The following is a 72,089-nucleotide window of genomic DNA, read 5'->3' on the forward strand; positions in this document are numbered from 1 at the left end:
GAAACTAGAGATCAGAAATTATTATGTAGAAAGCTGGAACGCAAATGGCGCACGACTAAACTTGAGGTGCACCATCAAGCATGGAGTGATAGTTTAATAACTTATAAACGCATGCTTACCTTAGCTAAAACTAATTATTACTCAAATCTCATCCGCATTAATAAAAACGATCCAAAATTTTTGTTTAGTACAGTAGCATTGCTAACCCAACGAGGGACTCCTTCCAGTAGCTCCACCCATTCGGCAGATGACTTTATGAAGTTCTTTAATAAGAAAATTGAACTTATTAGAAAGGAGATTAAAGACAATGCGTCCCAGCTACAACGGGGTTATAGTAACACTGATACGATTGTATATACGGCGGATACTGCAAATATCCAAAATAGTTTCTCTCGTTTTGATGAAATAACATTAGAAGGATTGTTACAACGTGTAAATAGAATAAAACAAACAACATGTTTACTTGACCCACTTCCTGGGAAACTTATCAAGGAGCTTTTTGTATTATTAGGTCCATCAGTGCTAAATATTATAAACTTATCACTTTCCTCGGGCACTGTTCCCCTAGCATTCAAAAAAGCGGTTATTCATCCTCTCCTTAAAAGACCTAACCTCGATCCTGACCTCATTGTTACCTACCGACCGGTGTCTCACCTTCCCTTTATTTCGAAAATCCTCGAAAAAATTGTTGCAGAGCAGCTAAATGAACACTTAGCGTTTAACAATCTATGTGAAACCTTTCAATCCGGTTTCAGGGCAAATCACTCGACTGAGACAGCCCTCGCAAAATTGACTAATGATCTATTGCTAACGATGGACTCTGAAGCGTCATCTATGTTGCTGCTCCTCGATCTTAGCGCTGCTTTCGATACCGTCGATCATAATATTTTATTAGAGCTTATCAAAACACGAATTGGTATGTCAGACTCAGCCCTGTCATGGTTTAACTCTTATCTTACTGATAGGATGCAGTGCGTCTCCCATAACAGTGTGACCTCGGACTATGTTAAGGTAACGTGTGGAGTTCCCCAGGGTTCGGTCCTTGGCCCTGTACTCTTCAGCATCTACATGCTGCCGCTGGGTGACGTCATACGCAAATACGGTATTAGCTTTCACTGTTATGCTGATGACACCCAACTCTACATGCCCCTAAAGCTGACCAACACGCCGGACTGTAGTCAGTTGGAAGCGTGTCTTAATGAAATTAAACAATGGATGTCCGCTAACTTTTTGCAACTTAATGCCAAAAAAACGGAAATGCTGATTATCGGTCCTGCTAGACACCGACCTCTATTTAATAATACAACTTTAACATTTGACAACCAAATAATAAAACAAGGTGACTCTGTAAAAAATCTGGGTATTATCTTCGACCCAACTCTCTCCTTTGAGTCACACATTAAAAGCGTTACTAAAACGGCCTTCTTTCATCTCCGTAATATCGCTAAAATTCGCTCCATTTTGTCCACTAAAGACGCCGAGATCATTATCCATGCGTTTGTTACGTCTCGTCTCGATTACTGTAACGTATTATTTTCGGGTCTCCCCATGTCTAGCATTAAAAGATTACAGTTGGTACAAAATGCGGCTGCTAGACTTTTGGCAAGAACAAGAAAGTTTGATCACATTACGCCTGTACTGTATATACCTTTATATACATATATACATACATATATACCTATACTGGCTCACCTGCACTGGCTTCCTGTGCACTTAAGATGTGACTTTAAGGTTTTACTACTTACGTATAAAATACTACACGGTCTAGCTCCAGCCTATCTTGCCGATTGTATTGTACCGTATGTCCCGGCAAGAAATCTGCCTTCAAAAGACTCCGGCTTATTAGTGATTCCTAGAGCCCAAAAAAAGTCTGCGGGCTATAGAGCGTTTTCCGTTCGGGCTCCAGTACTCTGGAATGCCCTCCCGGTAACAGTTCGAGATGCTACCTCAGTAGAAGCATTTAAGTCTCACCTTAAAACTCATCTGTATACTCTAGCCTTTAAATAGACCTCCTTTTTAGACCAGTTGATTTGCCGCTTCTTTTCTTTCTCCTATGTCCCCCCCTCCCTTGTGGAGGGGGTCCGGTCCGATGACCATGGATGAAGTACTGGCTGTCCAGAGTCGAGACCCAGGATGGACCGCTCGTCGGGACCCAGGATGGACCGCTCGCCTGTATCTGTTGGGGACACCTCTACGCTGCTGATCCGCTTGAGATGGTTTCCTGTGGACGGGACTCTCGCTGCTGTCTTGGATCCGCTTGAACTGAACTCTCTCGGCTGTGTTGGAGCCAGTATGGATTGAACTTTCACAGTATCATGTTAGACCCGCTCGACATCCATTGCTTCCGGTCCCCTAGAGAGGGGGGGTTGCCCACATCTGAGGTCCTCTCCAAGGTTTCTCATAGTCATCATTGTCACTGGCGTCCCACTGGATGTGAATTCTCCCTGCCCACTGGGTGTGAGTTTTCCTTGCCCTTTTGTGGGTTCTTCTGAGGATGTTGTAGTCGTAATGATTTGTGCAGTCCTTTGAGACATTTGTGATTTGGGGCTATATAAATAAACATTGATTTATTGAACCCTCACAGGCTGAACTGTCAGAAATGATTGAAAATCAGTCACCACCTGCAGAGATGGAAAAACAGGTGGACACAGATCATACTTACCAACACTCCCGGATTTTCCGGGAGACTCCCGAAATTCAGCGAACTGGAGGCCACGCCCCCTCCAGCTCCATGCGGACCTGAGTGACGTGTATAAAGAGCGTGTCTGCCCAATTATGTTATAACTGTAAAATGATCGAGGGCGAGTTCTTGGTTTCTTATGTGGGTTTATTGTTAGGCAGTTTCATTAACCTCCTCCCAGCGCGGTAAAACAACACACAACAACAGCAGTCCGTTTTCGTCTACCGTAAAGCAGTTCGTCTGCCAAACAGCAATGTTGTGAAACTCTTAAACAGGACAATACTGCCATCTTCTGTCATGCATATAGTTAGAAAAAGGATGGACAATTTAACCCTTAACTCAACAATGAGTAGATGAGTGTTATGTGTGTGTAAATGTGTAAATAAATGAACACTGAAATTCAAGTATTTATTTAATTTATATATATATATATATATATATATATATATATATATATATATATATATATATATATGTATATATATATGAATATATATATATATATATATATATATATATATATATTTTTATATATATATATATATACACACATATATATATATATATATATATATATATATATATATATATTTATTTTTATATTATATATGTGGTGTTTTGTTTTGTGGTTTGTGCAGCCCTTTGAGACACTAGTGATTTAGGGCTATATAAATAAACATTGATTGATTGATTGATTGATTGATTGATTGATTGATTGATTGATTGATTGATATATATGAAATACTTGACTTGGTAAATCTATGAATCTAGCGGTAAATATACTCCTTCCCTCTTAACCACGCCCTCGACCATGCCTCCAACCCCCACCTCCCGAAATCGGAGGTCTCAAGGTTGGCAAGTATGACACAAATCAAACATCTGATGTAAAAAAAAAAACGCACAGTGAAAATGACACCAAAAGCCCTAATGCACAGAATTGAAACACTTGAGAAGGAGAGGAGATCTAAATTAAACAAGGCAAGCAACATGCAGAAACATATCATGGAAATGATGGAAAATGGAGAGGACAAAATGGACGTGCAATCTGCTTTCACCAAATATCTCAATGTTATAAAGGAAACCGCAAGTGCACACACATCCCTCCTACCAATTCTACCAACAGAGGACCAAATCAATCACGACATATGGTACGAAGCCAAATTAATCAATCTACATGAATTCATTGAGCATGTTAACACCTGGATAAAAACACCAACCCTGGAAAATATGGAGGATTTCCAAAACGAAATTAATCCAAATGACAGCATTAGTAATATAAGTCACAAATCACATGGGAGTCACACACGGTCTGGTTCTAGTAATTCTAGAACCTCCTCAGTTCGCAGACAGGCAGAGGCCGACAGGGCTGCCCTCGCTGCCTTGGAAGAGGAGGAGGAAAAGATCAAAAAGAAATTGGAAGAGGAGAGGGAAAGAATCAGAAAGAAAAAGGAAATGATGGACCTGCATGCTCAATTGGCAGCTGCTGATGCAAAATTAGCAGTTTTAAAAGCTTCCAGCCTTCATGCTTCCTCACACACAGCATCTGATGGCATGAGCTCCTACTTAAAAAGAACCAAGGAACCAGCAGTCACTCTCAACCCCCAGGCTCAAGACTATCAACCCCTCACACAGCAGCAGTCAAGCCAAGCTTTACCAACACAGTCCATCCACCATCCATCTGAGCAACAACAAATATCAATCAATCAATGTCAATCAATGTTTATTTATATAGCCCTGTGGAGATCCTCGTCCTGGATCCTCCGTTCCCTCCACGGAAACACCACGCCTGGTTCAGTGGTTACACACTTTTTATTTCTTTACAATTTCTTTTTGTGCTCAATGTCTCTTTCAGCTTTTCAGCTCTCAATGACATGCGTTTCTCCTGATCTCCTTCGTCTGGCTCTCACTCCTCAATCGCCAGCCCCTCTCATGGTTTCCAACGCTGCTGATAAAGGAAACAGGTGATTAGATAACTCGTCCCAGCTGAGGTATCTGCTCACCTGATTGTATTTAATATTCATACTCTATACCTTCTTTCTCTCATTTTCTATCTGTTTTCACCTTCATTCTCTCCTTTTCTCCCCATTTTTACTTTTATTCTCAACTTTTCTCTCAATCTTTGTCAATCCAATCCAATCCAATCCACTTTATTTATATAGCACATTTAAACAACAAGAACGTTTCCAACGTGCTGCACAGCCATGTTAAAAACAATATTAAAAAAACTATTTTATGTTCCACCAATGACTGAATAAAAACACAAAATAAATAAATATAAAACCAATATAAAAACAAAATATGATTAAAAACAATTTTAAAGGGTAAAAGCAATTACAACAGTAAAATAGAAATCAAAGTGTATAAAAAACACAGAGGACAACAGAGGACAGAGGACCACACAACTCACGTAGTTTTAAAAGCCAAAGAATAAAAGTAGGTCTTAAGACGAGACTTAAAACACTCCACTGTGGAAGCAGTTTGAACATGGAGGGGCAGAGTGTTCCAGAGCTTAGGGCCGACCACAGAGAAGGCCCTGTCTCCCCTGGTCTTAAGTCTGGTCTTGGGCACCACGAGCTGGAACTGGCTCTCGGACCTCAGAGCGCGCGCAGGAGTGTAAATTTGGATGAGGTCCGAGATTTATTGAGGTGCCAGTCCATGTAAAGATTTAAAAACAAACAGCAATGTTTTAAAATCAATTCTAAAATGAACAGGGAGCCAGTGCAAACTCTGAAGAATTGGGGTTATATGCTGGCGTTTCCTGGCCCCTGTTAAAAGTCCTGCTGCCGCCTTCTGGACTAACTGCAACCGGGAGAGAGCTTTTTGGCTAATGCCAGCATAAAGTGCATTGCAGTAGTCCAGGCCACTTCAAATAAAAGCATGCACCACTTCTTCAAAAAGGTTAAAAGATAAAAACGGTTTAACCTTTACTAAAAGACGAAGGTGATAAAAACACGATTTTAAAACGCACTTGACTTGTTTGTCTAGTTTAAAATGGCTGTCTATAGTGACGCCAAGGCTGGTGACTTTGGGACACACATCATTTTGCAATGGTCCCAAGTCAGTGAGGGCCGGACCAAAAACTAAAATTTCCGTTTTTCCCTCATTCATTATTAAAAAATTCTGGGCTAACCAAGCCTTGACGTCACATAGACAGTTAAGGAGGGGTGTCAGGGGGCCGTGGCTTTTTGAAATTGGCATATAAATTTGGCAGTCATCTGCATAAAAGTGATAAAACACTCCATGTTTCCTAAAAATATCTCCAAGAGGAAGGAGATAAAGAGCGAACAGGATGGGGCCTAAAATAGATTCCTGGGGGACACCACAGTAAAGCGGGGCAGAAGAGGAGGTGGCGTCCCCCAGCCTGACAGAGAAGGACCTCTCAGACAGGTAAGATCTGAACCACTGTAACGCAGTCCCCCTGACACCCACACAGTCTCTCAGGCGCTCTAAAAGAATTGTGTGGTCGACTGTGTCAAAGGCAGCTGTAAGATCTAAAAGCACTAAAATGGCAGAGCTGCCAGAATCAGACATTAAAAGCAAGTCATTAAAAACCTTTAAAAGTGCAGATTCAGTACTGTGCAAAGCTTTGTATCCAGACTGAAATGGATCGAAAGTGCTATTTTCATCTAAAAAAGGCTGCAGTTGTGCCAAAACACATTTCTACAAAATGTTTGACACAAAAGGTAATTTGGAAATGGGCCGATAATTTGACAAAGTTGTCTGATCAAGACTTGGCTTTTAGGAGATGCTGCTGCCAACAGAATCGCCGCACTTCTGTCGTTGTTTTTTTTTTTTTGCCATTTATCGTCGTCGGAGATCATTTCCGCCGTCTGGGAATATTTTGATCATATATCGGAAAAAAGGTATTTGTGTTCATTTTCTTGTCGTTTCATTAAGTCTCCACTGGAGACTCTCCGGTATTGTCCCGCCCACACAACCATCCTATTAATTACATTAAAACACAATAGTAACTGATTTCTCCGGTAGCTGAGTTGGTAGAGTGAAGGACCACAAGTGTTCATATTGATTCCCATAGGGCGGTTGTTCGAGTCCAGCTCGCCCCCAGTTACTTTTTACCATGACTTGCTTAACGTGGACCCCGATTTAAACAAGTTGAAAAACTTATTGGGGTGTTACTATTTAGTGGTAAATGGTACGGAATATGTACTGAACTGTGCAATCTACTAATAAATAAAAGTTTCAATCAATCGATCAACAGTGCGTATTCAGAGCGCATGTTAAAAAAAAATCCCAGTCCACAAGTAGATAGATAGATAGATAGATAGATAGATAGATAGATAGATAGATAGATAGATAGATAGATAGATAGATAGATAGATAGATAGATAGATAGATAGATAGATAGTACTTCATTGATTCCTTCAGGAGAGTTCCTTCAGGAAAATTAAAATTCCAGCAGCAGTGTACAGAGTTAAGATCAATTTAAATAAAAGTAAAAAGTAAATAATGGGGGTTTAAATGGAAACAAAAAAGAGAAATATTACAATGAGAATAAAAACTAAAAAGCAACAATGGGAATAACAATATAACAGTAAAATAAGAATATAACAAGACAAAGTAGGCAGTAGTGACCATGTTATGAAAACGTATTACACTGTTATTATTACCCCCCCGCCCCCCGCCCCAGAGAGGAGTTGTACAGTCTAATGGCGTGTGGGACAAAGGAGTTCTTGAGTCTATTAGTCCTGCACTTGGGGATGAAGCAGTCTAGAACTGAACAGGCTCCTCTGGCTGCTGATAACACTATGCAGAGGGTGACTGGCATCATCCAGGATGCTCACTAGTTTGTCCACAGTCCTCTTCTCTGCCACCCTCACCAGTGAGTCCAGTTTCATTCCCATTGTAGAACCGGCCCGCCTGATCAGTTTCTCAAGTCTGGAGCTGTCCTTCTTAGATGTACTGCCTGTAGAGATTTTTACTGTCCAGCAGATGTCATTATTTAGTGACACAGTATTGACACAGTATCAATACAGTTTTGCAATGTGTCCAAACGATACATGAAGCCTCATCAACCCATCACTACTTATTAGCGTCCTGCTCACGTCTTTCTCAGTCCATGTGCTTTCACGACAGTTGGCACACTTGACGTTACAAAGCAGTACTGCTCTGTTCTGCTGCCTTCCTTTTTTTTTTTTTTGAATCTTTATTCATACATTTCAACAATTACAAACAGTAAGCCAAACAACAATATAAAACATTATAAAACATTATAAAAACAGTACAAAACAGCGCCAGGGGGTTGTACATTCAAAATAACAAAAATAGAATACAAACAAATATATATAAATAATAAACAAAATGCAAAGCCATAGGTTCATTCAGATTCATCAAACAACTTAAATTTGGAACACAGCATCATCGTTTTCACAGCTTTTTTGTTGTTAGAGGTAGAGAGTGTTTTAATGTAAAGTTCCAGATCTTTTTTAAAGGCACAAAAGATAGGTCGGGTATTAAGAAACTTACATTTATGAATATAAAACTTAGCCAATAAAATAATGAGGTTGCAAAGGTAGAATTCCTTTTAAAATTTTTGTTCGTAAAGTGTAAAACCAAAAATCACATCTTTAAAGCAAAGCACAAATTTGTCATAAATATTGTCCAGGATGAAGCGACAGATGCCTGCCATAGTGATGGAGTGTTTTCACAAGTATAAAACAAGTGGTTAACAGTCTCTGGGTGCATGTTACATAACATCAATGTCCTTCTTCTATTTAACCATTACAGTCTTTACAGGGTAATAACCAGGAATGATTTTAAATGATATCTCTTTGACTTTGTTGGGAAGTAAATACCTGTTAGGAAGGGACCATGTTTTGGTCCAACAGATGTCATTTACAACATTATTCCAGAGGGAAATTACATAGGAGACAGACACACAATCATTTTGGAATAAGCTGAGGATTTTTCTGTTATTTTTCTGATCAAAGCAAAGTTTCCCCACAGGAGTGTCAAGTGGATCATTCACAATGTTTACAGCAGAAAGAGGAGGTGTGTAAGCCCTGTACAACATAATAACACCTGTTGGAATGTACAACATAATAACACCTGTTGGAATGTACAACATAATAACACCTGTTGGAATGTACAACATAATAACACCTGTTGGAATGTACAACATAATAACAGGTGTTGGAATGTACAACATAATAACAGGTGTTGGAATGTACAACATAATAACACCTGTTAGAATGTACAACATAATAACACCTGTTGGAATGTACAACATAATAACACCTGTTGGAATGTACAACATAATAACACCTGTTGGAATGTACAACATAATAACAGGTGGTGGAATGTACAACATAATAACAGGTGGTGGAATGTACAACATAATAACAGGTGTTGGAATGTACAACATAATAACAGGTGTTGGAATGTACAACATAATAACAGGTGTTGGAATGTACAACATAATAACAGGTGTTGGAATGTACAACATAATAACAGGTGTTGGAATGTACAACATAATAACACCTGTTGGAATGTACAACATAATAACAGGTGTTGGAATGTACAACATAATAACAGGTGTTGGAATGTACAACATAATAACAGCTGTTGGAATGTACAACATAATAACAGGTGTTGGAATGTACAACATAATAACAGGTGTTGGAATGTACAACATAATAACAGGTGTTGGAATGTACAACATAATAACAGGTGTTGGAATGTACAACATAATAACAGGTGTTGGAATGTACAACATAATAACAGGTGTTGGAATGTACAACATAATAACAGGTGTTGGAATGTACAACATAATAACAGGTGTTGGAATGTACAACATAATAACACCTGTTGGAATGTACAACATAATAACACCTGTTGGAATGTACAACATAATAACAGGTGTTGGAATGTACAACATAATAACACCTGTTGGAATGTACAACATAATAACACCTGTTGGAATGTACAACATAATAACAGGTGTTGCAATGTACAACATAATAACAGGTGTTGGAATGTACAACATAATAACACCTGTTGGAATGGCATCAAATACAATATCAAATTGTTTGGGAGTCACAGGTATCTTAAATTGGTTGAGAAATTCTTGGTAATTAAAAAGTTGACCTTCCTTATTGAAAAGCTGACTCACTAAAATAATGTTATTGTTAAACCAATTGTTGAGGAAAAGAGATTTCCTTTTGTAACATATGTCTTTATTGTTCCAGATGATATATTTGGTAGGTGAAAAATTATTGTGCTTGTATAAAAGAGAGCATGCTAGAAGGGCTTGTTTGTGGAAGTTTGAGAGTGCAACAGGAATCCTGTCAATGTTAGAATTACACAAGAGCAAAAATGTTAGGCCTCCAAGGTTAGAGAATACATGATGAGAAATAAAGTTCCAAATTGAGGTAGGGTCTTTCAGGTAGTGTCTTATCCAATTAATTTTAAAGGTGTTGTTTAGTGTAGTGAAGTCAAGAAAGTTTAGACCACCCTGATTGTAATTGTTCATTAGAACTGATTTATTAATATAATGAATTGTGTTTTTCCAAATAAAGTCAACCAGTATTAGTAAATAGCTGCATACGTAAGCCTGGAGATACTTTCTGCTTTGGAAAGAAAGGTTCTGCCTTCTAACGATTTTCTGCTGCCTTCCGTTTACACCGGAAGCTGGGAATGACGTCACAGCCGAGGGGACGAAGAGGTAGCTCTATATAAGATATTGCCTGCTGTCACTGTTACCATGCTTTTATAACCTGTAATATTTATTTGAACAACAATGTGACATAAAAGAGTGTCTTGTTTTTCAAAAATAAATTCAAAGTATATCAAACAAAGCTTTAATGTTGGGGTTCAGTGGCGCCCCCGTGCGACATTCATTGCAATGACAAGAGTGAAAGTGCTAGAAATTGTAGCGATATTACTGCCTGATTCCACATGTTTTTATTGTTGTTCCCTTTTTCTCCTGGATAATCTATTTTCATACAAAACATTAATAAAACATTCAAACATCACAGAACGTGATTTCACACGAACTCTGACATAAAATCAATTGTAAGTCCAGGAAGTGACGTACTCTTCACGCATGCGCGGATCGATCGTTTCGTGAATTTATATCCATTTTTAAAAAGTGTGAAACATTTGCTCTCATAAACAAAAGTGTCTTTCTTGAAGTGAAATCCAAATTCTAACATTGTGTTAATGATTTGAATTTATTAATTCAATCTAGGAAGATTGTAAAAAATAAAAAAAGATCTTATTATATTTACTGAAATGATTTATGTTTATCATTTATTTATATATATTTTATTGTAATCTTATTCGAAGGGTCTCTCATATTTACTTTTACTTTCTTTAACGGGTTTTGTTTGTAAGAGGATTGGATTTAATGTGATGTTTTTTTTATATTGCTGAGTAAAATATTGAAAAAACATTGACTCATTGTCACACCTATGGATCATGTTTTGTTTTGTCATGTTATGTTTTTGATTTTGGACAATCAGTCACGTTTTGCACTTCCTGGTTTTGTTTGTTTCCATGCCAACCTCATGAGTTTTCACCTGTCACATCCCTGTTCTCAGCCTCACACCTGTTTTCACTAATAGTCACAGCTATTTAAGTCACTCTTTTTCTTGTCTTCGTCCTGGGATCTTCACACTCACACGCACCCTACCCATGCTGTCCAAACCTTTACGCCCTGTCCACAGTTCCATGCCGAGTAAGTTTATATATTTATGCCACAGTGCACTCTTTTGTTTCATGTCTTTAGTCTTGCCATCATGCTGTTTAAGTTTATAGTTAAATTTTCTTTCATGCCCTTGAGCAGGTGTTTTTGTTTCACGTTTGTACTGTTTAGCCAAGTTTCTTCCTCTTTGTGAGCGCCCTTAGTTTGATTATTTTTGATTAGAGTGTTTAAATAAAAACATGTACCTGAATTCACGCCTGGCTCGTCCTGTAATCCCGCTGCGTCGAAGGAGCACACTCAATCCACGTCAAGGCCTGACACTCATATTGTATTGAAAGTACCTTAATGTGTCTAAACATTGTTTACGTGTGTTTAATTGTTCAATAACAAAATAAAATAAATACTCAGAAGTAGAACTGGTTAGCAAATAAACTCTTATATTAACATAAATAATGTTGAAGTCATATTACATGACATTATATAAATATGTATATTAAATATAATTTGAATAGTTGGCAAGTAAACAAAATGCATTTGCCATACCTAATTGTATTATATCAATTATAACTCAACCCCACACTTTACAACATGTATTCACACTTTGTTGTGTGAAAATATTTTACACAAACTTACATTCAATTATAGTAATGATTATAATAAGATATATAACAATGTGTGTTCTGGATCTAAATTAATTCATGGAAAATAAATTGATAAACAATCCTTTTTACCTGGAAACTTATCTCCTTAAGTGTGCAAATAAAGTCTTACGTATTACTTGTATTACATTTGAATAGAACCTTATTGAGCATATTAACAAGATTATGTTAGAAAATGTGCCGAGTATGAAAAATGTCATTTTGAATTTGCGTACAGGATGTAGAATGACGATGATCTTCACCCACCATAAAACAAAACAGGAAGATTGGAGCATGTGGAAGGAAGTTATGACTGTTATAATTTCCCACCACAAGGGGGCGATGTTGGTGTCGATATCTATGACTAGTCATGATCAGACCCCGACCTAAAGGCCTGCTGAAAGCCACTACTAGCCACCACGCAGTCTGATAGTTTATATATCAATGATGAAATATAAACATTGCAACACATGCCAATACGGCCACTTTAGTTTACTAAATTGCAATTTAAATTTCCCGGGTGTTTTTTCTTGAAAACGTCGCGTAATGATGACGTGTACGCTTGACGTCACAGGCTGTTAGGAAATATGAGCGCTGCACACACACACACACACACACACACACACACACACACACACACACAGCTAAAAGTCGTCCGCTTTAACGGCATAATTACACAGTATTTTGGAGATCTGGATCTATGGATCACAGCGAACATGGATCCCGACCCAATGTCAACCAACAGGTTTCGGTGAGAAAATTGTGGTAAAAAGTCTCTTCTTAGGTCAGCTTGTGCCGCCCATAAAGCAGCCGTCGACTTCCCTGAGACACTGGCCTCAACACACCCGTGAACACACACATCTGACTATCAGGTACTGTTAGACTCACTAAAACACTAGCAACACAATAGAAAGATAAGGGATTTCCCAGAATACACACACACACACACATATATATATATACATATATATATATATAATCCTCCATATTGGCAGCCATAGTGATTCATTTATTCAGCAGAGCAATACAACTTGGATCCGACAAAAAAGTAAACACAAATGCTGTCTTCCTCGCTGATAAAACATGATAGCAACATGCATCTGCTAGCTCACGATCGCCCCCACTTCTCAATGTGGCGAGTTGGAGTACTACAAGAGGCACTCTAATACAGTACTTAAATCTGTATTTTGATAATGATGATGATGATGATGATGATGATGTATCTGTTCAAGTAAACAAATTGATCCACAAGGGATAACAACCCTTTCCACAGACTACACACACATAATAAACATCAATCTTAGAAGCATACAACAATATATTTGAAGAAGACTTTAGGGTTGAAAGTGAAGATGTGAGGTGAAATAAGTACAAATGCAGCAATAAAAACAAGCAACTCCACTCACGATGGCTCTAAAGTTCAGTGATGTGTTGCTAACTTCAGCCTTTTTCTTCTTTGTTGATGTTTTGCTGTAGTTAACATCCATGATGTAACAATGCTGCTAATCTATAGAGTCCACATTTTGTTAAATATTTTATTAATTCATACTTTTAATTGGATAATAACATCAATAAAAATACATAGGAAGAAAATGTGTGAAAAAAAACCCCAAGTGAAAATAAAGATGTCCTCTCTTTAACAATGAGAAAATCAAATAAATTAGTAGCTACATACATGATATTCAATACATGCACACAACTTAAAAACTCCAGGACAACATATAACAGTAGAAGATGAGAATCACTACATACAACATCAAATATACATTCATATTAAAGGGGGACATTATCACAATTTCAGAAGAGTTAAAACCAATAAAAATCAGTTCCCAGTGGCTTATTTTATTTTTCGAAGTTTTTTTCAAAATTTTACCAATCATGGAATATCCCAAAAAAAGGCTTTAAAGTGCCTGATTTTCGCTATCTGTAAATCCACCGTCTATTTTCCTGTGACGTCACATAGTGATGCCAATACAATCAAACATGGCGGATAGACCAGCAAGATATAGCGACATTAGCTCGGATTCAGATTCGGATTTCAGCGGCTTAAGCGATTCAACAGATTACACATGTATTGAAACGGAGGGTTGGAGTGTGGAGGCAGATAGCGAAAACGAAAGTGAAGAAGAAACTGAAGCTATTGAGTGAATAGCTATTGAAGCTATTCGGCGATTGCCTTCCAACCAAAGATTGCATCTTTTGACCACTGGAGCAACTTAAATCCGTCGATTGGTAAGTGTTTGTTTGGCATTAAATGTGGGTGGAGGGAAAGGCTGGATGCAAATATAGCTACAAATGTACATACAGCTAGCCTAAATAGCACGTTAGCATCGATTAGCTGGCAGTCAAGCCGCGACCAAATATGTCTGATTAGCACATAAGTCAATAACATCAACAAAACTCACCTTTGTGATTTCGTTGACTTTATCGTTGGAAATGCATCTGCTTTGAGTGTCGCAGGATATCCATACATCTCTGAGCCATGTCTGTCGTAGCATCGCCGGTAAAATGTGCAGACCAAACGAGGGACTTTCGCATCTTTTGACACTGGAGCAACTTAAACCCGTCGATTGGTATGTGTTTGTTTGGCATTAAATGTGGGTGGAGGGAAAGGCTGGATGCAAATATAGCTACAAATGTACATACAGCTAGCCTACATAGCATTTTAGCATAGGTTAGCATGCCGTGCTAATCGATGCAGACTCCACGCAAATCAACTTGAATCCGTCCCTGATCTTGTTGTTACACCCTCTGACAACACACCGACGAGGCATAATGTCTCCAAGGTACGGAAAACAGTCGAAAAAACGGAAAATAACTGAGCTGATATGACTCAGTGTTTGCAATGTGTTTGAAAAAATTGCGGCTTGACTCCCTATGTGACATCATAAAGAATAATAGAAAGGCGTTTAATTCGCGAAAGTTCACCCATTTACAGTTCGAAAATCGGTTAAGAAAATATATGGTCTTTTTTCTGCAACATCAAGGTATATATTGACGCTTACATAGGTCTGGTGATAATGTTCCCCTTTAAGCGATTCCACAGATATCGCGTGTATTGAAACGGATGGTTGGAGTGTGGAAGCAGATAGCAAAAATTAAATTGAAGAAGAAACTGAAGCTATTGAGCGAATAGCTATTGAAGCTATTCAGCGATCGCCTTCTAACCAAAGATTGCATCTTTTGACCACTGGAGCAACTTAAATATGTCGATTGGTAAGTGTTTGTTTGGCATTAAATGTGGGTGGAGGGAAAGGCTGGATGCAAATATAGCTACAAATGTACATACAACTAGCCTAAATAGAATGTTAGCATTGATTAGCTGGCAGTCATGCCGTGTACAAATATGTCTGATTAGCACATAAGTCAATAACATCAACAAAACTCACCTTTGTGATTTCGTTGACTTTATCGTTGGAAATGCATCTGCTTTGAGTGTCACAGGATATCCACACCTCTGTGCCATGTCTGTCGTAGCATCGCCGGTAAAATGTGCAGAACAAACAAGGGACTTTCGCATCTTTTGACAATGGTGCAACTTGAATCTGTCGATTGGTATGTGTTTGTTTGGCCTTAAATGTGGGTGGAGAGAAAGGCTGGATGTAAATATAGGTGCAAATGAGGCATAGCGATGCGATATGTACCTACAGCTAGCCTAAATAGCATGTTAGCATTGATTAGCATGACGTTCTAATCAATGCACATTCCAACTTGAATCCGTCCCTGATCGTGTTGTTACACCCTCCGACAACCCACCGACGAGGCATGATGTCTCCAAGGGACGGAAAACAGTAGTAAAAAAAAAAAAAATAACAGAGCTGATTTGACTTGTGTGTGTAATGTGTTTGAGGAAATGGCGGATTGCTTCCCATTGTGATGTCACGGGTAAAAGGTCATCGCTCTGACAGCGAACAATTGAGAGGTGTTTAAATCGCCAAATTCGCCCTTTTAGAGTTCGGAAATCGGTTAAAAAACATGTGGTCTTTTTTCTGCAACATCAAGGTATATATTGACTCTTACATATGTCTGGTGATAATGTTCCCCTTTAAACATGATGTGGTATTAGAGTACATTTAGCACAATCACTGTTTATAAGTGTTTTTAAATCCCTGCAGCTTCCATGACTGTTACACACTTGTGTTTACTGACCTGATACTTATACCTGAACCTTTTATCACACACAGTGCAACTCAACGGGTTCTCTCCAGTGTGTGTTCTCATGTGTTTGGTCATGTATTGCTTTCTGGAGAAACTCTTCTTACAAATAGAGCAAGTAACAGGTTTCTCTCCAGTATGTGTTCTCATGTGTGTGGTCATGACAAGCTTTGTGGAGAAACTCTTCTTACAAATAGAGCAAGTAACAGGTTTCTCTCCAGTATGTGTTCTCATGTGTGTGGTCATGACAAGCTTTGTGGAGAAACTCTTCTTACAAATAGAGCAAGTAACAGGTTTCTCTCCAGCATGTGTTCTCATGTGTGTGGACATGACAAGCTTTGTGGAGAAACTCTTCTTACAAACAGAGCAAGTAAAAGGTTTCTTTCCAGTGTGTGTTCTCATGTGTGTGGTCATGTCAAGCTTTCTGGAGAAACTCTTCTTACAAACAGAGCAAGTAAAAGGTTTCTCTCCAGTATGTATTCTCATGTGTATTGTAATATAACTCTTGTGTTTAAATGATTTCTCACATTCAGAGCAGTCCAAGTGTTTGTTGTTAGTGTGATGTCTTGTATCACCTTTACAGTCATTTTTACTCTCCAAAGGTTCTTGAATGTGGTCACTGTGATCAGAAGACTGTGACATCATGTGGTCCATGTCTGACAGTGGAGCAAAGATGCTGTCTGGTTGTGACTTTATATCTTCACAATGCTCTCCATCAGCTTCTGTGATGTGTTGACTTACAAGCTCCGCCCCTCTGTTCTCCTCACTTTGACTGTGATGAAGCTGTAAGGACTGAGCTTCATCTTCATCATTAGCCTCCTCCACCCTTTGAAGCTGCTTCGACAGTTCCTCCTCTTCCTCTTTAATGTGGGAGGGGGTCTGTAGCTCCTTCTGTCCCACACTGGAGGTCCACTCCTGCTGCTTGGAGGGAATCTCTTCATGACTCTCTGCTGACACCTGCTGGACGTCTGCAGAACATAAAACACAAATGAGGTGTTACTGTATTGAAGTTTGCAGTATTCAAACTATTCACATGTGAGATAGGCCAAATAGACAGTGATGGGCAAGCGACCTGGAAAATGTAGTAAGCTAAGCTACAAGTTACTCTCCATTAAATGTAGCTAAGCTATCCTCAGAGAATTGTAGCAAGCTACACTACACGCTACACTGCAAAAGTAGCTTGCCACATCAAAGCTACATTTAACAGCATTTCTATCTATTGGCCCACATGTATAATATCAGTGTTAATGTAACTGAGAGTGTACACATGGACCCAGTGAGAGAACTACATGTCTTCAACTCATCACTGAGCTTGTTCCACCATTTAACTCCTAAAACTGAAATACATTTGTATTTTGTATTCCTTCTTACTTTACCTATTTCAAAAATCAATATCCCCGTAAATGATAGTTTTCTCTTCTTAATTGAAATAACCGAATAATACAAGCTGGAAGACTGTTGCTTTACTCGAAATATAATTTCCAAGGTTTTTAAAAACACAATATCTGAAAATTTCGACATATTAGAACTCATAAATAATGGATTGGTATGTCCATAGTAGCACGCTTTGTGTATTATTCTGATGACCCTTTTTTGAAGTTGAATAATTGGGTCTATATTTGTTTTATAAACATTTCTCCAAACTTCAACACAATATGTTAAATATGGAAAAACAATAGAATAATATAACATATGCAGACATGTCTTATTCAGCATGTTTTACTTTATAAAGAGTAGCAATGGATTTGGATTGGTTTCCCTTTACCGTATTTTTCGAATTATAAGTCGCTCCGGAGAATAAATCGCACCGGCCGAAAATGCATAATAAAGAAGGAAAAAAAACATATAGGTCGCACTGGAGAATAAGTCGCATTTTTGGGGGAAATTTATTTGATAAAATCCAACACCAAGAATAGACATTAGATAGGCAATTTAAAATAAACAAAGAATAGTGAACATTAAGCCGAATAAGTGTACGTTATATGAGGCATAAATAACCAACTGAGAAGGTGCCTGCTATGTTAACCTAACGTATTATGCTAAGAGTCATTCAAATAACTATAACTTATAGAACACGCTATACCTTTACCAAACAATCTGTCATTCCAAATCGCTAAATCCCATGAAATCTACTTACTCGGTGTCGCTTCTAAACAACTCTGCCAAGTCCAAAGTAGACAATGTACCGCTTCATCTTCTATCGGTACGTCTAGGCACTTATGTGAATAAGATAAATAATATTTTTGGATATTTTACAGTAATGTGTTAATAATTTCACACATAAGTCCCTCCAGAGTATAAGTCGCACCCCAAGCCAAACTATGAAAAATAAATGTGATTTTTAAATCCGAAACATTGCACATTTGCACACGCTCCCAGTGTGTGGACGACACAGCAGTAAGTGACAAGCATGAACGCCAAACTCATTCCTAACCATTTTTATTCAATATAATTATCCATCCATTTTTTACCCCTTGTCCCTTTCGGGGGCACAGGGGCCTATCTCAGTCATTGTGAAAGAAAAATGGACATTTAAAAATATGTATACGTTCTGTTAAAGGCCTACTGAAAGTCACTACTAGCCACCACGCAGTCTGATAGTTTATATATCAATGATGAAATATTAACATTGCAACACATGCCAATACGGCCGCTTTAGTTTACTAAATTGCAATTTTAAATTTCCCGGGAGTTTCGTCTTGAAAACGTCGTGTAATGATGACGTGTACGCAAGACGTCACGGGTTTTTAGGAAGTATGAGCGCTGCACACACACACAGCTAAAAGTCGTCTGCTTTAACGGCATAATTACACAGTATTTTGGAGAACTGTGTTGCTGAATCTTTTGCAATTTGTTCAATTAATATTGGAGAAGTCAAAGTAGAAAGATGGAGTTGGGAAGTTTTAGCCACACAAACACACGGTGACTCCTTGTTTAAAATTCCTGGAGCTGAAACTTTCCTATGGATCAGAGCGCGGTCAAGAGAACATGGATCCCGACCACATGTCAACCAGCAGGTTTCGGTGAGAAAATTGTAGTTAAAAAGTTGCTTCTTACCGGAGAAAAGCTGAGCTTGTGCCGTCCATAAAGCTGCCGTCGACTTCCCTGAGACATTGGCGTCAAGACACCCGTGGAGACACACCTCCGACTATCAGGTACTATTTAACTCACTAAAACACTAGCAACACAATAGAAAGATAAGGGATTTCCCAGAATTATCCTAGTAAATGTGTCTAAAAACATCGGAATCCGTCCCAATGCAGTCGCGTTTTTCATTTTTAACTTCTTTTTTTGTTTTGTTTGTTTTTTGTAGTTGTCAATATCCTCAAACACAAATCTTTCATCCTCGCTCAAATTAATGGGGAAATTGTCGTTTTCTCGGTCCGAATCGAAGTTTTGTTGGAGGCTCCCATTAAAAACAATGTGAATATGTGAGGAGCCATCAACATGTGACGTCATCGTCTGCGACTTCCGGTAAAGGCAGGGCTTTTCTCTTAGCACCGAACGTTGCGAACTTTATCGTGGATGTTCTCTACAAAATCCTTTCAGCAAAAATATGGCAATATCGTGAAATGATCAAGTATGACACATAGAATGGACCTGCTATCCCCGTTTACATAAGAAAATCTCATTTTAGTAGGCCTTTAAACCACTAATAATAAACCAAACAATTAAACAAGGCGACACGGTAAAGAATCTGGGTATTATGTTCCACCCAACTCTCTCCTTTGAGGCACACATTAAAAGCGTTACTAAAACGACCTTCTTTCATCTACGTAATATCGCTAAAATTTGCTCCAAATTGTCCACTAACGACGCCGAGATCATTATCCATGCGTTTGTTACGTCTCGTCTCGATTACTGTAACGTATTATTTTCGGGTCTCCTCATGTCTAGCATTAAAAGATTACAGTTGGTACAAAATGTGGCTGCCAGACTTTTCACAAGAACAAGAACGTTTGATCAGATTACGCTTATACTGCATATACCTTTATATACATATATACATACATATATACCTATACTGCATATACCTTTATATACATATATACATACATATATACCTGTACTGTATATACCTTTATATACATATATACATACATATATACCTATACTGTATATACCTTTATATACATATATACATACATATATACCTATACTGTATATACCTTTATATACATATATACATACATATATACCTGTACTGGCTCACCTGCACTGGTTTCCTGTGCACTTAAGATGTGACTTTAAGGTTTTACTACTTACGTATAAAATACTACACGGTCTAGCTCCATCCTATCTTGCCGATTGTATTGTACCATATGTCCCGGCAAGAAATCTGCGTTCAAAGGACTCCGGCTTATTAGTGATTCCTAGAGCCCAAAAAAAGTCTGCGGGCTATAGAGCGTTTTCCGTTCGGGCTCCAGTACTCTGGAATGCCCTCCCGGTAACAGTTCGAGATGCTACCTCAGTAGAAGCATTTAAGTCTCATATTAAAACTCATTTGTATACTCTAGCCTTTAAATAGATCCCCTTTTAGACCAGTTGATCTGCCGTTTCTTTTCTTTTCGTTTTCTCCTCTGCCCCCCACTCCCTTGTGGAGGGGTTGGGCGGGGGGGGGGGGGGGGGGGGACAGGTCCGATGGCCATGGATGAAGCACTGGCTGTCCAGAGTCGGGACCCAGGATGGACCGCTCGCCTGTGTGTCGGTTGGGGACATCTCTACGCTGCTGATCCGCCTCCGCTTGGGATGGTTGCCTGCTGGCTCCACTTTGGATGGGACTCTCGCTGCTATATTGGATCCACTTTGGACTGGACTCTCACCGTTATGTGAGGGGGGGTTGCCCACATATGCGGTCCTCTCCAAGGTTTCTCATTGTCATCATTGTCACTGTCACCGACGTCCTATTGGGTGTGAGTTTTTCCTTGCCCTTATGAGGGCTGTACCGAGGATGTCGTGGTTTGTGCAGCCCTTTGAGACACTTGTGATTTAGGACTAAATAAATAAACATTGATTGATTGATTGTGCCTACAAAGAACTTAAAAAGCATCCAAACACCTCCATTAAGGTTTTATGTACATGCAGTAGGTATTTATGTCATTTAGTAACAGGTACATTTTTAAAAAGATGGAATATTTACATATTTTAGCTTATTAGCGCATTACTTTCAAAAAAGCATCACTACATTTGCTTTTTTTTTCAACATCACTGAATATTACACACTGCAGACTTCATGAGAGCCAACCTACTTTCTAAAACACCACTTACTGTACAAGGTCTGCTGTCACTATGACGCAGACCGATAGACTCTTGTTATATTCTCGTTTGGATGGAGAAAGACTCATAATCGTCGCACGATATGGGGGGTGAAGCCAAGCACCTATTCGGGCCTCAACTGGCTTTCAAAAGGGTAACAACTTGTCAGAGTATGTCCTCATCCTTCTACTATCCAGGTGAGAGGCACGATTCATGATCTGGAATAATCTTTCACCAGCACCGAGGCAAGGAAGGAGCTCACCAGCCGGTGATGTCAACATAGACACACAAGCTATAAATAGTTTGTTTGCGTTAGCACTCATAATAACAATATCACTAATACTTGGTTGGTATCCAAACCTCAAAATGCAAATGTAGTATTGTTGGCGCTTTTTGGATGGTTATAGAGGACCTCTCATTGGCTCCATTGCATGTAGACTTTTATTTACATTTATGAGTTAGAATGTGCTGTATGTATATATATATATATATATATATATATATATATATATATATATATATATATATATATATACATAGTCATGTTGTTTATAATGATTGTGAACAATAAAAAACATTTCTCCAAAAACTGCAGTTTTTCTCTAAATTCCAGTGATTATATTCAAGACTTAAAGTGCATGAGCATGAAGTGATGAAGCCTACTTGGATGAGAGGACAAAGGTCTTGTAAGACAAAGTGAAGAGTCCAGTTGTGATGGATTGAATGCCCTGAGAATAAAATGTTGTGCTTACTTGGACTGTGATGAAGCTGTGAGGACTCAGGTGGTTTGTCTTCATGCTCTTCAGTCTTCACAGAGACAACAGTCAGTGGAAACTTGCTGACATCAGCCTCCTCCTGCCCTAGAAGACACTCTCCCTCCTGACTCATCCACACTTCCTCCTCTTCCTCTTTAATGTGGGGGGGCTGTGGATCCTCCTCTTCCTCTTTAATGTGAGGGGGATGCTGGACGTCTGTTGGGTAAATAAGTAAATAAGATCAAGAGGGAATATAAATAGTTTTGAACTGACGCTGTTAACACAATGACATTATTTGTGTTCTTTTGTGTGTTGTGTTAAAAGTGTGTAGCAAAACAACCAATAAAAACACAGAAAATACCTATTTGTTTCCTAAAACAATTCAAAAGTGGTACAGTGAGTACAAACAACAGACTTGGAAATTTGATGGGGGGCAATTTGAAAAGTTTTTATAAGTACGAGGCAGCATTGATTGGGTCACTGAGGTAAAGTGTGTAAATATTTTATTCTCTATACGGTCTATTACACCTAAACTTTATCTCTAAACTTAACCATAATATTATAATGACATTGTCATTACCATCATTTCAATATCATGGAAATTAAAAAAAAACCTAATACCAAAATCACTAAAAAAAACATTCATGGTATGTTTTTGTTATCATGCAAAATACGTTTTGGTGGTCATTTTGTTGGCTGGGCCAAAAGGAACTTTTACCAAAAGCATGTTTTAATATGTGCTGTTTTGTGGAGTATCTTCATCAACAATTCCTCTTTAGGAATTGGAGACCATCTACGACACGCTGAAGGAAAGTCAGTCACCTTTATGTTCTTTTAATAAATCAAGTGTTGACTTCTTTGGTTATTGAAAATAAATGTTTACTTTCACTTATTGATGCATGTAAGTGAAAATCAGGAAGCGAAATTATTAGATTTGATTACAGTATAAAATTTATTTGGTGAGTGTGTGAGTTTTGTGTAAACATGTTGATACAAGTTTCCATCTTCTTGGGGACTGGAACACAGATATGTCCTGAAAGGATGCACCCATTTTTAAAACCTTCACTAAGCTGTGCCACCAACATTGTCTCACTTAGCTCATTAAGCAAACTACCAGGGTGAGTGAGTCCTTTTAAACCTTCATAGACCTCCTTGTTACTTCTGACCAGTCTCAGATCACCACAAGTGGAACTACTGTGTGTGGCGGCTTAAGTGATCATTCCATCATGTTCTGTACCCATAAAGAACATAGAACCGAGGCTGACGGCCACAAAACAAGCGAAGCTACAATCCTCAAGACCTAGACTGGCAAGGCTTTCAATGACAAACTGCCGAAATAAGACTTGCCTCGGTACTTGCAAGTACACAGGTCTTTGGATCAATTCCTAATCCTAAGCTCAGAAAAGTAGATAACTTCACAGTCAAAGTGGGTGACAATATTATAACAAACAAAAATGAGATTACCTATCTTGGCTGCATCGTAAAGACTAATCTCTCCAGTGAAAACATTACTACTAAGTTAGTCAAAGAATCGACCAACGAGTTCTGTTCTTACTAGTGTTGTCCCGATACCAATATTTTGGTACCGGGACCTGTACCAAAATGTATTTCGATAATTTTCTAAATAAAAGTGACCACAAAAATTTGCATTATTGGCTTTAACAAAAAAATCTTAGGGTACATTAAACATATGTTTCTTATTGCAAGTTTGTCCTTAAATAAAATAGTCAACATACAAGACAACTTGTCTTTTAGTAGTAAGTAAACAAACAAAAGCTCCTAATGTATTCTGCTCACATATGCAGCAACATATTGTGTCATTTATATTCTATTATTTTGTCAAAATTATAAAAGGACAAGTGATAGAAAATTGATTATTAATCTACTTGTTCATTTACTGTTAATATCTGCTTATTTTCTGTTTCGACATGTTCCATCTACACTTCTATTAAAATTTAATAATCACTTATTCTTCTGTAGTTGGGATACTTTACATTAGTTTTGGATGATACCACAAATATGGGTATCAATCTGATACCAGGTATACATGATCATACATTGGTCATATTCAAGAGTTCATGTGTCCAGTGACATATTTTCTGAGTTTATAAACATACTTTTTTTTTTTTTTTTTAATGAAAGAAGATGTGATGCCTAAAAATATTGATGTACTCATAGAAGTAGTACTTTTTAGAGGTGGTATAGTACCCAATATGATTAATTAGTATCGTGGTACTATACTAATACCAGTATACCGTACAATCCTATTTCTTACATAGCAGGATCACCCCGCTGGTGGGTGGAAATACCTGGACACCTGTGAAATATAAATTTATCATTGCGATAAGTATTTTACTTGTACTATTTGCCATCTCCAGTATCAAGAGTATTCCACAGCCTACTTGAACATTAATTGTTACCTTTAGACTTCACATCAGGGTATATCTGAACTCCAATATCCGCTCTTGAAAAAGTTTGATAATCATCCTCTTCAGTGGAATGTCAATAAGAGTTCGAAAACATGTCCTGTAACACCTGTAACAAAATAATGGGGAGACTTCACTCAGGTTAACCATACCCAAATAGACACAAAATACTGCATTACACAAGACTACCCGAATGTACTCAAATGATTGAAAAAAATGTATGTTTTTAAGCTAAATTATTGGTAAACGCAGTCAGTACATGCATATTAATTTACGTAAAACCGTGAGTAATCATAAAGTTTTCATCAATTAATATATTCTGTAGACATACCCTCATCCGTTCTCTTTTCCTGAAAGCTGATCTGTCCAGTTTTGGAGTTGATGTCAGCAGGCCAGGGAAACTAGGGCCCATATTCTTCACGTGATCATCTTCGGTAGAAGCGGTGTGAGCCAAGACATCCAGGGGGTTTAGCTCGCTCATCTGCGGGAACAAACTGCCGCCATTGCTTGCCGTGCTATCGAGGTCCTTTGTCCCTGAATAGCTCACACACTTCGGCACGTTCAATGGGGGTCTGGCGGCAGATTTCTTTGACTTTATCGTTGGAAATGCATCTGCTTTGAGTGTCGGAGGATATCCAAACATTCTTGCCATCTCTGTCGTAGCATAGTTGTCGTCGGTAAAGTGTGCGGAACAAACCACTGACCATTTCGTCGGCTTTCCCCACACCCTCGTATTTTGAACAAATTTCGTCCAATTTCTTGCCACTTTTGCATCTTTGGGCCAGTGGTGCAACTTGAATCCCTCCCTGTTAGTGTTGTTACACCCTCCGACAACACACCGACGAGGCATTATGTCTCCAAGGTACGGAAAACTGTCGAAAAAAACGAAAAATAACAGCTGATTTGACTTGGTGTTTGTAATGTGTTTGAGAAAATGGCGGATTGACTCCCTTTGTGACGTCACGTTAACACGTCACATAGAAAGGCGTTTAATTCGCCAAAATTTACCCATCTAGAGTTTGGAAATTGGTTGAAAAATATATATGGTCTTTTTCCTGCAACATCAAGGTATATATTGACGCTTACATAGGTCTGGTGATAATGTTCCCCTTTAAGACTCTAACACAAGCACTCATTTAACTTCACTTTGACTACGGAGTTCATGTTTGGTACCGTGACGCCTTAAAAGCCCTGAAAAAGTAACTCCAGACAGCCCAAAACCAAATGATTAGGCTTCTACTTAACTGTCCATCTCGGGCTCACCTTTCCGCCAACCATTTCCTTAACATGGGAGGCTCTTGGTGGCCGACAGAGTACATCTTCTTGCAGTTGGTCTGGTGTACAAGATACACCATACCACTAAAATACCCATTTACCGGTCTAGATACGTCAAAATATATTGACCATTATAACACCAGAGGTAGTTGTACAAATCACATTCAACACAGATTTCACTCAGAAAAAAAATTCTGATTTGTTTGCCTGCTATACCACCAATATGTGGAAGTCCCTATCCAAAAGAAAATACATTACAGGTTGCGGCTACTTATAACTCGGAATATACATAGCCTTTTATCTATTTGGAATTGTAATTTCATTTATTTGTATTTTAAATGCTACTTTCCACAAAGTACTGTGTGAATTCGTCCTCATACTTTGCTATGGTTCTTTGGCACATTTTCACACAATCACAACACTTTACACTCACACTTAATGTGGACCCCGACTTAAACAAGTTGAAAAACGTATTCGGGTGTTACCTTTTAGTGGTCAATTGTACGGAATATGTACTGTACTGTGTAATCTACTAATAAAAGAATCAATAAATCAATCAATCACTTGATCTCTACTTAGCGATGTGTTGATAACGTCCGCGTCTCTTTGTTAGCAGCTAACAAGCTAAGCTAACTAGCCAGCTAAGCTAACTAACAAGCAAAGATAGCACCAGAAGCGGCACCGTGCTTCTAGCGCATCGAGACGACTCTATCCTTAAATAAAGAATCAAAGATGTATTTTATACGACGTAAGTATTTCAAACTGGAGAACAAATAATATGACTGACTTATTAGCGTCTTTCTCCTTCGATGTTCTCTTTCTGATGTTTTCCGTTTACACCGGAAGCTGGGAATGACGTCACAGCCGAGTGGACGAAGAGGTAGCTCTATCTAAAATATTGCCTGCCGTCACTGTTACCATGCTTTTCTTTTACGTAATATTTATTTGAAATACAATGTGATATAAAAGAGTGTCTTGTTTTTCAAAAATAAATTCAAAGTATATCAAACAAAGCTTTAATGTTGGGGTTCAGTGGCGCCCCCGTGCGACATTCATTGCAATGACAAGAGTGAAAGTTCTGGAAATTGTAGCGATATTACTGCCTGATTTATTTAAATTTACCCTTCCACGTGTTTTTATTGTTGTTCCCGTTTACTCCTAGATAATCTATTTCCATACAAAACATTAATAAAACATTCAAATATCACAGAACGTGATGTCGCAGGACCTCCGTCATAAAACCAATTGTAAGTCCAGGAAGTGACGTGGTCTTCGCGCATGCGTGAATCGTGTCGTGAATTAATTTCAATGTTTATAAAGTGTGAAACATTTGCTCTCATAAACAAAAGTCTCTTTCTTAAAGTGAAATACAAATTCTAACATTGTGTTAATGATTTCAATTTATTAATTCAGTCTTGGAAGATTGTACAAAATAGAAAAAACACTTAAATTATTATATTTACTGAAATAATTTAAGTGGTTTTAAATAAGTATGTTCAAGCACAAGTTTATTATTTATTTATATTTTTAAATTTAATTTTATTGGTATGGTCTCTCATATTTACTTTTACTTTCTTTGACGGGTTTTGTTTGTCGGAGGATTGGATTCAATGTGATGTTTATTATATTGCTGAGTAAAATATTAAAAAAACATTGACTCATATTGTATTGAAAGTACCTTAATGTGTCTAAACATTGTTTATGTATGTTTAATTGTTCAATAAAAAAAAAAAAAGATAATCAGAAGTAGAACTGGTTAGCAAATAAACTATTTCATTAACATAAATAATGTTGAAGTCATATTACATGACATTATATAAATATGTATATTAAATATAATTTGAATAGTTGGCAAGTAAACAAAATGCATTTGCCATACCTAATTGTATTATATCAATTATAACTCAACCCCACACTTTACAACATGTATTCACACTTTGTTGTGTGAAAATATTTTACATAAACTTACATTCAATTATAGTCATGATTATAATATAATAGGCTATATAACAATGTGTGTTCTGGATCTAAATTAATGCATGGAAAATAGATAGTTAAACAATAATCTTTTTAGTGAGGTGGCATCTTTTTCACCTGAAAACTTATCTACTTCAGTGTGCAAATAAAGTCTTACGTATTACTTGTATTACATTTGAATAGAACCTTATTGAGCATATTAACAAGATTATTTTAGAAAATGTGCCGAGTATGAAAAAGTCATTTTGAATTTGCGTACAGGATGTTGAATGACTATGATCTCGACCCACCATAAATAAACACATCAGGAAGATTGGAGAATGTGGAAGGAAGTTATGACTGTTAAAATGTTCCACCACAAGGGGGCGATGTTGGTGTCGATATCAATGACTAGTCATGATCAGACCCCGACCTAAAGGCCTCATATCAGTTTGCAAGGAGATCCCATCATCTAAAGAGAAGTAAAGACAACTTGATGGTTGATGGCGAGGGGCAGTTTTGGCTGCCAGGCTCCGCCCACCACCAATGGTTACCAACAGGTACTGACCCATTCTGCACGACAGGGTGTCATCATCATCATTTGTACCAACTCTGAGTACAATCTCAGTTTGTGGAGCCGAGTTATAAATGTGTCAAGTTGTGTGGCGAGCCATCAGGTCAAAGTTTGGTCAAAGTCCCGAGGAGGAGTTTGTTCAAGTACCACCCCTTTTTGACTTCAACATGGCTGACGGAAACCAAAATGGCTGACTTTCTTTTGGCTTTCAAATATGGCTTCTTGAGACTTTTACGTTCCTCCTGTCATGATAGACGCCGCTGGTGATGTTGGTGGCGATACGTGAATCTGGGGCGAGGGGCACAATCATTCACATTTTCAAGAGTTAATATTTGATGTTTGGCTTCGGGGCTCCTAAACTAAATCATTTTTTGCTTGCAAGATTTGGAGAGTTTTGGTGCCGAGTAAGGCCCTGAAAAATGTGATCCAAGAGGATCATTTTTTTTCAAGCCTTATACATCTTTACCTCCATTCTTTCCATCTTTACCTTCATTCTCCCTTTCCTCCTTTTTCTCTCTATCTTTATCTTCATTATTGCCTCTTTTCTCCATCTTAACCTCCATTCTCTCATTTTCTCTTTCTTTTTACTTCTATTCTCTCCTTTTTTCTCTATCTTAACTGCATTTTCTCCTTCTTTACCTTTTATTTGCTCCATCCTTACCTTCATTCTCACCTTTTCTCTCCATCTTTACCTCCGTTTTCTCCTTTTTTCTCCATCTTTACCTTTATTCGCTTCTATTCTCTACATCTATTCCTCCATTCTCTCCATTTCTCTCCATCTTTACCTCCATCTTCTCTCCACGTCATCCTCCATTCCCACGTGACTTCCTGGGCAGAGCTTCCAAAGGTGTTCCTCCTCCAGAAGAGTCCATCCTCTCCGGTCAGCTGCACGGCAACAGGTTTCTACCCCGACCGAGCCCACTTGTTTTGGAGGAAAGACGGCGAGCAGATGGAGGAGGTGGAGCACGGAGAGCTGCTCCTCAACCACGACGGAACCTTCCAGATGTGGGTGGAGGTGGAGGGCAAGTAGGAATGTGTGTTCCAGCTGTCTGGCGTGAAGGAGGACCTGGTCACCAAGCTGGAGAGAAGAAGCAAGCCATGAAGGTGAGAAAGACACATCTAGGACATGTTGAATAGTGTCAATGGAAGCACCTGATGTGACTTGTCAAACAAATCAATCATACCATACCAACAGGCAACGTGAGCGTCACTGCCACGCTGGCGGTCCTCGCTGTGGTGCTCCTCCTGGCGGCCCCCATCATCTTCATCTTCATCATCAAGCGTCGCCCAAGCAGACAAGGTGAGGGACACAAAAGTATCTGCTGTCATTCATGAGATGTGAATTTCACCTGCTTTCTCTTTCATTTCAGCCCAATACCATCCAGCTGCTAAGTAAAACATCTTCTCTTTCTTGGAAACCAGAACAATAAACAAAGCAGTGGTGAAGAAGCATCACTCACACACTTTGTAAGTTGAAGTTATTAATATCATGTATTCATCTTTGTTATACACCTTTTATGTCAGCCATATTCAATATAATATTGACTTTCTGTTACATTCTGGATTGTTGTTATCTTTGTAAGGGTTAACTTGCAAACTTGCTGTTTGAAGGTGTGATGTAGACACCTGTTACAAGTTTAGCAGGGAAATAAAAGCTTCCCTCCTTGATACTGGTGTAAGCGCACGCAATAGAAAGTATCACAGCCAACTTTTGATGAGTGCTCATGATAAAGAACATCAAGGGCCTGATCTACAAACCCTGTTTCCATATGAGTGGGGAAATTGTGTTAGATGTAAATATAAATGGATTACAATGATTTGCAAATCATTTTCAAGCCATATTCAATTGAATGCACTACAAAGACAACATATTTGATGTTCAAACTCATAAACTTTGTTTTTTTGGGGGAAAAAATAATTAACTTATAATTTCATGGTTTCAACACGTGCCAAAGTAGTTGGGCAAGGGCATGTTCACCACTGTGTTACATCACCTTTTCTTTTAACAACACTCAATAAACCTTTGGGAACTCCATCCATCCATTTTCTACCGCTTATTCCCTTTTGGGGTCGCGGGGGGCGCTGGCGCCTATCTCAGCTACAATCGGGCGGAAGGCGGGGTACACCCTGGACAAGTCGCCACCTCATCACAGGGCACCTTTGGGAACTGAGGAAATTAATTGTTGAAGCTTTGAAAGTGGAATTCTTTCCCATTCAGTTACCCATGCCTTGGGCACTAATACACCCCCATACCATCACACATGTGTAAGTTACCCATGTCTTGTTCACTAATACACCCCCATACCATCACACATGTGTAAGTTACCCATGTCTTGGGCACTAATACACCCCCATACCATCACACATGTGTAAGTTACCCATGCCTTGGGCACTAATACACCCTCATACCATCACACATGTGTAAGTTACCCATGCCTTGGGCACTAATACACCCCCATACCATCACACATGTGTAAGTTACCCATGCCTTGGGCACTAATACACCCCCATACCATCACACATGTGTAAGTTACCCATGCCTTGGGCACTAATACACCCCCATACCATCACACATGTGTAAGTTACCCATGCCTTGGGCACTAATACACCCCCATACCATCACACATGTGTAAGTTACCCATGTCTTGGGCACTAATACACCCCCATACCATCACACATGTGTAAGTTACCCATGTCTTGGGCACTAATACACCCCCATACCATCACACATGTGTAAGTTACCCATGCCTTGGGCACTAATACACCCCCATACCATCACACATGTGTAAGTTACCCATGCCTTGGGCACTAATACACCCCCATACCATCACACATGTGTAAGTTACCCATGCCTTGGGCACTAATACACCCCCATACCATCACACATGTGTAAGTTAGTCATGTCTTGTTCACTAATACACCCCCATACCATCACACATGTGTAAGTTACCCATGTCTTGTTCACTAATACACCCCCATACCATCACACATGTGTAAGTTACCCATGTCTTGTTCACTAATACACCCCCATACCATCACACATGTGTAAGTTACCCATGTCTTGTTCACTAATACACCCCCATACCATCACACATGTGTAAGTTACCCATGCCTTGGGCACTAATACACCCCCATACCATCACACATGTGTAAGTTACCCATGCCTTGGGCACTAATACACCCCCATACCATCACACATGTGTAAGTTACCCATGTCTTGTTCACTAATACACCCCCATACCATCACACATGTGTAAGTTACCCATGCCTTGGGCACTAATACACCCCCATACCATCACACATGTGTAAGTTACCCATGTCTTGTTCACTAATACACCCCCATACCATCACACATGTGTAAGTTACCCATGCCTTGGACACTAATACACCCCCATACCATCACACATGCTGGCTTTTCAACTTTGCGCCTATAACAATCCAGATGATTATTTTCCTCTTTGTTCTGGAGGACAACACGTCCACAGTTTCCAAATATAATTTGAAATGTGGACTCGTCAGACCACAGAACACTTTTCCACTTTGCATCAGTCCATCTTAGGTGAGCTCGGGGCCAGCCAAGCCGGCGGTGTTTCAGGGTGTTGTTGATAAATGGGTTTGGCTTTGCATAGTAGAGTTTTAACTTGCACTTACAGATGTAGCGACCAACTGTAGTTACTAACAGTGGTCTTATGAAGTGTTCCTGACTCCTTTTGTGGTGATATCCTTTACACACTGATGTCGTTTTTTGATGCAGTACCGCCTGAGGGATCAAAAGTCCGTAATATCATCGCTTACGTGCAGTGATTTCTCCAAATTTTCTGAAATTTTTGATAATTTTACAGACCGTAGATGGTAAAATCCCTAAATTCCTGGCATTAGCTCGTTGAAAAATGTTGTTCTAAAACTGTTCGACAATTTGCTTACAAATTGGTGACCCTCACCCCATCCTTGTTTGTGAAATACTTAGCATTTCATGGAAGCTGCTTTTATACCCAATCATGGCACCCACCTGTTCCCAATTAGCCTGCACACCAGTGGGATGTTCCAAATAAGTGTTTGATGAGCATTCCTCAACTTTATCAGTATTTATTGCCACCTTTCCCAACTTCTTTGTCACGTGTTGCTGGCATCAAATTCTAAAGTTAATGATTATTTGCAACAAAAAAACAAAGTTTATGAGTTTGAACATCAAATATGTTGTCTTTGTAGCATATTCAACTGAATATGGCTTGAAAAGGATTTGCAAATCGTTGTATTCCGTTTATATTTACATCTAACACAATTTCCCAACTCATATGGAAACGGGGTTTGTACTAAAGATTTGTGTGTATTAAAACATGTGCACACCTCATCTACTTAACTTATGCCCAGAGTCTCTGAAATGAGCAAAATAGAGAGCGCAATCCATTTAGTGTGTCTGTCTTCATGTACAGTCGTGCTCAAAAGTTTACATACACTTGTAAAGAACATCATGTCATGGCTGACTTCAGTTTCCAATCATTTCTACAACTCTTATGTGTTTGTGATGTAGTGATTGGAGCACATACTTGTTGCTCACTAAAAACTTTCATGAAGTTTGCTTCTTTTATGAATTTATTATGGGTCTACTGTACATGTGAGCAAATGTGCTGGGTCAAAAGTGTACATACAGCAATGTTAATATTTGCTTACATGTTCCTTGGCAAGTTTCACTGCAATAAGGCGCTTTTGGTCGCCATCCACAAGCTTCTGCTCGAATTTTTGACCACTTCTCTTGACAAGATTGGTGCAGTACAGCTAAATGTGTTGGGTTTCTGACATGGACTTGTTTCTTCAGCATTGTCCACACGTTTAAGTCAGGACTTTGGGAAGGCCATTCTAAAACCTTAATTCTAGTCTGATTTAGCCATTCCTTTACTACTTTTGACGTGTGTTTGGGGTCATTGTCCTGTTGGAACACCCAACTGCGCCCAAGACCCAACCTCTGGGCTGATGATTATAGCTTGTCCTGAAGAATTTGGAGCAAATCCTCTTTTTTTTAATTTTCCCATTCACTCGATGTAAAGCAGCAGTTCCACTGGCAGCAAAACAGGCCCAGAGCATAACAATACCACCATCACGCTTGATGACAGGAATCCTGGGATTAAAGGCCTCACCTTTTCGCCTCCAAACATATTGCTGGGTATTGTGGCCAAACAGCTCACTTTTTGTTTCATCTGACCACAGAAATTTCCTCCAGAAGGTCTTATCTTTGTCCATGTGATGTCAGATGAAACAAAAAATTGAGCTGTTTGGCCTAAATATCAAGCAATATATTTGGAGGAAAAAAGGTGAGGCCTTTAATCCCAGGAACACCAACCTACCGTCAAGCATGGTGGTGGTAGTATTGTACTCTGGGCCTGTTTTGCTGTTAATTGAACTGGTGCTTCAAATGGGACAAAGAAAAAGGAGGATTACCTCCAGATTCTTCAGGAAAAACTAAAATCATCAGCCCAGACTTTGTGTCTTGGGCGCAGTTGGGTGTTCCAACTGGACAATGACCCCAAACACACGTCAAAAGTAGTAAAGGAATGGTTAAATCAGGCTAGAATTAAGGTTTTAGAATGGCCTTGCCAAAGTCATGACTTAAAGGCCTACTGAAAGCCACTACTAGCCACCATGCAGTCTGATAGTTTATATATTATATATTTATATATTTAGGATGAAGCCAAAGCCCTCCGACATTAAAAAGGAAGAGGAACACCCACTAATCCCCCATTTTAAAGCAGAAGAGGATGACCCACTGACCACTCACATCAAAGAGGAAGAGGAGGACCCATTGACTCCCCATTTTAAAAAGAAAGAGGAGGAGCCACTGATAAGCCATTTTAAAGAGGAAGAGGGGGACCCACTGACACCCCATTTTGAAAAGGAAGCGGTGGATCCACTGAGCCCTCATATTAAGGAGGAAGAGGAGGACCCACTGAGCCCTCAAATTAAAGAGGAAGAGCCACTGACCCCTCACATTAAAAAGGAAGAGGAGGACCCACTGACCCCTCACATTCAAGAGGAAGAGGAAGAGCACAGCATCAGTCAGCAGGGAGAGCATCTTGAAGGACTGGAGGAGTTCCCAGTGACTGGTGTCCCTGTGAAGAGTGAAGATGATGAGGTGAAAGGTGAAAGTGAGGAGAGGGGAGGGGGGGAGCCTCCAAGCAGCAGCTCAACACAACACATGACAACAGAAGCTGATGGAGACCACTGTGGAGGATCACAAGCAGACAAGCTCTTAGCTCCACTATCAGATAGTGAGGACACAACGTCACACTCTCCTGACACTGATGATGAAGACTCTAAAGATGATAAGACATGTCACACTGACAACACTCACTTCACATCTTCTCACTCTCACAAAACTTTTAAATACCAAAGTCGTCTGAAAAGACACATGAGAACACACACTGGAGAAAAACCTTTTCCTTGCTCAGAATGTGGTAGAGATTTTAGACTAAAACAAATGCTGAAAGAACACATGAGAACACACACTGGAGAAAAACATTTTTCATGTTCAATCTGCGGTAAAGATTTTACTCACAGGCCCCATTTCAAAGGACACATGAACATACACACTGGAGAAAAAACTTTTTCCTGCTCGGAATGTGGTAAAAGTTTTGAAAGAAATCAAAGTTTGAAAGTACACATGAGAACACACACTGGTGAAAAACCTTTTTCATGTTCAATCTGCAGTAAAGATTTTAATCGAAGGGACAATCTCACAGCGCACATGAGAATACACACTTGAGAAAAAACTTTTTCATGTTCAATATGCGTTAAAGGTTTTACTCAAAGATCCCAGTTCAAAACACACATGAGAAGACACCCAGGAGAGAAAGTGTTGAGTTGCAGTGTGTGTGGTGAAAGATTGTCTTCTAAGTACCAGTGTAAGAAACACAAGTGTGCTGGTGAGAACAGCAGCAGCAAATGAAACTGCAGGATTTGAAATAAACTGTCCAGACTTTCATTTTGACTTTCTAACAACATCAGCACATATAACATGTGTGACGTTGTTGTTTGTCTAACAATCTGTTTAATATGATTCTAACATTTATAGATTAGACACTTCAGATTAGTGCTTTTATTTCAGTCAAGTACATGAGTTAATATACACATTTGTGTATTTTAAAATAAACAACAATTTGACTGAAAAGGTGGGAATAAACAGTACATAAAATATGTTGCACATAATAAATATTTTAAGTGTAGATATTCACAATTCACTTTAATACTTATTCATAATAGTGTTTTATATGTTTTTTGAAATAATCACGTGTTACATATTTTGTTTTCTAATTGTAGATGATTCCATAGATGAACTCCTTTATATGATGTACATATTTGTTTTACATGTGTTCATACCTTTGCTTTTGAGTACACATAAATCCCTCTTAGTTCATATTTACTGGTTCACATCTGAAACATCTTCTGGACCACTTCTGGAAGCATATTATTATTTACTTTATACATGATTTAAACAATTTTCCCTACAACAATTTAAAAATGTGTGACTTTATTAATCATTTGTTGGGTCTCTATATTCCATTCTATTAACTGTCTTTATTACTCTCTTGTGTAATATGAATATTGTTGTGTGATTGTTTTATATGTATGTCCCCAGACTTTTATGCAATAAACAATGTATGCTTCCACTAAAGTTGGGTACAATAAATGTAGTTAATATTTGCGGGTATGTATTTTATTCTATTTATTATCGCGGTCAATTTTTAAAATGTTTTCCTCATATGATTTACATGTAGTTTCCAGCTTACTTCATCATGTAGACTAACTCAGCCTGGAGGATGTGTGTAATGTTGAGATGTTTTGGAGATGACTTGGTTTGTTTGGATGTTGTCAACCTGTCAATTGTTCTATTTAAACTATTAATGTTGTCAGATCTCGTGAAAGAAACAAGCAACCAGCTCTATTACTTCTTCTTCTTACTGGCAGTTTGCAGCCACAACTTGAAAGTTTCATACTGTCACCTACCGGACTGTAGAGTATAGTGTGGGCCATAGGACAGAAGAAGGAAATCCTATTAAGAACCTGTGGAGGGCAGCAATACACCTAAGATGTTCTACTAGTCTGCTGGAAATAGAAAGAAGAACAAGAAGAAGAAAGAGGGGAAAGCAAAATGGCGTTTGATGGAGAAAGTCTAAACGTGGGCATTATAGTTCTGTATTTGTAATCAGTGCATACATGTTGTCGAAATAAGTAGAAACCCCCCCTTAGAGGATCTATTTCCCCGCGTATTTCCCCCCGTTAGGGGTTAGAAGCAAGGCTGGACCGTAGGGCCCCGGGTATACCTGGTGTATAATGAAGGCCAGGAATGTAATCGCTTATGTAAACCATATCTGTGATAGTACTCACGAAATGTGATGGTGTATAAATAATCAGATGTGTAAATCAACATGTGAAAAGGATGGGTGACCTTTGACCAACATTCAGGTATGGCAGAGTGGAAGGCTACTCTAGACAACCATCTGCGTTAGTTAAAACCTTCCCAGTACGAGTGTAATGGTTTCATCAACAGGACACTGATGAGGAACTTGTTATTTGGAGCCTTAGACATCATGCGCTTGCGAATGTGGACACAGCGCGTGCTGATGTGGGGGAATAACGGGATGTGGGGTAAGAATCCAAAAAAGTCCGTATGCAGCCGGTTTTAGGATAGCAAGAAGTATACTGGGCCAATTGAGAGTTGGTACAAAGGTCACATGTGTAACAACCAATGTATTGTTGAGAATAACGTCATGTGTTGTATCTCCATAGCAATGCTATAGCAACGGGGTAACCACCCCGAAACCGAGGGTATATAGCAACGTTGAATTCGCTATTATACGGGATTTCGTACTTCTACGTTGCATCGAATGGACAACAGGAAAGACCTCTGAACTGTTTGGACTGAAAAGAACATTCCCAGCTCTCCAAACAGAACTCAATTCGACAAAGAAGAGACTTTTCTCCATTTCCGATCTCCCCCTGCGACCAAGGCAAAAGGGGAACATGACTTTCCTTCTGTCCAGCCGAGGAGTCAGGGCGTTGGCCGCTCGGCCTTTGGCTCTCGGCCACCACCACTTCTCCTTTTTGGCCTCCCCACTTCTGCCTCGCAGCCGAAAGCTGGATGTGATCGCCGGGCCGGGCGACCCATCTGGCTTCCTCCAAATTGCATTTTTGGACACTTTTAGCTTTTTTTCCTTATTGGAAAGCTCGCCTCGATTCCTTCACTTTTAGGGGCACTTTTCGGGTTTTAACTCGTTTGATTAATGGACACTTCGGTATTCCAATTTGTACTTTTTCCCATTTTGGGGTTTTTGTAGTTTTCGGTTTACCGTGTTTTAATTCATGATTTTTCCCTTTTTTGGGATAGTCTCCTTTTAGGCTGCATTTGATACAGCCTCCCAATTTAAGTACTTTTCGTAGTTTTCGGAATACCGACTTGATTTTGATTTTTCCAATTAATGGGAATCGATGCGAGCTCTCCTCTTTTTGGGAACATTTCCGACATCCCCTGAAGAACCTGGCACAGTAAGACCCATCTCAACTTTTATTATGACAGATTTACTGCAATGATTTTAACCATGATTTTTTGATTATTGATGATTATTGGGAATGATGTATTGACGCTGTGCAAGGCTTACGCTATCGAACCTGTATTAAAAAGCATCATATAAAAACAGAAGAATGTCATGTCCCTGTTTACCACCTCGTCCTAGACGTAATGTTTTAGGGCTTTCATGTGTCCACCACCTTGCTCTGAAGGGTCACTCTAACGCAGTCCACTTACAATATGTCCTGTAAGGGCTTTTACATATCCGAGCCCCCAAATTTAACCTAGTCAGTGACAAGAGCCAAGATTCATTAGAGGTGAGCTACCCATAAATGGCGGGATCCGTGATTTAGACCTGGCCTTAGGAGATAGGTTTCTCTGCTGGGCAGACCACGGAAGGAAGTAGGACGGACGCCGGACCACCGGGACCATCCCAAGGTAGTAGAACTAGACTCATCGCCTCGCCATCCAGCTGAGTAGGACCCACGTCGGTGGAGCGGCCGGTAAGACCGGTTGACCCGAGGGGACATTACCCGTAGGACGGAGTGCTGGATTTTGACTAGCAATAGGTATTGTGCGTCAATCACCGGAATCTAACAATGTGCACATATAAGTCCTTTTATAAAGACTACCTTTTATTTTGTTTCCAGAGTATCCTGGTTCCTTGATTTTTGTAAATAAAAATAGTCTTCAGTCGCGCTGATGGATCAGTTTGAATTATTGGGTGGATAGCGGTGTTCTGTCTTGTTTGTTGAATTTATAGATAATATACGTAAAAGCAGAGGGCTCAGCATTTTTCACTGACTGTCTTAAAGAGTAGACGGCCACTGCGGGAGAGTGAGGTTGAAGCAACATACTATCACACGCCCACACTCGCTGGCACTTCTTACACGTGCTTCGCTGCACTTCTCTTTGTTTTCTGTTGGGCTAAAAATGTTGCTTTCGCAGAAGGAAGAACAAGGAGAGGATATTGCGTGTAAAAGTAAACCAACACCACTTGGGAATTCATTAGTGAGGTGCACTTCCTCCTTTAGACAGCGGGAGGCAGCATTGCCTAGTTTACAGTAATGTCCATGTTAACAGGGGACAACAAGGAGTTCCTTTCAAGTCTACTTTAAGCTAGTTCGGTGACGATTGCAAACGTGTTCATCTGCACGAATCTCATGCCAAACAAAGTATCATCGCTATGTATCGTTGAGTAGTACTTTAATATTTGATTGAGTTGCATTATTTGTTGGTTGTGATGTAATTTGGGACGTTTTATGGCCAAAAGTCAGTCATGCTCATTTTCGCAATTTATACAGTGAAGTGAATGTTAGCATAGTAAGCTAGTTTGCTGTAGAGCACTTAGATTACATCTTTTGTTGCGTTTATCTATCCTTTCAAGTCCGCAAACAGGAACAATTCACAGTGGCATGCTGATGACTTGTGGTTTACATATATTAGGAACAGTTGAGGCCCTAATATACTGCCTTGGGGGACTCCACTGCTTACATGTTTCCTCCCCTCCAAGTAAGATTGCATCTAAATCAATGACGTTTTATCAAATCCGATTGCTTTAAGCTTATCCAACAGTATAGCATGGTTTACAGTGTCAAAGGCCTTCTGAATGTCCAGCATGACCATGCCGCAGTATTTGCCCGCGTCCACCTCATGTTTGATGTGCTCGCTCTGATAGAGAAGGCATGTGTCAGTGGAGTGCTTAGTTCTGAAGCCTGATTGGAATTTGTATATGAGTTTTTTACTGGCAAGGTATCTATTGACCTGTTCATAAACTATTTTTTCCATTACTTTCGAAATGGAACTGAGAATAGAAACAGGTCGGTTGTTACCAGGTTAAAATTTGCTTCCTTTTTTCAAAAACGGAGTTACTCTTGCTAAGTTAAAATCTTTTGGTACTTGACCTTGTTTAATTGAGAGGTTTATTATGTGTGTGATGATTGTGGCAATGGTGCTGGCAGAGTCCCTGAGGAATCTGGAGGGGATATTGTCAAGTCTTGGTCTTAAGAGTGGATGCAGGATAAACAGGTCAACAATGCAAGAGGAATCAAAACATCTTGTCAAAGATCTACATATCACCTTACTTATCATTCATTATGTTCCCGAAAAACGTGGACTCAGTGGCAGGAATTATGTCTTGTCAAAGGTACGAAGGCAGAAGTACTGGATATTGAGGTCCCACTCAGCTGTCTGAATAATTCTGTCACAGTGTGTAACTTGCAGACGTCAGCACAGAAAACCAGAAGGTCAGACCATGGCAGACCTCCCTAGTGAAAGATTGGAGCCAGATGAGCCCCCGTGGACTACTTTGGTCTATTTGAAATCCAAAGGAGCAGGACCATGGTAAAGGGGCATGGCATCATTTTTACTTGCTTGACGATAAGAGCCGTACACATGGAAGTGGCAAGTTCTTTGGACACAGAGTCTGCATGCATGCGCTGCGGAGGTTCATAGCAAGAAGAGGCAAGTCCAGTTGATGCGGTCTGATAATGGGAAACACTTTGTGAGTGCTTTGGATAACGCAAAGATTCAATGACCGTGTTGGATAAAGACATCAGATGGATCTTGAACCCCCCTGCTGCTTCACATTTTGGAGGCGTATGGGAGAGGCAAATACGGACAATAAGGAAGGTTCTCAGTTCCATTGTGAGACAACAAACGGTTGATGAAGAAGGACAACGTACTTTGTTGTGCAAAGTTGGGGCAATTATCAACAGCCGCCCATCTCAAGTGTCCTACTGACCCAAATGGCGTGGAAGCCTTAACTCCCAAGCAGCTATTGCTGATAAAAGCCAAAACATCATCACCACCTGGATGATTTGACAGTAATGACCTGTGCTCCCGACGTAGATGGCGCCCAGTTCTGTATTTGGCAGACTTGTGTTAGCGATGCTAAACTAAAGAACATTGGCCAGACATACAAAGGAGGCAAAAGTGGTTCTAACCCCAAAGGAATATCCGCAAAGATGATATTGTCCTTATTGTGAATGACTCTTCCCCGGGAAATTCATGGACGATGGGCCGTGTGAGCGACATGATTAACAACAACCAAGGACGTGTTCGACCAGCATCGAGACCTGTTTGTTGGTTGAAGGTGACGTGTAAACCCTTTATTATGTCACTTGGGACAGTGGTAAGGAATGATCGCCTCTATGTGCAGGTGACCTCTGACTCCACCCCCTTTTCCTTTTGTTCTATCTTCCACACCAGCATACATGCAAAAGAGTTCCAGTTTGTAAACAGTAAGAACATGGTGTGAAAACATGTATCTGGTACATGCCTATATCAAAGTACATGTGTGTAACACCAAGGTACATACCTATATCAAAGTACATGTGTGTAACACCAAGCTACATGCCTATATCAAAGTACATGTGTGTAACACCAAGGTACATGCCTATATCAAAGTACATGTGTGTAACACCAAGGTACATGCCTATATGAAAGCACATGTGTGTAAAACCAAGGTACATGCCTATATCAAAGTACATGTGTGTAACACCAAGCTACATGCCTATATCAAAGTACATGTGTGTAACACCAAGGTACATACCTATATCAAAGTACTTGTGTGTAACACCAAGGTACATGCCTATATCAAAGCACATGTGTGTAACACCAAGGTACATTCCTATATCAAAGTACATGTGTGTAACACCAAGGTACATGCCTATATCAAAGTACATGTGTGTAACACCAAGGTACATGCCTATATCAAAGTACATGTGTGTAACACCAAGGTACATGCCTATATCAAAGTACATGTGTGTAACACCAAGGTACATGCCTATATCAAAGTACATGTGTGTAACACCAAGGTACATGCCTATATCAAAGTACATGATGTGTGCAGTTTATCAAAGCAACAAACAAACAATCGGAAAATCCCGTTACTGAGGTGGCTAACCATGATGCGTGCAGTTTATCAAAGCAACAATCAAACAATCGGAAAATTCCTGTCGTATCAATTCCTAGATATGGTCGTAACTATACTAAATGCACTGGGCATAATAAACACAACATTATTAATATTGCTACTACGGATAATTTGATCAAAAACTCCCTAAAACAGCCCACTACCTATAATATAGGTTTTTTAAAACATAAGATCATTGTCTCCCAAAACGTTGTTAGTTAATGATATTATCAGAGACAACCATCTTAACGTCATCGGTCTCAGCGAAACCTGGCTTAAACCAAACGACTTTTTTGCGCTAAATGAGGCATGTCCTCCCTAACTTTACACATGCGCATATTGCCCGTCCGCTTAAAAGGGGTGGGGGGGTCGCACTAATATACAACGAAAACTTTAACTTAGTCCTAACATAAATAATAAATATAAATCGTTTGAGGTGCTTACTATGAGGTCTGTCACACCGCTGCCTCTACACCTGGCTGTTATCTACGCCCCCCAGGGCCCTATTCGGACTTTATTAATGAATTCTCAGAGTTCGTTGCTGATCTAGTGACACACGCCGATAATATAATCATAATGGGGGACTTTAATATCTATATGAATACCCCATCGGACCCACCGTGCGTAGCGCTCCAGACTGTGATTGATAGCTGTGGTCTCACACAAATAATAAATGAACCCACGCATCGCAACGGTAATACGATAGACCTAGTGCTTGTCAGGGGCATCACCGTTTCCAAAGTTACGATACTCCCGGATACTAAAGTATTGTCCAATCATTACCTTATAAAATTCGAGGTTCAGACGCATGTTCGTCAAACTAATAATAATAATAACTGCTATAGCAGCCGCAACATTAATACAGCCACAACGACAACTCTTGCTGACCTACTGCCCTCGGTAATGGCACCATTCCCAAAGTATGTGGGCTCTATTGATAACCTCACTAACAACTTTAACAACGCCCTGCGCGAAACCATTGATAACATAGCACCGCTAAAGTTAAAAAAGGCTCCAAAAAAAGCGCACCCCGTGGTTTACAGAAGAAACTAGAGCTCAGAAATTATTATGTAGAAAGCTGGAACGCAAATGGCGCACGACTAAACTTGAGGTGCACCATCAAGCATGGAGTGATGGTTTAATAACTTATAAACGCATGCTTACCTTAGCTAAAGCTAAATATTACTCAAATCTCATCCACCGTAATAAAAACGATCCTAAATTTTTGTTTAGTACGGTAGCATCGCTACCCAACAAGGGACTCCTTCCAGTAGCTCAACCCACTCAGCTGATGACTTTATGCAATTCTTTAGTAAGAAAATTGAAGTCATTAGAAAGGAGATTAAAGACAATGCGTCCCAGCTACAACGGGGTTCTATTAACACTGACACGATTGTATATACGGCGGATACTGCCCTCCAAAATAGTTTCTCTCGTTTTGAGGAAATAACATTAGAGGAATTGTACGTGTAAATGGAATAAAACAGACAACATGTTTACTTGACCCTCTTCCTGGGAAACTGATCAAGGAGCTCTTTGTATTATTAGGTCCATCAGTGCTAAATATTATAAACTTATCACTCTCCTCGGGCACTGTTCCCCTAGCATTCAAAAAAGCGGTTATTCATCCTCTTCTTAAAAGACCTAACCTCGATCCTGACCTCATGGTAAATTACCGACCGGTGTCTCACCTTCCCTTTATTTCAAAAATCCTTGAAAAAATTGTTGCGGAGCAGTTAAATGAACACTTAGCGTCTAACAATCTATGTGAAACCTTTCAATCCGGTTTCAGGGCAAATCACTTCACGGAGACAGCCCTCGAAAAAATGACTAATGATCTATTGCTAACGATGGATTCTGATGCGTCATCTATGTTGCTGCTCCTCGATCTTAGCGCTGCTTTCGATACCGTCGATCATAATATTTTATTAGAACGTATCAAAACACGAATTGGTATGTCAGACTTAGCCCTGTCTTGGTTTAACTCTTATCTTACTGATAGGATGCAGTGCGTCTCCCATAACAGTGTGACCTCGGACTATGTTAAGGTAACGTGTGGAGTTCCCCAGGGTTCGGTCCTTGGCCCTGCACTCTTCAGCATCTACATGCTGCCGCTAGGTGACATCATACGCAAATACGGTGTTAGCTGTCACTGTTATACTGATGACACCCAACTCTACATGCCCCTAAAGCTGACCAACACGCCGGATTGTAGTCAGCTGGAGGCGTGTCTTAATAAAATTAAACAATGGATGTCCGCTAACTTTTTGCAACTCAACGCCAAAAAAAACGGAAATGCTGATTATCGGTCCTGCTAGACACCAAACTCTATTTAATGATACAACTCTAACATTTGACAACCAAACAATTAAACAAGGCGACACGGTAAAGAATCTGGGTATTATCTTCGACCCAACTCTCTCCTTTGAGGCACACATTAAAAGCGTTACTAAAACGGCCTTCTTTCATCTCCGTAATATCGCTAAAATTCGCTCCATTCTGTCCACTAAAGACGCTGAGATCATTATCCATGCGTTTGTTACGTCTCGCCTCGACTACTGTAACGTATTATTTTCGGGTCTCCCCATGTCTAGCATTAAAAGATTACAGTTGGTACAAAATGCGGCTGCTAGACTTTTGACAAGAACAAGAAAGTTTGATCACATTACGCCTGTACTGGCTCACCTGCACTGGCTTCCTGTGCACTTAAGATGTGACTTTAAGGTTTTACTACTTACGTATAAAATACTACACGGTCTAGCTCCATCTTATCTTGCCGATTGTATTGTACCATATGTCCCGGCAAGAAATCTGCGTTCAAAGGACTCCGGCTTATTAGTGATTCCCAAAGCCCAAAAAAAGTCTGCGGGCTATAGAGCATTTTCCGTTCGGGCTCCAGTACTTTGGAATGCCCTCCCGGTAACAGTTCGAGATGCCACCTCAGTAGAAGCATTTAAGTCTCACCTTAAAACTCATTTGTATACTCTAGCCTTTAAATAGACTCCCTTTTTAGACCAGTTGATCTGCCGTTTCTTTTCTTTTTCTTCTATGTCCCACTCTCCCGTGTGGAGGGGGTCCGGTCCGATCCGGTGGCCATGTACTGCTCGCCTGTGTATCGGCTGGGGACATCTCTGCGCTGCTGGTCCGCCTATGCTTGGGATGGTTTCCTGCTGGCTCCGCTGTGAACGGGACTCTCGCTGCTGTATCTTGGATCCTCCTTGGACTGGACTCTCGCGACTGTGTTGTATCCATTGTGGATTGAACTTTCGAAGTATCCTGTTAGATTCGCTCGACATCCATTGCTTTCCTCCTCTCTAAGGTTCTCATAGTCATTATTGTCACCGATGTCCCACTCGGTGTGAGTTTTCCTTGCCCTTATGTGGGCCTACCGAGGATGTCGTGGTGGTTTGTGCAGCCCTTTGAGACACTAGTGATTTAGGGCTATATAAGTAAACATTGATTGATTGATTGATGTGTGTAACACCAAGGTACATGCCTATATCAAAGTACATGTGTGTAACACCAAGGTACATGCCTATATGAAAGTAGATGTTGATCAAGCAAGGTGCCTTCAGGACCAGTTTAGTTGAAAGACAATGTCAGTTTTCTCTTGGCTATATAAGTGGAGGTCCATCAGTGTTGGCAACTCCTCAGTAAGGAACGCAGCTATTGGCTGTCCTAGAAGACCACATGGCCTGCTTTACACCAAGGTACATGCCTATATGAAAGTAGATGTTGATCAAGCAAGGTGCCTTCAGGACCAGTTTAGTTGAAAGACAATGTCAGTTTTCTCTTGGCTATATAAGTGGAGGTCCATCAGTGTTGGCAACTCCTCAGTAAGGAACGCAGCTATTGGCTGTCCTAGAAGACCACATGGCCTGCTTTACACCAAGGTACATGCCTATATGAAAGTAGATGTTGATCAAGCAAGGTGCCTTCAGGACCAGTTTAGTTGAAAGACAATGTCAGTTTTCTCTTGGCTATATAAGTGGAGGTCCATCAGTGTTGGCAACTCCTCAGTAAGGAACGCAGCTATTGGCTGTCCTAGAAGACCACATGGCCTGCTTTACACCAAGGTACATGCCTATATGAAAGTAGATGTTGATCAAGCAAGGTGCCTTCAGGACCAGTTTAGTTGAAAGACAATGTCAGTTTTCTCTTGGCTATATAAGTGGAGGTCCATCAGTGTTGGCAACTCCTCAGTAAGGAACGCAGCTATTGGCTGTCCTAGAAGACCACATGGCCTGCTTTACACCAAGGTACATGCCTATATGAAAGTAGATGTTGATCAAGCAAGGTGCCTTCAGGACCAGTTTAGTTGAAAGACAATGTCAGTTTTCTCTTGGCTATATAAGTGGAGGTCCATCAGTGTTGGCAACTCCTCAGTAAGGAACGCAGCTATTGGCTGTCCTAGAAGACCACATGGCCTGCTTTACACCAAGGTACATGCCTATATGAAAGTAGATGTTGATCAAGCAAGGTGCCTTCAGGACCAGTTTAGTTGAAAGACAATGTCAGTTTTCTCTTGGCTATATAAGTGGAGGTCCATCAGTGTTGGCAACTCCTCAGTAAGGAACGCAGCTATTGGCTGTCCTAGAAGACCACATGGCCTGCTTTACACCAAGGTACATGCCTATATGAAAGTAGATGTTGATCAAGCAAGGTGCCTTCAGGACCAGTTTAGTTGAAAGACAATGTCAGTTTTCTCTTGGCTATATAAGTGGAGGTCCATCAGTGTTGGCAACTCCTCAGTAAGGAACGCAGCTATTGGCTGTCCTAGAAGACCACATGGCCTGCTTTACACCAAGGTACATGCCTATATGAAAGTAGATGTTGATCAAGCAAGGTGCCTTCAGGACCAGTTTAGTTGAAAGACAATGTCAGTTTTCTCTTGGCTATATAAGTGGAGGTCCATCAGTGTTGGCAACTCCTCAGTAAGGAACGCAGCTATTGGCTGTCCTAGAAGACCACATGGCCTGCTTTACACCAAGGTACATGCCTATATGAAAGTAGATGTTGATCAAGCAAGGTGCCTTCAGGACCAGTTTAGTTGAAAGACAATGTCAGTTTTCTCTTGGCTATATAAGTGGAGGTCCATCAGTGTTGGCAACTCCTCAGTAAGGAACGCAGCTATTGGCTGTCCTAGAAGACCACATGGCCTGCTTTACACCAAGGTACATGCCTATATGAAAGTAGATGTTGATCAAGCAAGGTGCCTTCAGGACCAGTTTAGTTGAAAGACAATGTCAGTTTTCTCTTGGCTATATAAGTGGAGGTCCATCAGTGTTGGCAACTCCTCAGTAAGGAACGCAGCTATTGGCTGTCCTAGAAGACCACATGGCCTGCTTTACACCAAGGTACATGCCTATATGAAAGTAGATGTTGATCAAGCAAGGTGCCTTCAGGACCAGTTTAGTTGAAAGACAATGGCAGTTTTCTCTTGGCTATATAAGTGGAGGTCCATCAGTGTTGGCAACTCCTCAGTAAGGAACGCAGCTATTGGCTGTCCTAGAAGACCACATGGCCTGCTTTACACCAAGGTACATGCCTATATGAAAGTAGATGTTGATCAAGCAAGGTGCCTTCAGGACCAGTTTAGTTGAAAGACAATGTCAGTTTTCTCTTGGCTATATAAGTGGAGGTCCATCAGTGTTGGCAACTCCTCAGTAAGGAACGCAGCTATTGGCTGTCCTAGAAGACCACATGGCCTGCTTTACACCAAGGTACATGCCTATATGAAAGTAGATGTTGATCAAGCAAGGTGCCTTCAGGACCAGTTTAGTTGAAAGACAATGTCAGTTTTCTCTTGGCTATATAAGTGGAGGTCCATCAGTGTTGGCAACTCCTCAGTAAGGAACGCAGCTATTGGCTGTCCTAGAAGACCACATGGCCTGCTTTACACCAAGGTACATGCCTATATGAAAGTAGATGTTGATCAAGCAAGGTGCCTTCAGGACCAGTTTAGTTGAAAGACAATGTCAGTTTTCTCTTGGCTATATAAGTGGAGGTCCATCAGTGTTGGCAACTCCTCAGTAAGGAACGCAGCTATTGGCTGTCCTAGAAGACCACATGGCCTGCTTTACACCAAGGTACATGCCTATATGAAAGTAGATGTTGATCAAGCAAGGTGCCTTCAGGACCAGTTTAGTTGAAAGACAATGTCAGTTTTCTCTTGGCTATATAAGTGGAGGTCCATCAGTGTTGGCAACTCCTCAGTAAGGAACGCAGCTATTGGCTGTCCTAGAAGACCACATGGCCTGCTTTACACCAAGGTACATGCCTATATGAAAGTAGATGTTGATCAAGCAAGGTGCCTTCAGGACCAGTTTAGTTGAAAGACAATGTCAGTTTTCTCTTGGCTATATAAGTGGAGGTCCATCAGTGTTGGCAACTCCTCAGTAAGGAACGCAGCTATTGGCTGTCCTAGAAGACCACATGGCCTGCTTTACACCAAGGTACATGCCTATATGAAAGTAGATGTTGATCAAGCAAGGTGCCTTCAGGACCAGTTTAGTTGAAAGACAATGTCAGTTTTCTCTTGGCTATATAAGTGGAGGTCCATCAGTGTTGGCAACTCCTCAGTAAGGAACGCAGCTATTGGCTGTCCTAGAAGACCACATGGCCTGCTTTACACCAAGGTACATGCCTATATGAAAGTAGATGTTGATCAAGCAAGGTGCCTTCAGGACCAGTTTAGTTGAAAGACAATGTCAGTTTTCTCTTGGCTATATAAGTGGAGGTCCATCAGTGTTGGCAACTCCTCAGTAAGGAACGCAGCTATTGGCTGTCCTAGAAGACCACATGGCCTGCTTTACACCAAGGTACATGCCTATATGAAAGTAGATGTTGATCAAGCAAGGTGCCTTCAGGACCAGTTTAGTTGAAAGACAATGTCAGTTTTCTCTTGGCTATATAAGTGGAGGTCCATCAGTGTTGGCAACTCCTCAGTAAGGAACGCAGCTATTGGCTGTCCTAGAAGACCACATGGCCTGCTTTACACCAAGGTACATGCCTATATGAAAGTAGATGTTGATCAAGCAAGGTGCCTTCAGGACCAGTTTAGTTGAAAGACAATGTCAGTTTTCTCTTGGCTATATAAGTGGAGGTCCATCAGTGTTGGCAACTCCTCAGTAAGGAACGCAGCTATTGGCTGTCCTAGAAGACCACATGGCCTGCTTTACACCAAGGTACATGCCTATATGAAAGTAGATGTTGATCAAGCAAGGTGCCTTCAGGACCAGTTTAGTTGAAAGACAATGGCAGTTTTCTCTTGGCTATATAAGTGGAGGTCCATCAGTGTTGGCAACTCCTCAGTAAGGAACGCAGCTATTGGCTGTCCTAGAAGACCACATGGCCTGCTTTACACCAAGGTACATGCCTATATGAAAGTAGATGTTGATCAAGCAAGGTGCCTTCAGGACCAGTTTAGTTGAAAGACAATGTCAGTTTTCTCTTGGCTATATAAGTGGAGGTCCATCAGTGTTGGCAACTCCTCAGTAAGGAACGCAGCTATTGGCTGTCCTAGAAGACCACATGGCCTGCTTTACACCAAGGTACATGCCTATATGAAAGTAGATGTTGATCAAGCAAGGTGCCTTCAGGACCAGTTTAGTTGAAAGACAATGTCAGTTTTCTCTTGGCTATATAAGTGGAGGTCCATCAGTGTTGGCAACTCCTCAGTAAGGAACGCAGCTATTGGCTGTCCTAGAAGACCACATGGCCTGCTTTACACCAAGGTACATGCCTATATGAAAGTAGATGTTGATCAAGCAAGGTGCCTTCAGGACCAGTTTAGTTGAAAGACAATGTCAGTTTTCTCTTGGCTATATAAGTGGAGGTCCATCAGTGTTGGCAACTCCTCAGTAAGGAACGCAGCTATTGGCTGTCCTAGAAGACCACATGGCCTGCTTTACACCAAGGTACATGCCTATATGAAAGTAGATGTTGATCAAGCAAGGTGCCTTCAGGACCAGTTTAGTTGAAAGACAATGTCAGTTTTCTCTTGGCTATATAAGTGGAGGTCCATCAGTGTTGGCAACTCCTCAGTAAGGAACGCAGCTATTGGCTGTCCTAGAAGACCACATGGCCTGCTTTACACCAAGGTACATGCCTATATGAAAGTAGATGTTGATCAAGCAAGGTGCCTTCAGGACCAGTTTAGTTGAAAGACAATGTCAGTTTTCTCTTGGCTATATAAGTGGAGGTCCATCAGTGTTGGCAACTCCTCAGTAAGGAACGCAGCTATTGGCTGTCCTAGAAGACCACATGGCCTGCTTTACACCAAGGTACATGCCTATATGAAAGTAGATGTTGATCAAGCAAGGTGCCTTCAGGACCAGTTTAGTTGAAAGACAATGTCAGTTTTCTCTTGGCTATATAAGTGGAGGTCCATCAGTGTTGGCAACTCCTCAGTAAGGAACGCAGCTATTGGCTGTCCTAGAAGACCACATGGCCTGCTTTACACCAAGGTACATGCCTATATGAAAGTAGATGTTGATCAAGCAAGGTGCCTTCAGGACCAGTTTAGTTGAAAGACAATGTCAGTTTTCTCTTGGCTATATAAGTGGAGGTCCATCAGTGTTGGCAACTCCTCAGTAAGGAACGCAGCTATTGGCTGTCCTAGAAGACCACATGGCCTGCTTTACACCAAGGTACATGCCTATATGAAAGTAGATGTTGATCAAGCAAGGTGCCTTCAGGACCAGTTTAGTTGAAAGACAATGTCAGTTTTCTCTTGGCTATATAAGTGGAGGTCCATCAGTGTTGGCAACTCCTCAGTAAGGAACGCAGCTATTGGCTGTCCTAGAAGACCACATGGCCTGCTTTACACCAAGGTACATGCCTATATGAAAGTAGATGTTGATCAAGCAAGGTGCCTTCAGGACCAGTTTAGTTGAAAGACAATGTCAGTTTTCTCTTGGCTATATAAGTGGAGGTCCATCAGTGTTGGCAACTCCTCAGTAAGGAACGCAGCTATTGGCTGTCCTAGAAGACCACATGGCCTGCTTTACACCAAGGTACATGCCTATATGAAAGTAGATGTTGATCAAGCAAGGTGCCTTCAGGACCAGTTTAGTTGAAAGACAATGTCAGTTTTCTCTTGGCTATATAAGTGGAGGTCCATCAGTGTTGGCAACTCCTCAGTAAGGAACGCAGCTATTGGCTGTCCTAGAAGACCACATGGCCTGCTTTACACCAAGGTACATGCCTATATGAAAGTAGATGTTGATCAAGCAAGGTGCCTTCAGGACCAGTTTAGTTGAAAGACAATGTCAGTTTTCTCTTGGCTATATAAGTGGAGGTCCATCAGTGTTGGCAACTCCTCAGTAAGGAACGCAGCTATTGGCTGTCCTAGAAGACCACATGGCCTGCTTTACACCAAGGTACATGCCTATATGAAAGTAGATGTTGATCAAGCAAGGTGCCTTCAGGACCAGTTTAGTTGAAAGACAATGTCAGTTTTCTCTTGGCTATATAAGTGGAGGTCCATCAGTGTTGGCAACTCCTCAGTAAGGAACGCAGCTATTGGCTGTCCTAGAAGACCACATGGCCTGCTTTACACCAAGGTACATGCCTATATGAAAGTAGATGTTGATCAAGCAAGGTGCCTTCAGGACCAGTTTAGTTGAAAGACAATGTCAGTTTTCTCTTGGCTATATAAGTGGAGGTCCATCAGTGTTGGCAACTCCTCAGTAAGGAACGCAGCTATTGGCTGTCCTAGAAGACCACATGGCCTGCTTTACACCAAGGTACATGCCTATATGAAAGTAGATGTTGATCAAGCAAGGTGCCTTCAGGACCAGTTTAGTTGAAAGACAATGTCAGTTTTCTCTTGGCTATATAAGTGGAGGTCCATCAGTGTTGGCAACTCCTCAGTAAGGAACGCAGCTATTGGCTGTCCTAGAAGACCACATGGCCTGCTTTACACCAAGGTACATGCCTATATGAAAGTAGATGTTGATCAAGCAAGGTGCCTTCAGGACCAGTTTAGTTGAAAGACAATGTCAGTTTTCTCTTGGCTATATAAGTGGAGGTCCATCAGTGTTGGCAACTCCTCAGTAAGGAACGCAGCTATTGGCTGTCCTAGAAGACCACATGGCCTGCTTTACACCAAGGTACATGCCTATATGAAAGTAGATGTTGATCAAGCAAGGTGCCTTCAGGACCAGTTTAGTTGAAAGACAATGTCAGTTTTCTCTTGGCTATATAAGTGGAGGTCCATCAGTGTTGGCAACTCCTCAGTAAGGAACGCAGCTATTGGCTGTCCTAGAAGACCACATGGCCTGCTTTACACCAAGGTACATGCCTATATGAAAGTAGATGTTGATCAAGCAAGGTGCCTTCAGGACCAGTTTAGTTGAAAGACAATGTCAGTTTTCTCTTGGCTATATAAGTGGAGGTCCATCAGTGTTGGCAACTCCTCAGTAAGGAACGCAGCTATTGGCTGTCCTAGAAGACCACATGGCCTGCTTTACACCAAGGTACATGCCTATATGAAAGTAGATGTTGATCAAGCAAGGTGCCTTCAGGACCAGTTTAGTTGAAAGACAATGTCAGTTTTCTCTTGGCTATATAAGTGGAGGTCCATCAGTGTTGGCAACTCCTCAGTAAGGAACGCAGCTATTGGCTGTCCTAGAAGACCACATGGCCTGCTTTACACCAAGGTACATGCCTATATGAAAGTAGATGTTGATCAAGCAAGGTGCCTTCAGGACCAGTTTAGTTGAAAGACAATGTCAGTTTTCTCTTGGCTATATAAGTGGAGGTCCATCAGTGTTGGCAACTCCTCAGTAAGGAACGCAGCTATTGGCTGTCCTAGAAGACCACATGGCCTGCTTTACACCAAGGTACATGCCTATATGAAAGTAGATGTTGATCAAGCAAGGTGCCTTCAGGACCAGTTTAGTTGAAAGACAATGTCAGTTTTCTCTTGGCTATATAAGTGGAGGTCCATCAGTGTTGGCAACTCCTCAGTAAGGAACGCAGCTATTGGCTGTCCTAGAAGACCACATGGCCTGCTTTACACCAAGGTACATGCCTATATGAAAGTAGATGTTGATCAAGCAAGGTGCCTTCAGGACCAGTTTAGTTGAAAGACAATGTCAGTTTTCTCTTGGCTATATAAGTGGAGGTCCATCAGTGTTGGCAACTCCTCAGTAAGGAACGCAGCTATTGGCTGTCCTAGAAGACCACATGGCCTGCTTTACACCAAGGTACATGCCTATATGAAAGTAGATGTTGATCAAGCAAGGTGCCTTCAGGACCAGTTTAGTTGAAAGACAATGTCAGTTTTCTCTTGGCTATATAAGTGGAGGTCCATCAGTGTTGGCAACTCCTCAGTAAGGAACGCAGCTATTGGCTGTCCTAGAAGACCACATGGCCTGCTTTACACCAAGGTACATGCCTATATGAAAGTAGATGTTGATCAAGCAAGGTGCCTTCAGGACCAGTTTAGTTGAAAGACAATGTCAGTTTTCTCTTGGCTATATAAGTGGAGGTCCATCAGTGTTGGCAACTCCTCAGTAAGGAACGCAGCTATTGGCTGTCCTAGAAGACCACATGGCCTGCTTTACACCAAGGTACATGCCTATATGAAAGTAGATGTTGATCAAGCAAGGTGCCTTCAGGACCAGTTTAGTTGAAAGACAATGTCAGTTTTCTCTTGGCTATATAAGTGGAGGTCCATCAGTGTTGGCAACTCCTCAGTAAGGAACGCAGCTATTGGCTGTCCTAGAAGACCACATGGCCTGCTTTACACCAAGGTACATGCCTATATGAAAGTAGATGTTGATCAAGCAAGGTGCCTTCAGGACCAGTTTAGTTGAAAGACAATGTCAGTTTTCTCTTGGCTATATAAGTGGAGGTCCATCAGTGTTGGCAACTCCTCAGTAAGGAACGCAGCTATTGGCTGTCCTAGAAGACCACATGGCCTGCTTTACACCAAGGTACATGCCTATATGAAAGTAGATGTTGATCAAGCAAGGTGCCTTCAGGACCAGTTTAGTTGAAAGACAATGTCAGTTTTCTCTTGGCTATATAAGTGGAGGTCCATCAGTGTTGGCAACTCCTCAGTAAGGAACGCAGCTATTGGCTGTCCTAGAAGACCACATGGCCTGCTTTACACCAAGGTACATGCCTATATGAAAGTAGATGTTGATCAAGCAAGGTGCCTTCAGGACCAGTTTAGTTGAAAGACAATGTCAGTTTTCTCTTGGCTATATAAGTGGAGGTCCATCAGTGTTGGCAACTCCTCAGTAAGGAACGCAGCTATTGGCTGTCCTAGAAGACCACATGGCCTGCTTTACACCAAGGTACATGCCTATATGAAAGTAGATGTTGATCAAGCAAGGTGCCTTCAGGACCAGTTTAGTTGAAAGACAATGTCAGTTTTCTCTTGGCTATATAAGTGGAGGTCCATCAGTGTTGGCAACTCCTCAGTAAGGAACGCAGCTATTGGCTGTCCTAGAAGACCACATGGCCTGCTTTACACCAAGGTACATGCCTATATGAAAGTAGATGTTGATCAAGCAAGGTGCCTTCAGGACCAGTTTAGTTGAAAGACAATGTCAGTTTTCTCTTGGCTATATAAGTGGAGGTCCATCAGTGTTGGCAACTCCTCAGTAAGGAACGCAGCTATTGGCTGTCCTAGAAGACCACATGGCCTGCTTTACACCAAGGTACATGCCTATATGAAAGTAGATGTTGATCAAGCAAGGTGCCTTCAGGACCAGTTTAGTTGAAAGACAATGTCAGTTTTCTCTTGGCTATATAAGTGGAGGTCCATCAGTGTTGGCAACTCCTCAGTAAGGAACGCAGCTATTGGCTGTCCTAGAAGACCACATGGCCTGCTTTACACCAAGGTACATGCCTATATGAAAGTAGATGTTGATCAAGCAAGGTGCCTTCAGGACCAGTTTAGTTGAAAGACAATGTCAGTTTTCTCTTGGCTATATAAGTGGAGGTCCATCAGTGTTGGCAACTCCTCAGTAAGGAACGCAGCTATTGGCTGTCCTAGAAGACCACATGGCCTGCTTTACACCAAGGTACATGCCTATATGAAAGTAGATGTTGATCAAGCAAGGTGCCTTCAGGACCAGTTTAGTTGAAAGACAATGTCAGTTTTCTCTTGGCTATATAAGTGGAGGTCCATCAGTGTTGGCAACTCCTCAGTAAGGAACGCAGCTATTGGCTGTCCTAGAAGACCACATGGCCTGCTTTACACCAAGGTACATGCCTATATGAAAGTAGATGTTGATCAAGCAAGGTGCCTTCAGGACCAGTTTAGTTGAAAGACAATGTCAGTTTTCTCTTGGCTATATAAGTGGAGGTCCATCAGTGTTGGCAACTCCTCAGTAAGGAACGCAGCTATTGGCTGTCCTAGAAGACCACATGGCCTGCTTTACACCAAGGTACATGCCTATATGAAAGTAGATGTTGATCAAGCAAGGTGCCTTCAGGACCAGTTTAGTTGAAAGACAATGTCAGTTTTCTCTTGGCTATATAAGTGGAGGTCCATCAGTGTTGGCAACTCCTCAGTAAGGAACGCAGCTATTGGCTGTCCTAGAAGACCACATGGCCTGCTTTACACCAAGGTACATGCCTATATGAAAGTAGATGTTGATCAAGCAAGGTGCCTTCAGGACCAGTTTAGTTGAAAGACAATGTCAGTTTTCTCTTGGCTATATAAGTGGAGGTCCATCAGTGTTGGCAACTCCTCAGTAAGGAACGCAGCTATTGGCTGTCCTAGAAGACCACATGGCCTGCTTTACACCAAGGTACATGCCTATATGAAAGTAGATGTTGATCAAGCAAGGTGCCTTCAGGACCAGTTTAGTTGAAAGACAATGTCAGTTTTCTCTTGGCTATATAAGTGGAGGTCCATCAGTGTTGGCAACTCCTCAGTAAGGAACGCAGCTATTGGCTGTCCTAGAAGACCACATGGCCTGCTTTACACCAAGGTACATGCCTATATGAAAGTAGATGTTGATCAAGCAAGGTGCCTTCAGGACCAGTTTAGTTGAAAGACAATGTCAGTTTTCTCTTGGCTATATAAGTGGAGGTCCATCAGTGTTGGCAACTCCTCAGTAAGGAACGCAGCTATTGGCTGTCCTAGAAGACCACATGGCCTGCTTTACACCAAGGTACATGCCTATATGAAAGTAGATGTTGATCAAGCAAGGTGCCTTCAAGGACCAGTTTAGTTGAAAGACAATGTCAGTTTTTCTCTTGGCTATATAAGTGGAGGTCCATCAGTGTTGGCAACTCTCAGTAAGGAACGCAGCTATTGGCTGTCCTAGGAAGACCACATGGCCTGCTTTACACCAAGGTACATGCTATATGAAAGTAGATGTTGATCAAGCAAGGTGCCTCAGGACCAGTTTAGTTGAAAGACAATGTCAGTTTTCTCTTGGCTATATAAGTGGAGGTCCATCAGTGTTGGCAACTCCTCAGTAAGGAACGCAGCTATTGGCTGTCCTAGAAGACCACATGGCCTGCTTTACACCAAGGTACATGCCTATATGAAAGTAGATGTTGATCAAGCAAGGTGCCTTCAGGACCAGTTTAGTTGAAAGACAATGTCAGTTTTCTCTTGGCTATATAAGTGGAGGTCCATCAGTGTTGGCAACTCCTCAGTAAGGAACGCAGCTATTGGCTGTCCTAGAAGACCACATGGCCTGCTTTACACCAAGGTACATGCCTATATGAAAGTAGATGTTGATCAAGCAAGGTGCCTTCAGGACCAGTTTAGTTGAAAGACAATGTCAGTTTTCTCTTGGCTATATAAGTGGAGGTCCATCAGTGTTGGCAACTCCTCAGTAAGGAACGCAGCTATTGGCTGTCCTAGAAGACCACATGGCCTGCTTTACACCAAGGTACATGCCTATATGAAAGTAGATGTTGATCAAGCAAGGTGCCTTCAGGACCAGTTTAGTTGAAAGACAATGTCAGTTTTCTCTTGGCTATATAAGTGGAGGTCCATCAGTGTTGGCAACTCCTCAGTAAGGAACGCAGCTATTGGCTGTCCTAGAAGACCACATGGCCTGCTTTACACCAAGGTACATGCCTATATGAAAGTAGATGTTGATCAAGCAAGGTGCCTTCAGGACCAGTTTAGTTGAAAGACAATGTCAGTTTTCTCTTGGCTATATAAGTGGAGGTCCATCAGTGTTGGCAACTCCTCAGTAAGGAACGCAGCTATTGGCTGTCCTAGAAGACCACATGGCCTGCTTTACACCAAGGTACATGCCTATATGAAAGTAGATGTTGATCAAGCAAGGTGCCTTCAGGACCAGTTTAGTTGAAAGACAATGTCAGTTTTCTCTTGGCTATATAAGTGGAGGTCCATCAGTGTTGGCAACTCCTCAGTAAGGAACGCAGCTATTGGCTGTCCTAGAAGACCACATGGCCTGCTTTACACCAAGGTACATGCCTATATGAAAGTAGATGTTGATCAAGCAAGGTGCCTTCAGGACCAGTTTAGTTGAAAGACAATGTCAGTTTTCTCTTGGCTATATAAGTGGAGGTCCATCAGTGTTGGCAACTCCTCAGTAAGGAACGCAGCTATTGGCTGTCCTAGAAGACCACATGGCCTGCTTTACACCAAGGTACATGCCTATATGAAAGTAGATGTTGATCAAGCAAGGTGCCTTCAGGACCAGTTTAGTTGAAAGACAATGTCAGTTTTCTCTTGGCTATATAAGTGGAGGTCCATCAGTGTTGGCAACTCCTCAGTAAGGAACGCAGCTATTGGCTGTCCTAGAAGACCACATGGCCTGCTTTACACCAAGGTACATGCCTATATGAAAGTAGATGTTGATCAAGCAAGGTGCCTTCAGGACCAGTTTAGTTGAAAGACAATGTCAGTTTTCTCTTGGCTATATAAGTGGAGGTCCATCAGTGTTGGCAACTCCTCAGTAAGGAACGCAGCTATTGGCTGTCCTAGAAGACCACATGGCCTGCTTTACACCAAGGTACATGCCTATATGAAAGTAGATGTTGATCAAGCAAGGTGCCTTCAGGACCAGTTTAGTTGAAAGACAATGTCAGTTTTCTCTTGGCTATATAAGTGGAGGTCCATCAGTGTTGGCAACTCCTCAGTAAGGAACGCAGCTATTGGCTGTCCTAGAAGACCACATGGCCTGCTTTACACCAAGGTACATGCCTATATGAAAGTAGATGTTGATCAAGCAAGGTGCCTTCAGGACCAGTTTAGTTGAAAGACAATGTCAGTTTTCTCTTGGCTATATAAGTGGAGGTCCATCAGTGTTGGCAACTCCTCAGTAAGGAACGCAGCTATTGGCTGTCCTAGAAGACCACATGGCCTGCTTTACACCAAGGTACATGCCTATATGAAAGTAGATGTTGATCAAGCAAGGTGCCTTCAGGACCAGTTTAGTTGAAAGACAATGTCAGTTTTCTCTTGGCTATATAAGTGGAGGTCCATCAGTGTTGGCAACTCCTCAGTAAGGAACGCAGCTATTGGCTGTCCTAGAAGACCACATGGCCTGCTTTACACCAAGGTACATGCCTATATGAAAGTAGATGTTGATCAAGCAAGGTGCCTTCAGGACCAGTTTAGTTGAAAGACAATGTCAGTTTTCTCTTGGCTATATAAGTGGAGGTCCATCAGTGTTGGCAACTCCTCAGTAAGGAACGCAGCTATTGGCTGTCCTAGAAGACCACATGGCCTGCTTTACACCAAGGTACATGCCTATATGAAAGTACATGTTGATCAAGCAAGGTGCCTTCAGGACCAGTTTAGTTGAAAGACAATGTCAGTTTTCTCTTGGCTATATAAGTGGAGGTCCATCAGTGTTGGCAACTCCTCAGTAAGGAACGCAGCTATTGGCTGTCCTAGAAGACCACATGGCCTGCTTTACACCAAGGTACATGCCTATATGAAAGTAGATGTTGATCAAGCAAGGTGCCTTCAGGACCAGTTTAGTTGAAAGACAATGTCAGTTTTCTCTTGGCTATATAAGTGGAGGTCCATCAGTGTTGGCAACTCCTCAGTAAGGAACGCAGCTATTGGCTGTCCTAGAAGACCACATGGCCTGCTTTACACCAAGGTACATGCCTATATGAAAGTAGATGTTGATCAAGCAAGGTGCCTTCAGGACCAGTTTAGTTGAAAGACAATGTCAGTTTTCTCTTGGCTATATAAGTGGAGGTCCATCAGTGTTGGCAACTCCTCAGTAAGGAACGCAGCTATTGGCTGTCCTAGAAGACCACATGGCCTGCTTTACACCAAGGTACATGCCTATATGAAAGTACATGTTGATCAAGCAAGGTGCCTTCAGGACCAGTTTAGTTGAAAGACAATGTCAGTTTTCTCTTGGCTATATAAGTGGAGGTCCATCAGTGTTGGCAACTCCTCAGTAAGGAACGCAGCTATTGGCTGTCCTAGAAGACCACATGGCCTGCTTTACACCAAGGTACATGCCTATATGAAAGTAGATGTTGATCAAGCAAGGTGCCTTCAGGACCAGTTTAGTTGAAAGACAATGTCAGTTTTCTCTTGGCTATATAAGTGGAGGTCCATCAGTGTTGGCAACTCCTCAGTAAGGAACGCAGCTATTGGCTGTCCTAGAAGACCACATGGCCTGCTTTACACCAAGGTACATGCCTATATGAAAGTAGATGTTGATCAAGCAAGGTGCCTTCAGGACCAGTTTAGTTGAAAGACAATGTCAGTTTTCTCTTGGCTATATAAGTGGAGGTCCATCAGTGTTGGCAACTCCTCAGTAAGGAACGCAGCTATTGGCTGTCCTAGAAGACCACATGGCCTGCTTTACACCAAGGTACATGCCTATATGAAAGTAGATGTTGATCAAGCAAGGTGCCTTCAGGACCAGTTTAGTTGAAAGACAATGTCAGTTTTCTCTTGGCTATATAAGTGGAGGTCCATCAGTGTTGGCAACTCCTCAGTAAGGAACGCAGCTATTGGCTGTCCTAGAAGACCACATGGCCTGCTTTACATCATCCATTGCAATGTTGGCTGGAGGAGAGAAGAAGAATGTCACGGGAGAGATCAAAAGGGATTAAAAATAAGTTGGATTCAAACTGGAAATAATTGGGTAGTTCTTCAAAGTTGGCAGATTTATCAAGAAAGTCAGCAGAGAAGAAAACAGCGTAGTGGTTGTGGGATATATTCCCTCACTTTGTAATTCATACATCACATTCACAGCTCAGCAGCCATTGTTTTATCAAACACATCACATTATTTAATACATGTTTTCACTCCTCTGTCCGTCTGAAGTCTTCGATTGTCACACTTTACTCTTTTTTTCACTTCATTGACATTTCTAGAAGTACATTTGAAATGTTTCCCCTGAATGCTTTTGCTGCTCATCTTTCCTCCATCAAGATAGCTCAGCTTCACAATGTTGGAATAGTGATTGCTGATATTAATATTCCTCTACGGTTTAGAATATTACACTTTACTCTTTTTATTTGCGCAAATGAACTGGATGAAAGTGGTCTTTGTCACTACTTAGTGTAATTATATATAATTATGTATACAGAAACCTTCCATTTTTCACTGCTTGATTTAACTCTCATCTTATTTTATCCAGAGAGAACCTGACCATAAAAAGATGGCTGCACATCAATAAACTGTCACTAAACGTCAATAAAACTAAATATGTCCTTTTTGGATATTATAAAAATGTCAAACGCAAATTATGATGGATAACATCGAAATAAAAAAAGGAAAGGTAATCACATTTTTGGAATATAACTTAAGAACTAAGCTGGAAACTACATATAAATCATACAAAGAAAACATTTCAGAAATTGTGTGCAATACTAAATAGAATAAAATAAATACTCACAAATATTAACTACATTTATTGTACCCAACTTCAGTTGAAACATACATTGTTTATTGCATAAAAGTCTGGGGACATACATATAAAACAATCACAAAACAATCATCATGTTACAAAAGAGAGTAATAAAGATAAGTCATAGAATGGATTATAGAGACCCAACAAATGATTAAGTCACACATTTTAAAATTAAATGATCTTATATAAAAGACAACTGTTCAAATGATGTATAAAGTAAATAATAATATGCTTCCAGAAGTGGTCCAGAAGATGTTTCAGATGTGAAGCAGTAAATATGAACTAAGAGGGATTTATGTGTACTCAAAAGCAAAGGTATGAACACATGTAAAACAAATATGTACATCATATAAAGGAGTTCATCTATGGAATCATCTACAATTACAAAATAAAATATGTAACACTTCATTATTTAATAAAAACATATAAAACACAATTATGAATAAGTATAAAAGTGAAATATAAATATATCTACACATAAAATGTTTATTGTATGTAACATATTTTATGTACTGTTTATTCTCACCTTTTCAGTCAAACTGTTGTGTTCATTTTAAAGTACACAAATGTGTATATTAACTCATGTACTTGACTGAAATAAAATCGCTAATCTGAAGTCTCTAATCCAGGGGCGCTCACACTTTTTCTGCAGGCGAGCTACTTTTCAATTGACCAAGTCGAGGAGATCTACCTCATTCCTATTTATAATTTATATTTATTTATTTATGACAGAGACATTTTTGTTAACAAGTTAATGGTGTTTAATGATAATACAAGCATGTTTAACACACATAGATTCCTTTCTTTCATGAAGACAAGAATATAAGTTGGTGTATTACCTGATTCTGATGACTTGCATTGATTGGAATTAGACAGTGGTGCTGATAACGTCCGCATTTTCAAATGGAGGAAAAAAAAAGTCCTCCTTTCTGTCCAATACCACATGAAAGTGGTTGGATTTGGCATCTCATTTGTCCAACTTGCATACTCATTTTTAAACACTTTGTTATGAGAGTAGCATATGTGTGTGTGGCCCTTTGATGTCTGGCAGCAGGTGAGTGACGTCAGTGAGTGTGTGGGCGAGCGAGGAGAGGGAGCGGTCGCTGAGGGCGGGGGAGAAATACATTGGCATCAAACTCCGTAGCTTGCTAGCTTTCTGAGACTCTTATTTTGTTAGCACAGGCAGGATGAAACAGGTCTTTTATGGTGAAGACAGGAACTGTGCAGTCGGTCTTTAGAGTTTTGACAGGAGGTACGGAGTCTCTAGAAATAAAATGTGTTTCTCTGCGTCCGCCTTGTTAGGGATTTTTTTCTTGAATATGAGCTCGCAGCAGCCAGCGTCATCTCACAAGATCCTCGGGTGCCGAGAATGTCAAACAACTGACGAAAGTGAAGTCTTGGTATGATTGATGATTGCTCATTTTTATGTACATTTTTTAATGCCTGGCTTGAGATCGACTGACACACCCTCCGAGATCGACCAGTCGATCGCGATCGACATAATGCACACCCCTGCTCTAATCTATAAATGTTAGAATCATATTAAACAGATTGTTAGACAAACAACAATGTCACACATGTTATATGTGCTGATGTTGTTAGAAAGTCAAAATGAAAGTCTGGACAGTTTATTTCAAATCCTGCAGTTTCATTTGCTGCTGCTGTTCTCACCAGCACACTTGTGTTTCTTACACTGGTACTTAGAAGACAATCTTTCACCACACACACTGCAACTCAACACTTTCTCTCCTGGGTGTCTTCTCATGTGGATTTTTAAACTACAATTTATTACAACACGTTTACCACATTCTTAGCAGGAAAAAGTTTTTGCTCCAGTGTGTATTCTCATGTGTTTTTTTAAATGGTCCCTTCGAGTAAAATCTTTACCGCAAATTGAACATGAAAAAGGTTTCTCTCAAGTGTGTGTTCTCATGTGTACTTTCATATTACGTCTTTGTGTAAAACCTTTACCACATATCGAACATACATAAGGTTTTTCACCAGTGTGTGTTCTCATGTGCACTTTCAAATGGTTACTTTGTGCAAAACCTTTACTACAAATTGAACATGAAAAAGGCTTTTCTCCAGTGTGTGTTCTCATGTGTAATTTTAAATTTTTATTTATTACAAAACTTTTACCACATTCTGAGCAGGTAAAAGGTTTTTCTCCATTGTGTATTCTCATGTGATTTTTTAAATCGTCCCTTCGAGTAAAATCTTTAGCGCAGATTGAACATGAAAACGCTTTTTCTCCAGTGTGTGTTCTCATGTGTACTTTTACATTGTGATTTCTTACAAAACTTTTACCACATTCTAAACAGGAAAAAAATTCCACTCCAGTGTGTATTCTCATGTGTTCTTTTAAACTTTGATTTCTTACAAAACTTTTACCACATTCTGAGCAGGAAAAAGTGTGTTCTCCAGTGTGTATTGTCATGTGGGTTTTCAAATGTTGCCTTCGAGTAAAATTTTTACCACAGATTGAACATGAAAAAGGTTTTTCACCAGTGTGTGTTCTTTTGTGTCTGTCCAAATTCTTACTTTCAGTAAAACCTTTACCACAGATTGAACAGGAAAAAGGTTTTTCACTAGTGTGTGTTCTCATGTGTACTTTCAAATGTTGACTTCGTGTAAAACCTTTACCACATTCTGAGCAGGAAAAAGGTTTTTCTCCAGTGTGTGCTCTCATGTGTCTTTTCAGACTACGACGGTATTTAAAAGTTTTGTGACAGAGAGAAGATGTGAAGTGAGTGTTGTCAGTGTGACATGTCTTATCATCTTTAGAGTCTTCATCATCAGTGTCAGGAGAGTGTGACGTTGTGTCCTCACTATATGATAGTGGAGCTAAGAGCTTGTCTGCTTGTGATCCTCCACAGTGGTCTCCATCAGCTTCTGTTGTCATGTGTTGTGTTGAGCTGCTGCTTGGAGGCTCCCCCCCTCCCCTCTCCTCACTTTCACCTTTCACCTCATCATCTTCACTCTTCACAGGGACACCAGTCACTGGGAACTCCACCAACCTTTTAGGCTGACTGATGCTGTGTTCCTCCTCTTCCTCCTTAATGTGAGGGCTCAGTGGATCCACCACTTCCTTTTTAAAATGGGATGTCAGTGGGTCCTCCTCTTCCTTTTTAAAATGGAGTATCAGTGGGTATTCCTCTTCCTTCTTAATGTGGGAGGGCTGTGGCTCCTCCGTCCGCATCCTGAAGCTCCACTTCTGTTGCTGAGGGTGAAGATGTTCTTCACAGACGTCTGCAAGACAAACACACCATCTTTGCTCAGTCACACAATGCATTCAGTACTTTTACATGCACTTAGGAAAAACAAGTTATCGTATGAACTGTCTTGAAATCTCAGTGATGCACAAACACGCTGCTCTTTACAACATTATTCACAGGAAAAGAAACAAAAACCAGGATGACAGGAGTTTTTACTATGGATGAACGATATGGTTTAAAATTGATTTTGCGATTAAATTATTTCATATAGAATTACTAATAGAACCATTTTAAAACAGGCTACACAGGCTCCTAATTTAGTTGCTGAAATATGCAGTAAAATATTACATTTCCAGTATTATTTTCTCAAAAAAAGTAACCAGATATTAACAGTAAATAAACAAGTACATTATTAATAACTGTTTTGACAAAATAATACTATTAGAAACGAACAATATGTTACTGCATATGTCAGCTGCCAAATTAGGAGCTTTTGTACCTAGTTTTGAAATTATTCTATTCTCAATCATATATCAAATTATATATTGTGACATATTGTTGTTAGGATATATATTTGAGGTCATATCGCCCATACCAAACATTGGTTCGTCGAGTCGTTTTGTTTGGCCCACCAAATATATTTAATTTTATATTCTTCAGATGTGTGTGTATGTTTAAAATGTGGGACTACTGTTCTACATCTCGTGGAAGTGTCATGTCATGGGGATGGTGTGCTTTTAACTAAGGGTGTGACGATACGGTCAGCTCACCAAAGGATACTCGATATTGGATTTAGGAGAACGAGACAATATTTTGGTGGTTAACATGATTCTTACACATGTGTGTACTTCATGTGTATATGAATGTACTTTTAGGGACGGCGTGGCGCAGTGGGAGAGTGGCCGTGCGCAACCCGAGGGTCACCGGTTCAAATCCCACCTAGAACCAACCTCGTCACGTCCGTTGTGTCCTGAGCAAGACACTTCACCCTTGCTCCTGATGGGTGCTGGTTGGCGCCTTGCATGGCAGCTCCCTCCATCAGTGTGTGAATGTGTGTGTGAATGGGTAAATGTGGAAGTAGTGTCAAAGCGCTTTGAGTACCTTGAAGGTAGAAAAGCGCTATACAAGTACAACCCATTTATTCATTTATTTATTTACTTTCCCTTGTGTGCTTAGTTTTACTGTAACTTCATAGTGGATAATATCTACAAACAACCTCAATTGTTTTACATCTTTAATTTGAAGGGCTGTTTACTTATCTGACAAATTCAAAGGAAACTGCACTTTTTAAAAATGTCACCTATCATTCACAATCCTTATGTAAGACATTTGTTTCAAACTTTTATGAATTTTAATTATTAAATAATCATGAGCAAAAAATCAGCTAACATTGGAGTCAATGGGAGCTCCTCTGTTAGACCCACAAAGTCCTCCAAAAAAACATCCAAAAACTGCCAACAATACTCATTTTACATTTTGTGACCTGAATATTAACCAAGTATTAATGATATTGTTATTATAAGCGCTAATATTAAGGACCTACTTTTAGCGGCGCGTTGATCACAGAAGTAACTAGCTTATGCTGCTATATTGACATACTGAACTGTTTTCTCACCTCTAAGATGATGAAAGCTAATTCTACAAACCCTGTCTCCATATGAGTTGGGAAATTGTGTTAGATGTAAATATAAACGGAATACAATGATTTGCAAATTATTTTCAAGCCATATTCAGTTGAATATGCTACAAAGACAACATATTTGATGTTCAAACTGATAAACATTTTTTTTTTTTGCAAATAATCATTAACTTTGGAATTTGATGCCAGCAACACGTAACAAAGAAGTTGGGAAAGGTGGTAATGGATACTGATAAAGTTGAGGAATGCTCATCAAACACTTATTTGGAACATCCCACAGGTGTGCAGGCTAATTGGGAACAGGTGGGTGCCATGATTGGGTATAAAAGCAGCTTCCATGACATGCTAAGTAATTCACAAACAAGGATGGGGCGAGGGTCACCAATTTGTAAGGAAATTGTCGAACAGTTTCAGAACAACATTTCTCAACGAGCTATTGAAAGGAATTTAGGGATTTTACCATCTACGGTCCGTAAAATCGTCAAAAGGTTCAGAGAATCTGGAGAAATCACTGCACGTAAGCGATGATATTACGGACCTTTGATCCCTCAGGTGGTACTGCATCAAAAACTGACGTCAGTGTGTAAAGGATATCACCACACGGGCTCAGGAACACTTCATAAAACCACTGTCAGTAACTACAGTTGGTCGCTACATCTGTATGTGCAAGTTAAAACTCTACTATGCAAAGCGAAAATCATTTATCAACAACACACAGGAACGCCGCCGGTTTCTCTGGGCCCGAGCTCATCTAAGATGGATTGATGCAAAGTGGAAAAGTGTTCTGTGGTCTGACGAGTCCACATTTCAAATTATATTTGGAAACTGTGGACATGGTGTCCTCCGGAACAAATAGGAAAATAACCATCCGGATTGTTCTAGGCGCAGAGTTCAAAAGCCAGCATGTGTGATGGTATGAGGGTGTATTAGTGTCCAAGGCATGGGTAACTTACACATGTGTGATGGTATGAGGGTGTATTTGTGCCCAAGGCATGGGTAACTTACACATCTGTGATGGTATGAGGGTGTATTAGTGCCCAAGGCATGGGTAACTTACACATGTGTGATGGTATGGGGGTGTATTTGTGCCCAAGGCATGGGTAACTTACACATCTGTGAAGGCACCATTAATGCTGAATGGTCCATGCAGGTTTTGGAGCAACATATGTTGTCATCCAAACAACGTTAACATGGACGCCTCTGCTTATTTCAGCAAAACAATGCCAAGCCATGTGTTACAACAGCGTGGCTTCGTAGTAAAAGAGTGCGGGTACTTTCCTGGCCCGCCTGCAGTCCAGACATGTCTCCCATCAAAAATGTGTGGCACATTATGAAGCGTAAAATACGACAAGACTGTTGAACAACTGAAGCTGTACATCAAGCAATAATGGTAAAAAATTCCACTTTCAAAGCTTCAACAATTAGTTTCCTCAGTTCCCAAACGTTTATTGAGTGTTGTTCTGCCCTCACTATATGTGTTGAGGTTATACAGCTTGGCAGACAGCAAACAACCAATCCAGGACGTTCTAATAAAGTTACAAAGCAGATGAATCCATTTAGGTGTCATGGTCCACGTCTTGGACCATGTCATTGTTCTGTTTTGTTATCACAGCCTGTTTTGTATTTGACGTCTTTAGTTTCTGGTGGTACTTCCTGGTTTGTTTCGGTTGCCTAGTTACGCATTTAGTGTCACCTGTTTGTTGTTTTTGATCACGTGCAGCTGCCTCTGATTATTTCTGCCCCTATATATGCCTGTCTTTGTTTGCCTTTTGTTCTCGGACTTTAGTTTGCTACACGCAACAGATGACGTCACATTTCCCGATTGTGGTAAAAGACTTTTTGTTATACGATTAGCTTCCATGCTATATTGTTTGCTTGTCCGTAGTTTATATACTAGCGCTTTTTGTTCCTTTTAGCTTCCACGTTAGTTCTGTTTGTTTTGTTTTCAGTGCCTTGTGCAAGTGTTTTTTGTTCAAAAATTGTTTTTGTAGTGTATAATAAATCATTATCCTTACCCTCACGCTGTGTTCCATCCTCCACTGCACCCACGAGAGAATAACTTTTCACCACGATACCAGCAAGACGTCACAGTAAAGTCCGAGCTAATGAAGCTTCTCTCGCAGCGGAAGTCGAAGAATTCGACAGGATAACGTGGAGGTTAGCCCAAGCGATGCAGGCTGGGACATTCCGCGGCGCGCCGTATGTGATGATCTTGGGGCTTGGAGGTCTCCAAGTCCCGCTTGACTCCACTAGGTCCGGCAACGCCCCGTCTCACCCCCTCGCATGCGTCGGCAGAGGCGGAAGCCGCGGCGAAGGGCATCGCCTAGCGACAGAGACACGCTAACTCCACCATCACCCCTTCACGGACACAGCCACTTTCAACTTGTCCAGGACTCACCATACACGCCTGGTAATCCTTTTGGTTTTTCTACTATTGACTCCTCCGGCTGGTCTGGTAGTCACGGGTACTGCACCCGTGACGTCAGCCCTCTTACGTCCCCAGAACATAGTGGGGATTAAGAATTGTTTTTAGAGCAGGCACTCCCTCAGTCGTCCACAGGGGACATAAATGACAATCTTACACTCCTTAAAGACATTTGTTTTCAATCACAGTATAAGTCTTTATTTTCTGAATTTGATTGATTGATACTTTTATTAGTAGATTGCACAGTTCAGTACATATTCCGTACAATTGACCACTAAATGGTAACACCCCAATAAGTTTTTCAACTTGTTTAGTCAGGGTCCATGTTAATCAATTCATGGTACAAATATATACTATCAGCATAATACAGTCATCACACAGGTTAATCATCATAGTATATACATTGAATTATTTACATTATTTACAATCTGGGGGTGGGATGAGGAGCTATGGTTGATATCAGTACTTCAGTCATCAACAATTGCATCAACAGAGAAATGTGGACCTTGAAACAGTGTAGGTCTTATTTAGTAGGATATGTACAGCCAGCAGAGAACATAGTGAGTTCACATAGCATAAGAACAAGTATATACATTAGAAGTACATTTGATTATTTACATTAGGTTATTTATAATCCGGGGACATGAGATATGAATGGAGGAGGGTATTAGTAAAGGGTTGAAGTTGCCTGGAGGTGTTGTTTTAGAGCGGTTTTGAAGGAATATAGAGATGCATTTACTTTTATACCTGTTGGGAGTGCATTCCACATTGATGTGGCATAGAAGGATAATGAGTTAAGACCTTTGTTGGATCGGAATCTGGGTTTAACGTGGTTTGTGGAGCTCCCCCTGGTGTTGTGGTTATGGTGGTCAGGAAGTAGTTGGACATGTACTTCGGTATCAGGGAGGTGTAGCGGATTTTATAGACTAGGCTCAGTGCAAGTTGTTTTACTCTGTCCTCCACCCTGAGCCAGCCCACTTTGGAGAAGTGGGTTGGAGTGAGGTGTGATCTGGCGTGGAGGTCTAAAAGTAACCGGACTAGCTTATTCTGGGATGTTTGGAGTCTAGATTTAAGGGTTTTGGAGGTGCTAAGGTACCAGGAGGAGCAAGCGTAATCGAAAAAAGGTTAAATGAGAGTTCCCGCTAGAATCTTCAAGGTGCTTTTGTTGACCAGAGAGGAGATTCTGTAGAGGAATCTCGTTCTTTGGTTGACCTTTTTGATTACCTTGGTTGCCATTTTATCGCAGGAAAGATTAGCTTCTAGAATGGAACGTAGGTAGGTGATCTCATCTTTCCAGGTGATAACAATGTCACCCACTTTTATAGTGAAATCAATGACTTTCTTAAAGGGGAACATTATCACAATTTAAAAAGGGTTAAAACCACTAAAAATCAGTTCCCAGTGGCTTATTTTATTTTTCGAAGTTTTTTTCAGAATTTTACCCGTCCCGGAATATACCTAAAAAAAAGCTTTAACGTGATTGATTTTCGTTATGTGCGAAGCCACTGTTCATTTTCCTGTGACGTCAGATAGCGATGCCAATACAAACAACATGGCGGTTACCATAGCAAGATATAGCGACATTAGCCCGGATTCAGCCTCGGATTTCAGCGGCTTTAGCGATTAAACAGATTATGCATGTATTAAAATGGATGGTAGGAGTATGGAGGCAGATAGCGTAAATGAAATTGAAGAAGAAACTGCAGCTATTGAGCGAATAGCTATTGACGCTATTCGGCCATGTCTGCGTTAGCATCGCCGGTAAAATGTGCGGACCAAACGATCAGGACTTTCGCATCTTGTGACACTGGAGCAACTTAAATCCGTCGATTGGTAAGTGTTTGTTTTGCATTAAATGTGGGTGGAAGGAAACGCTGGATGTAAATATGGTTTCAAATGTACATACAGCTAGCCTAAATAGCATGTTAGCATATGTTTGATTAGCACATAAGTCAACAACATCAACAAAACTCACCTTTGTGATTTCGTTGACTTTATCGTTGGGAATGCATCTGCTTTGAGTGTCGCATGATATCCACACATTCTTGCCATCTCTGTCGTAGCATCGCCGGTAAAAACCAAACGAGGGACTTTTGCATTTCTTGACACTGGAGCAACTTAAATCCGTCGATTGGGATGTGTTTTTTTGACATTAAATGTGGGTGGAGGGAAAGGCTGGATATAAATATAGCTACAAATGAGGCGTAATGCTGCAATATGTATACACAGCTAGCCTAAATAGCATGTTAGCATCGATTAGCATGCCGTGCTAACCGATGCACATTCTACATAAATCAACTAGAATCATTCCCTGATCGTGTTGTTACACCCTCCGACAACACACCGACGAGGCATGATGTCTCCAAGGTACCGGAAAACAGTCGAAAAAACGGAAAATAACAGAGCTGATTTGACTTGTGTTTGTAATGTGGTGGAGAAAAATGCTGTTCTCTACCTAGGTGACGTCACGTTCTGACGTCATCACTCCGAGAGCGATAAACAGAGAGGCGTTTAATTCGCCAAAATTCACCCATTTAGAGTTCGGAAATCGGTTAAAAAAATATATGGTCTTTTTTCTGCAACATCAAGGTATATATTGACGCTTACATAGGTCTGGTGATAATGTTCCCCTTTAAGGTTGATATGGGACCCATATAGGATGGAGTCCGTTTTACCTAAGTGTATGGATAGCTTGTTGTCAGAGAGCCAGGTGCAAATATTAAGTAGTTCAGTACTGAGGATTTGTTCCACCTGTGACTTGTCCTTGCCGGATACCAGCAGGGCCGAGTCATCCACAAACAGGAGGAATTCACAGTGGCATGCTGATGGCATGTCATTTACGTATATTAGGAACAGTAAAGGTCCTAGTATACTGCCTTGGGGGACTCCACAGCTTACTGAGAGGGGAGGGGCACCTCTACCACCTGTTTCTTCCCCGCCAAGTAAGATTGCATCCAGCTTGATGAGGTTTCATCGAATCCGATTGCTCTGAGCTTATCCAACAGTATAGCGTGGTTAACGGTGTCAAAGGCCTTCTGAATGTCCAGCATGACCATGCCGCAGTATTTGCCCGCGTCCACCTCATGTTTGATGTGGTCGCTCAGATAGAGAAGGCATGTGTCAGTGGAGTGGTTAGTTCTGAAGCCGGATTGGAATTTGTACATTAGTTTATTAGTAGCAAGGTATCCATCAACCTGTTCATAAACTATTTTTTCCATTACTTTCAAAATGGAACTGAGCATAGAAACAGGTCGGTAGTTACCAGGTTCTAATTTGCTTCCTTTTTTTATAAAGGGGGGTTACTCTTGCTATCTTGAAATCCTTGGGTAACTGGCCTTGTTTGATTGAGAAGTTTATTATATGTGTGATTATTGGGGCAATGGTGGTGGCAGAGTCCCCTCTGAAACCCCTCCACCTGTGACTTTTCCTCCCACCCTGTCTACCTCTTTCAGTTCCTACCCCCACTCACCCCTAGAGGTAGTTTTAGACCGTAGAGAGAGCGTCTGGCATCCGCTTGTGGAAGGGGGGGCTCGTGCTGGAGGTAGCACAGCGGCGTTCAGCCGAGTCTCTTCTCCTAGTTTGTATGGTTGACAGGTATTCTTGTTTCCATCGCTTCCAGAATCTATCAGAGAGAGATTGGACTTGCCGCCATTGTTGCGAGTGGATGTCTTTCACGTTGAAGTCTCCTGGCGGTGCAGATATGACGTCTCTCTTCAGTGTCAGCAAGGTTGCAGGTGTTAGTATTGCTGGCATCTCTGGTTTAGTTGAAACTGGAATGAGAGGTCTTGCGTTTATAATTGCCATGACCTCAGCCATGAGAGTGGTGAGCACCTCATGAGAAAGGTGAGAGCCTCCCTCCTTAAGGAGCAATGCATCCAGGATACGGCGAGTGATGCCAATTAGTCTTTCCCACACTCCTCCCATGTGGGAAGAGTTTGGCGGATTGAAGATCCAAGTGCACACTTAGTCCTGCAGGTAAGTTTTCAACTCTTTTTCCGACGACTCTTCCTCTTTTTCCGACCACTTGTCCCTCGCCGTCAACTTCTCTTCCTCGTCATGCTTCTCGTCGTCTGTGCTGGAGTCCATGACGATGGCCTTGGACTTGCTCCC

The 72,089-nt window shown here is 40.7% G+C and overlaps 1 protein-coding gene across 2 annotated transcripts; it reads right to left on the bottom strand.

Annotated features, from left to right (window-relative positions):
- Nucleotides 1-4,495: 4,495 nt before the first annotated feature.
- On the bottom strand, nucleotides 4,496-26,694 carry LOC133547493 (zinc finger protein OZF-like). 2 transcript variants are annotated; one of them, XR_009805513.1, is made up of 5 exons: nucleotides 26,635-26,694; nucleotides 24,904-25,444; nucleotides 24,567-24,681; nucleotides 22,144-22,362; nucleotides 4,496-4,625 (listed from the first exon to the last, which is right to left on the bottom strand). XR_009805513.1 is itself a non-coding variant. In XM_061893185.1 (5 exons), exons 4-5 carry the CDS (start codon nucleotides 22,277-22,279, stop codon nucleotides 16,082-16,084), a joined length of 1,158 nt encoding a protein of 385 aa, XP_061749169.1. In that variant the 5' UTR covers nucleotides 22,280-22,362; nucleotides 24,567-24,681; nucleotides 24,904-25,444; nucleotides 26,635-26,694; the 3' UTR covers nucleotides 13,151-16,081. The 2 variants fall into 2 exon arrangements, 1 of the variants encoding a protein (XP_061749169.1); XM_061893185.1 differs by lacking the exon at nucleotides 4,496-4,625 and adding an exon at nucleotides 13,151-17,103.
- Nucleotides 26,695-72,089: the final 45,395 nt, after the last annotated feature.

This window comes from Nerophis ophidion, unplaced genomic scaffold (genome assembly GCF_033978795.1).
Source record: "Nerophis ophidion isolate RoL-2023_Sa unplaced genomic scaffold, RoL_Noph_v1.0 HiC_scaffold_127, whole genome shotgun sequence".
Classification (NCBI taxonomy): Eukaryota; Metazoa; Chordata; class Actinopteri; order Syngnathiformes; family Syngnathidae; genus Nerophis; species Nerophis ophidion.

Coding starts and splice junctions, on each gene's coding strand:
- LOC133547493 (XM_061893185.1), bottom strand. CDS start 22,279: ATGAGTCAGGAGGGAGAGTGTCTTCTAGGGCAGGAGGAGGCTGATGTC. Junction 17,104..22,143: donor ACAGCTTCATCACAGTCCAA/GTAAGCACAACA, acceptor TATGTTCTGCAG/ACGTCCAGCAGGTGTCAGCA.